This window comes from Mobula hypostoma, chromosome 26, assembly GCF_963921235.1.
Source record: "Mobula hypostoma chromosome 26, sMobHyp1.1, whole genome shotgun sequence".
Lineage (NCBI taxonomy): Eukaryota > Metazoa > Chordata > Chondrichthyes > Myliobatiformes > Myliobatidae > Mobula > Mobula hypostoma.
The window spans coordinates 20,426,038-20,498,126 of record NC_086122.1 but is presented as its reverse complement, the minus strand read 5'-3'; the positions used below and the strand labels follow the sequence as shown (position 1 = coordinate 20,498,126).

Sequence of the window (72,089 nt, the reverse complement as noted above, 5' to 3'; positions counted from 1 at the left end):
GGGCAACCGTATGGGTCCTAGCTATGCCTGCCTTTTTGTTGGGTTTGTGGAACAATCTATGTTCCGTGCCTATTCTGGTATCTGTCCCCCACTTTTCCTTTGCTACATCGACGACTGCATTGGCGCTGCTTCCTGCACGCATGCAGAACTCGTTGACTTTATTAACTTTGCCTCCAACTTTCACCCTGCCCTCAAGTTTACCTGGTCCATTTCTGACACCTCCCTCCCCTTTCTAGATCTTTCTGTCTCTGTCTCTGGAGACAGCTTATCCACTGATGTCTACTATAAGCCTACTGACTCTCACAGCTATCTGGACTATTCCTCTTCTCACCCTGTTTCTTGCAAAAACGCCATCCCCTTCTCGCAATTCCTCCGTCTCCGCCGCATCTGCTCTCAGGGTGAAGCTTTTCATTCTAGGACGAGAGAGATGTCTTCCTTTTTTAAAGAAAGGGGCTTCCCTTCCTCCACTATCAACTCTGCTCTTAAACGCATCTCCCCCATTTCACGTACATCTGCTCTCACTCCATCCTCCCGCCACCCCACTAGGAATAGGGTTCCCCTGGTCCTCACCTACCACCCCACCAGCCTCCGGGTCCAACATATTATTCTCCGTAACTTCCGCCACCTCCAACGGGATCCCACCACTAAGCACATCTTTCCCTCCCCCCCTCTCTCTGCATTCCACAGGGATCGCTCCCTACACAACTCCCTTGTCCATTCGTTCCCCCCATCCCTCCCCACTGATCTCCCTCCTGGCACTTATCCGTGTAAGCGGAACAAGTGCTACACATGCCCTTACACTTCCTCCCTTACCACCATTCAGGGCCCCAAACAGTCCTTCCAGGTGAGGCATCACTTCACCTGTGAGTCGACTGGAGTGATATACTGCGTCCGGTGCTCCCGATGTGGCCTTTTATATATTGGCAAGACCCGACGCAGACTGGGAGACCGCTTTGCTGAACATCTACGCTCTGTCCGCCAGAGAAAGCAGGATCTCCCAGTGGCCACACATTTTAATTCCACATCCCATTCCCATTCTGACATGTCTATCCACGGCCTCCTCTACTGTAACGGTGAAGCCACACTCAGGTTGGAGGAACAACACCTTATATTCCGTCTGGGTAGCCTCCAACCTGATGGCATGAACATCGACTTCTCTAACTTCCGCTAAGGCCCCACCTCCCCCTCGTACCCCATCTGTTACTCATTTTTATGCACACATTCTTTCTCTCACTCTCCTTTTTCTCCCCCTGTCCCTCTGAATATACCTCCTGCCCATCCTCTGGGTCACCCCCCCCCTTGTCTTTCTTCCCGGACCTCCTGTCCCATGATCCTCTCGTATCCCTTTTTGCCTATCACCTGTCCAGCTCTCGGCTCCATCCCTCCCCCTCCTGTCTTCTCCTATCATTTTGGATCTCCCCCTCCCCCTCCAACTTTCAAATCCCTTACTCACTCTTCCTTCAGTTAGTCCTGACGAAGGGTCTCGGCCTGAAACGTCGACTGCACCTCTTCCTTCAGATGCTGCCTGGCCTGCTGCGTTCACCAGCTACTTTGATGTATGTTGCTTGAATTTCCAGCATCTGCAGAATTCCTGTTGTTTCCTGTTTTTTTAGCACTGATGATGTTTTTTTGCTAGAACTGGGAGCACGGATGCCATCAGTTTTAGAAGGATTTATTAAAGCATTATACAAAAGAGAGACTATTCACAGCAGTGTTGTGCTGGGTACATAGAGCAGACTTCTGAACCCTGTTGATGGTCTTGCAACAATTAATTACACGCTACTTACAGTGGAGAGGGTGCCCGTGAAGTCTGGTTTTGAGTAAGTTACAGCAGGAAGTGCATTCTTTCATCAGTGAGGTGTGGGCATCACAGAGCTGCACTCAGGCTAATCTGAAGACAGTGGACCATTGCTGGGGATTACCAGCAGCTGCTCTTTGTGTTGACGAACCGCCCGGACCACATATTCACTCACCACTTCTTGATGGATGTGATTGAAGCTGAAATCCTCCCTTCACTTTGTTTGTCTGGAAGGAGGTATGCAGCCAAACAAGAAATGGGAAGATTACTACTGTCATCACCTCCAACAGGAAGTGATCGGAGAGACCCTGGGAATGAGGGTGAGGGGCAGAGGGGACACCAGCAGTGGCTCAGATACACTTGATAGCAGGGGGCAGCCCTGATCCATCACCTCAGTGCAAAATGAATGCATTGCTGTTCCTACACACCCAAAAACCAGGCCTCACAATCACATTAATGGAGCCATGAATGATTCAAAGCTGAGGAAGTCCATTGGAGGACAGGTAATCATGCAGCGTTTGCACTTTGACAAGAAAGAAGGCAACAATTTGCAGTAGGAACCTCCAGATTAAGTAGGTCTATTTCTTCAAGTACCGAGTGGGGTGGCTGTATCTATAAGCAAGCATTAATGCTAGACTACCAAAGCTACCACACTGAATTAAGCTGTGTAGGTAATAAATACAAGAGATTTTGCAGCGGCTAGAATTCCAGAGCAGCAAACAAAATGCTGGAGGAATTCAACAGGTCAGGCAGCATCTATGGAGGGGATTAGTTGATGTTTCGGGCTGAGACTGTTTACACCCCCTCCATAGATGCTGCCCGACCTGCTGAACTCCTCCTGCATTTTGTGAGTAACCATTATGTAGGGAGATTGCCATTGAATATACTGACAATTTAATGGAAACTCGTGGTTTTTCTAACCTATTCCTTTGCCTACGATTTAAGAAGAGACAGTTAGCTACTAACTGCCTCTTCTTAAATGATCAAACCTATCTCTTGAGGTAGCATGAAATGCTGAACATTAAAACTAGCAAATTCTCAGCAGGTCAAATGGAGCAAGTGAAAATAGTTTAGCATTTAGGGTTGCTTTCTTCATAGGGTTTCCCTCATAGCTGCTGAGTATTTCCTATTTTCTGTTTCGACTTCAGATTTCTAGCATCTGCTGTATTTCACTTGTGTCATAGAGCACTAGGAGTTCTTCAACTATATTCAGTGATAATTTCTTCGATAACCTTTTGTGTCCCTCGTGGATTATTAATTCTTCACAGTTAACATAGCAAACTGTTGTATTCTTTACAAGTGGTAAATGTTTTAATGATTAATTGAGGTGATTAATTTAACTTCCCTCTGTTTGATATAAAACGTCAAGCCAAAGCAAAAACAGTTCCTCAGTGAATTCAAACATCCTTCTTATATAAAAAAAGATAAATGTTTGGGAAATAAAGGTTTAAAGATTATGCGGGGCCAGATGGCAGTACCTTCGAAGATCCAACACAGGAATAAGGTGGTAATTACTATACACACCTAGAACTGGAGAGTCCCAGTTTATTAAGTGGAGCAGACTTCCATTGTTACATGGAAGACTTCTAACATTCTCTTGACAAGTATCGTTAAGTGAGGAGAATCAGAATTGGGAGTCAGGCTTACTATCACAGGCATATGTCATGAAACTTGTTACCTTGTGGCAAAATATACTGTAATAATTTTTTTAAAACTATAAATTACAGGAAGAAATATATATATCTATATATTTTTTGCTCAGTTTGTGTACTACTTAATTTAGTGTGTGTATGTATATATGTAGTTCCTAAGGTTGTCATAGCTGGGGTGGTAGTGGGGATAAGCTCCCACTACCTATAAAGTGCTCCAAATGGCGAGCATCTCTAACTGCCTCTGACAACTAAGTCCAGCTCTTGGCCTTCACGTGTGGCTTAGCTGCTAGGCCTGGTGGAACTGTTTCTACTGACAAGGGAAGGGGCAAAGGCAGACCACTGGCACCTCAAAACCAGTTATTTCGGGCGTGTGGGGCTCGTCAGCCTTGAGGGCAGCCTGCCTAGGAGAAGGAAAACTCTGATTTTAAACTTCTGCTGCCTTGCTGCCATACCCACCCAAGGGAAAGGCTTCAGGAGTAAACCCCGAGGAAGAAATCCAGAGCTGGGGTCCCTAAGGCAGTTTGATGTTGTTTATAAACTTCACTCTGCAACCTCTGCAATGACACTGGTGTCAAACTGTGTCGGCGCTTGCCCTTGCCTTGGACTACATCAGTGATGTGGAGGGGGGAAGCGCACTGCCGCCGGTTCTTCAGATCTTCCCGCCCAGGCTTGCACCCTGGAGAGGCCACAGTCCACCAGATGAGCAAACCCATGATTCCCTGGGAGAAGAAGATGTTCCTGAAACATTGAAATGTTGAAGGTAGGAGGTACAAGTGCCTCAGGACTTGTACCACCAAGTTCAAGACCAGTTACTACCCCTCAACCATCAGGCTTTTGAACAAAAAGAGATAATTACACTCTGATGGCCTCAATTTAAGGACTCTCTATCTTGTTATTTCATGCTCTAGTTATTTATTGCTATTTATTTATATTTGCATTTGCACAGTTTGTTGTTAATTGACCCTGTTTACAGTTATTGTTCCATAGATTTGTCAAGTATGCCCACAGGAAAAAGAATCTCAAGGTTATATGTGGTGACATGCATGTATTCTAATAATAAATTTTACTTTGAATTTTGAATTTTTTGAATTTTGAACGTGTGTCTTCAGGCTCCTGTATCAACTCCTCAATGGTAGCAATGAGAGGACGGCATGTCCTGGGTGATGGGGGTCCTTAATGATGGATGCCATCTTTTTGAGTGACTGCTCCTTGAAGATGTCCTGGATGATATGGAGTCTAGTGCCCACGATCGAGCTGACAGAATTCACAACTTTCTGTAACTTTTTAAAATCCTGCACAAAGGACCCTCCATACCAGGAAGCAATGCAGCCAATTAGTAAAGTCTACCTAGTATGCAATAGGAGTCTAATTTTAGTAGGAGCTGGGCTTGGTCTTGTGAAATACATCATGCAGATAATTCCTGTAAGTGTAATATTCTGGCTCAGAGTCATTGCTCTCAATTCTTCTTTTCACCAAAAAAAGGAGAAATTGAAATTCTGTAAAAGAATTCATAAACCCACAACGATTTCTTAAACAAGAAATGGACAACCCAGGAAATATACAGTGTTAGTTAGAGAGAAACAATTAATATTCCAGGATGATAACCAGGGTGGTAGAGGAGATAAAAACAATAGAGACAATGGACGAATGTAGACTTGTGTAGGCAGAAGGGACTAGTTTGATAAGCTTTTAGTTACCTGGCGGGCCTGTACGTGTTCTATGTTTTATGTTCTTGCTCATCATGCCAATTATCAAAGCAAATTCTTGATTTGCAATGATAATATTTTTGAAAATCCTTGATGGTGGCACGAACAAGTTCATGAGTCAGCTGTGATACATGCTCATGATAATATCAAAATAAATAGAGCATAAACAAGAAATAGATTGGAGGTGGAAGTTGTAGGTCAGCATTTCTTTCTGCTTGCATTCTTTTACATGGTTGTCTGGTTGATTGGCGACAGATCCAAGTAGGAAACAAGTTCTTGACATGAGCTGTTTCCATGTGTGAATGGCTTCCAGTAAATAATCCAAAACTTCTTTTGTGTGATCCGCCAGAGGGCTTCCGATCATTTTCGGAGAAAATGGTTAACTTAGATTTCTTGCTGAATTTTTTCGCATGTCACAGCAATGTCCATGATCTGTGGCAACATTTCGTGTAGATGTTCTCAATGGTTGGGAGGGCTTTACCCATGATGGACTGTTCCGTATCCATTGCTTTTTGTAGGATTTTCCTTTCAAGGGCATTGGTGTTTTCCATGCCAAGCTGTGATTCAGCAAGTCAATATACTCTCCACTACACATCGATAGAAGTTTGTCAAAGATTTAGATGTCATGATGAATCTCCAGAAATTCCTAAGGAAGTAGAGATGCCACTGTGCTTTCTTCATAATTGCACTTATGAGCTGGGCCTTATCAATTACAATGTGATTCCACTGTAGTTGCGTACTTCAAAGGAAGCATTTGGCAACCCAAGGTATTGAAGCAAACAATGTCATTGCAACTATTGAAATTGTATTGGATCATCTACTATTTGATCTTAAGGGTGTAAAAATGTGATGTACTTTTGGGTTTGTAAGCCTCTACCAAGAGTGTCTCCATGAGAATGGATGTGTGTCATGATGAACAAAGATTATTACATTTACAACTTCTCCAGTTTCTTCTGTGACTGAAGTCAGAGGACAATCTTTTTGGGGGCTCAACCTGTGAAGCAAAGGCAATAATGTTTGACACCCATGTACCAGTGCTTTATTTGTTGTGTATGAGGCATATATCAATCTGAAAAAAAAAATTGACCAGTAGTCATTTGTCAACTGCATTAAGTAGTGGACTAAGCCCAAAACATCACGGGCAAATCTCTTGGTCTAAGAATGAGATTCAGACATTACTGTAACATAGAAACATAGAAACATAGAAAATAGGTGCAGGAGTAGGCCATTCGGCCCTTCGAACCTGCACCGCCATTCAGTACGATCATGGCATACGCCACTCAGAACCCTATACCTGCCTTCTCTCCATACCCCCGATCCCTTTAGTCACAAGGGCCATATCTAATTCCCTCTTAAATATAGCCAATCAACTGGCCTCAACTGTTTCCTGTGGCAGAAAATTCCACAGATTCACCACTCTGTGTGTGAAGATGTTTTTCCTCATCTCAGTCCTTAAAGGCTTCCCCTTTATCCTCAAACTGTGACCCCTCATTCTGGACTTCCCCAACATTGGGAACAATCTTCCTACATCTAGCCTGTCCAAACTCTTTAGAATTTTATACGTTTCAGTCAGATCCCCCCTCAATCAGACCTTTCAGCTTCCCAAGCACCTTCTCCTGAGCAACAGCAACTACACTCACTTCTGCACCATGACGCTCTCAGGGGGCAGAAGTGGGACGAATTAAAACAGCAACGATTGTGCTGAACAGCCTGCCAGTTTTGCCACACTTCAGCACCTACATAGCATGCCCACACTCACTAACCCTAACCACTTTTCTTTAGAATGTGGGAAGAAACCAGAGCACCCAGAGGAAGCCATTGTGGTCACAGGGAGAAAGTACACTCAATTCTGCCCCCTGAAATTCTTGCATTCTGCTACTCTTCCACAGTCTTCCGCAGTGAAGAATGAAACAAAATACTTAAGTTCATCCACCATTTCCTCGTCCCCCATTACTACCTCTCCAGTGTCATTTCCCAGTGGAAATGTTTGTATCCCTCTTGTCTCTTTTTTACTCTTTATATATCTGAAAAAAACATTCTGTATCCCCTTTTATATTACCGGCTAGTTTATCTTCATATTTTATCTTTTCTCTCTTTATGGCTGTTTATTTGCCTTCTGTTGCTTTTTAAAAGCTTCTAAATCCTTTGTCTTCCCACTAATTTTTGGTATATTATGCAACTTCTTTTTCTTTTATGCTGTCTTTGATCTCCTTTGGTTGCCTCATCCGCCCTTAAAAATTCTTCTTCAACTTTGGGAAGTACCTATCCTGTGCCTGCTGAATTGTTCTCAGAAACTCCAGCCATTGCTGTACTGCCATCAGTTCTGTGCCTTCTAATCAACTTTGGCCAGCTCCTCCCTCATGATTCTGTAATTCTCATTATTCCACAGTGATACTGATACATCCAATTTTAGCTTCTCTTTCTCTAAATGCGGGTGAATTCTATCATATGATCACTGCCTCCTAGGTGTTCCTTTACTTTAAGATCCCTCATCAAATCTGGGTAACAACGTAACACCCCCCTCAAAAAAATGATATCTAAAAATTTTACAAACTTCTATACATGCGCAGTAGAGAGTATATTGACTGCATCACAGCCAGGTATGAAAACGGCAACGCCCTTGAATGGAAAATCCTACGAAAAGTAATGGATATGGCATAGTCAATCACAGGTAGAGCCCTCAGCACAAATGAGCACATCTACACAAAACGCTGTCATAGAAAAGCAACATCCATTATTAGGGAACCCCACCACCCAGGTCATGCTCTTTTCTCATGGCGGCCATCAGGAAGAAGGTACAGGAGCCTCAGAACTCACACTACCAGGTTCAGGAACAGTTATTACCCCTCAACCATGAGGCTCTTGATCCAAAGGGGATAACTTCACTCGCTCTATTTTTGAAATGTTCTCACAACCTTTGGACTCTCTTTCAAGGACTCTACATCTCATGTTCTTGATATCTATTGGTTATTTGTTTATTATTATTTATTTTTGTAATTGCAAAGTTTGTTGTCCTTTCACATGGATTGAACACCCAAGTTGGTGCAGTTCTTCATTGATTCCATTATGATTATTATTCTATTATTGGTTAATTGTGTATGTCCACAAGAAAATAAATCTCTGGGTTGTTTATGGTGACATATATATACTGTGAATATAAATTTTCTTTGAATTTTGAACACCCAATCCAGAATTGATTTTCCTCTAGTGGGCTCAACCACAAGATGCTTTAAAAAGCCATCTTGTAGGCATTCAACAAATTCCCTCTCTTGGGATCCAGAACAAACCTGATTTTCCCAACCTACAAGAATATTGAATTCCCCTATGACTATCACAACATTGGCCTTTTTATATGCCTTTTCTATCTCCCATTGTAATTTATATCCCATATCCTGGCTACTGTTCAGAGGCCTGTGTATAACTCCCATCAGGGTCTTTTTACCCCTGCAGTTTCTTAACCCTGCCCACAAGGATTCTACAACTTCTGATCTTATGTCACCTCTTTCTAAGGATTTGATTTCATTTTTTTAACCAACAGAGCCACCCCACCCCCTCTGCCTACTTGCCTGTCCTCTCAATACAATGCGTGTCTTTGGATATTAAGACGGCAACTATGATCTTCCTTCAGCCACGACTCAGCAATGCCCACAACATCACACCTAGCAATCTCTAACTGCGCTACAAGGTCACTTATCTTATTCTGAATACTGCGTACCTCCAGGATTGCATTCATCACCTTGTATAGCACTGTTACAGACAGTGCCCCTAATTGCATGCTTGAGAGATTAGTGGACATGACCAAAGCATTTGCCAACACTAGATGAGCTCTTTTGAATGAGTCCCGACTGGTGCATCCGTTTCCCAACGCACCTCCAACTATACTGTGGGTGCTGTGCATGGACAGTTGGTTTAGGTGTTTGGCAGCCTCTCGCATTCTTCAGCAATCAGCTCTGTTCCCCCTTAGAGGAAGCTCAGCATGTTTGACCATGAGCTTCTCCGTCTCTACCTGGCCATCCACCATTTTCTTTTTAGACTGGAGGTTGTCATTTCTCAGCGCTCTTTGACCACAAACACTTCATACATCCGAAAGCATCAGACCCTTGGTCTGCGTGGTAGCAATACCACCTGGCCTATATTTCAGAATTCATGTCTGACATACGGCGTATCTAAGGGAAAAATCATGCTGTGGCACACTGCCTCTCACGGCCTGCCGTCGATGCCATAAACATTGGGGTTGATGATGCCAGCACGGCAGCTGACCGAGCTACTGACCCAGAGGTCTTGGCTTGCAGGACAGTCACAGACCCGCAGTTGGCTGACATCAAGTTCGAGGCCACAGGAGTTCCTCTCCTGTGCAATGTCTTAACTGGTCGCCCTAGCATCATAGTGCCTGCAAACTGGATGCATACTGACTTTAACTCCATTCACGGTCTCCCACATCTAGGCAAAAACTAGTTGCTTTAAAGTCTGTGTAGCCTGGCCTTCAGCTGTTGTGTTCACTTTAAGAGACGTTGTAATGACATCAGTGTATGGAGACCGTTTTTGGTTTGTTCATAATGGAATTAAAGGGCTACAGATTTTGGTAAGCACATAAAATGACTCTCATATATTTTCTTCACAAAATCCTACAATCCCACTTACTGCAATGTTGCCCTTTCATCTGACTGTCCCTCCTCACAGTCTCACTATGCACTGCATCCAGTTGTATGCTGCCCCATCCTAAGCCCGACCACTTTGGTTCCCAAGTTCCTGCCAAAGTAGCTTGAACCCTCCCCAACAGCACTAGCAATCCTGCTCGCAAGGAAATTGGCCTCTGTCAGGTTCAGATGTAACCTGTCCTTTTGTACAGGTCATGCCTTCCCCAGAAGAGATGCTAAGGATCCAGAGATCTGAAAGTCTGCCTCCTGCACCAAATATTACCCTCACTGCTGCGTGGCACAAGCAGCAAACTAGAGAATTACTACCCTGGTCCTGCTTTTCAGCATTCTACCTAACTCCCTATATTCTCTCTTCAGGACCTCCTCCCTTTCCTACCTATGTCGATGGTACCAATAAGTACCACACCCTCCAGCTGTTCACCCTTCTCCTTTAGAATACTGTAGACCTGATCTAAGACATCCCTGACCCTGGCACCTGGGAGGCCACATACCATCTGGGTGTGTCTTTCATATCCACAGAATCCCCTGTCTGCTCCACCGGTTATAGAGTTCCCTGTCACTACTGAACTCCCCTTCTTCCCCTTCCCTTCTGAACCACGGAGACAGACTCAGTGCCAGAGATCAGGACATTGCAGCTTCCGCCTGCTAGGGTGTCTCCCCACCACCCCAACAGTATCCAAAGTGGTATTCTTATTATTCCCACCACCAGGTTCAACAACAGCTATTTCTCTTCAATCATTCTGTGGCTGAACTAACTTTCACAGTCCGAATTCCCTCCACCATCAGATTTCTGAACCGTCTATGAACACATGAATGGTACCCTTCTATTTCTCTTCTGCAGTATTTATTTACTGTAAATTACAGTAACTTTCATATCTTTCACTGTGCTCTGGCACAAAAAATTAATTTTCATGACATATCAGTGATTCAGACTCTTAATCAGGACAGCTACACTATGAGTGCTTTGACACTTTCCACTACAAAGGATTTTGTTTCATTCTAATGCACCCTTCCTTGTATTTTTCTGTGTAATTTACTTACTTACTGCCCGTTATACCATTGGCGTTAGGGCAGCAATGAAGGTCCTCCATCTCCGGTGGTGTTCAGGGCTTCCTTCATCGTGTCAGTAGTTTCTTCTTGGTTTTCACTACTGTCAGTCATGCAAATCCCAGGTGGAGACACAGGAATACCGTCACAGTCAAATGTAGAAGGATTCTTCATTGCTGCTTCCGTAACTACTTTGTTCTACCACTCAGGGTTGTTAGCTCTGAGCCAAACCCCTAAAACTGGAGGACCACTCTTAGACTGTCCTCGTCCTTTTGACTTGTTTGGCATTGGTGACCCTAACAAGAGCTAAAGCTTAAAGCCCTGACTCCAGCCAACACAGCTCTCCAGATCATTGAGGCACACAAACCTCCAAACCATGACATTGTTGTGGTCCTCCTGGAGAAAAATTCTGTATAATTTATACGTAGTTTATGTTTTTCTTCTGAAAGTTATGTCTCTAATGTTATATTCCTGTGAACAAAAGTTTAGGGGTAACATGAGGGGGAACTTCTTTACTCAGAGAGTGGTAGCTGTGTGGAATGAGCTTCCAGCAGAGGTAGCTGAGGCAGGTTCTATGTTGTCGTTTAAAGTTAAATTGCATAGATATATGGACAGGAAAGGAATGGAGGGTTATGGGCTGAGTGCAGGTTGGTGGGACTAGGATAGGGTAAGAGTTTGGCACGGACTGGAAGGGCTGAGATGGCCTGTTTCCATGCTGTAATTGTTATATGGTTACATAGAAGGTGAAGGGCTAACAATAGGACTGAGGAAAGTAAAATTAATATGAAAATTACCAATTCTGTAAAACAGCAATGAGAGCCAGTTAAAAAAAAACTTCACAGGGTTGAGAATATTATATTCTGCAAAAAGGAAGTAAATAGCTGAATAACAATAAGGTACAATGGATATCTAATTCCAAAGTTCAGAGTAAATTTATTATCAAATTTATATATGCTGCCATATATGTCGCCCTGAGTTTTGTTTTCTTGCGGGCATACTCAGTAAATCCAATACCCATAATAAGATCAATGGAAGACCACACTCAAAAGGGTGAACAACCAGTGTGCAAAAGACAACAAATTGTGCAAATACAAAAAGAAAGAGTAAAGAAATAATAATAATAATAACAACAACAACACAAAATTGGCCAAAAATACATGATAAAAGACCAGAAAATTCAAGATGATAAATGCAGAAAATACCAAGAGAAACTAGAAACAATCCAGCACATTGTAGGATCCTGCAGCAGTTCAACTCAATCAGATTACATACACAGCCACAATCAAGTGGAAAACATCATTCACCAAAATCTTACTTTTAAATACGAACTCATAAAAGAAACCATACCTTACTATAAATACAAGCCTTAGAGTCAGAGTCCCACAAAATATATTTCAACCAATTAGTTTTAACAGATCAGGCAATCCACAATAACCGTCCAGATATAATAAAACAGGATAAACAAGCAAGAACAATTTAATAGGTATCACCGTTCCAAGCACACATAACACAAGAAAATCACTAAATGAAAAACAGCAGAAGAATGCTGAAGTAAAGGAGGAAATTGAAAGACTATGGAACATGAACAGGATGTATATTGTCCCAATAGTAACATCAACAACTGGTATTATCCCAAAGTTTCTACCCAACAGCATTAAACAATTAGGCTGACACAGCAATATTTGTGTAAATCTCCAGAAAGCCACAATGCTAAACACTACTAGAAGAGTCTGAAAGTTCCTTGCAACTGACAAACGTGTGCACTTGACTATGCCCATATCTCAGGTTTTACCAATGTGAACAGATAGAAAATAAAAATACCTATAGAAATCCAGAAGTAAATAAATAAACGAACAAGCAAGGAAGCAATAAATATCGACAGCATGAGATGAGACCTTGAAAGTGAGTCCACAGGTTGTGGGAACAGTTTAGTGATGGGACAAGCTAACGGGGAAAAGTGATAGTAGCTATATGTAAGTGGGCAGCTGGAAGATGCACAACAGGAAGTTTGTTAAAAAATTAGGAGAGAAGTTAAAAAAAGCATTATGAAGTCTGAGGAACAATGGCATGTAATTAATCTCAAAAACAATGAACTTCTAAGGCAGAGGACAACACACAAATATAATTTAATAGGGATTTGCCAACAATTATTGTTTTGGAATATGAATGAGCTAGGTGAAAGAATGATGAGAAGAAAATAAATGGATGCAATTTAACAGATTTAGTGCAATGTTTTGTGGCCTTTCTATGATCTTATATTGGAGCAACAAATATTCTAATAGAAGAATTCAGAGGCATCTGTGTGAGGAAAAGAATTGTCAATTTTCTGGGCCGAATGCCTGCATCAGGATTAGATCTGTATATTGCACCTACTGCTCTTCAATAACTTGTTGAGTTTCCTTTGAAACAAGTTTATTTTGAGGAAGTTGCAAGTTTTGTTGCCATGCAAAAAAAATGTGATTTTTTTTTCTCATGTTTTCTTTTCTGCTTCTATCCTGTAACAGATTGCTGGCATTAACTGCAAATGGAGTCAGAGTCATGCAGTCATACAGCACAGAAATAAACCCTTCAGACCAACCAGTCCATGCTGACTGGGGTTTTCATCTAAGTAGGTCTCATTTGCTCACATTTGGCCCCCATTCTCCTAAAGTTTTCCAACACAAGTCCATGTACCTCATCTGCTGCTGGATTGCCGGTGGAACTGGCCAGTTCCCCCAGCACAAATCTTGGATGTGTAACGTTCATGTTTTTTTTAAATTAAGGTGACCCCTTAACATTGGCTCCTGGAGGGTGCTAGACAGTGGTGAAAACCAGAAGGCTTCCCCAGACAGAACAAATCAACTGGCCTCTTTATGCAATGAGATACTTCCCGAGCATTATGCTGTCAAATGTATTTTGCACATCCTCCTATACTTTCCATTGTGCTGATGTAACACAAATACTTGGATGCATAGTAAGCCTAATTTCAAAGCACTTTCATGCAGAAGGAATTTGTTTCACCAGTAATCTAGCATGTGTAAAAGGTCAAATCATATTTGGCAAACTGAGGATACTTAACTCAGCTAAAACTCAACATCCATAAACCTCTACAGTGCACTCACTGTTGTTTCTAGGTTTCTTTCATTAAATAAATAATCAGTTCTGTCTTTAGCTCACTACTAGAAATGTATTCCAGGAAAATCTTGGTTAACATTAATGTACTGTTACCATATATAATTTTGAACTTCTTGTTCAGTAATGTAAGAATTAACCTTTGCAGTACAATTTCTTTGCAGTCCTTTCAAGTGACTTATTTCCAGACTGAAAAGCCCAAGTACAAGACATTCTATTGTGCAACACTGTGTTTTTATGTCATATACAATAAAATTTTATTGAAAACTTAAGCATTAGGTGCAGTTGAGTGTTTGGTGTGACCACAATACACTCATTTAAGTTGGCCTGGAGTCCTACATGTGTCTAAGGAATACTTCTACAAAGTCTTGATCTGCTGGTTCTAAATTTGCACACAGAGTATTGAGCTCAATATTGAACTAAGTTTGTATAGATAGTTAGAATTTCTAGGTCCAAAACTCACCATTCTTACCTCAAGACTTTGACCCATGACATTAGGAAACATCTATGTTTGAATGTGTGACTGGTCACATCTTTGACATTCTGAAATGACTTGGATGAGTAAGTGGAAGGGAGGTTTGGTAAGCTGGCAGATAACATGAAGGTTGGTGTTGTGGATAGTGTAGAAGGTTCTCATAGGTTACAACAGGAGAATGACAAACTGGGCTGAGAACTGGAAGATGGAGCTCAATCTGGAAAAGTATGAAGTGGAACACTTTGGAAAGCCAAACTTGAACACAAAGTATAGGATTAATGGCAGGATTCTTAGCAGTGTGGAGGAACAGAGGTTTCTTGGGGTTCATGTCCATAGATTCCTCAAAATTGCTGAGCAAGGTGATAGAGTGGTTAAGGAGAAGGCTTTTATTCGTTAGGGGATTTATTTCAAGAGCCACGAGGTAACATTGCAGGTGTATAAAACTGTGGTTAGACTATACTTGGAGTGGACCTATTCAGTTCTGGTTTCTTCATGGTAGGAAGAGTGTGGAGGGTTCAGCGAGAGGCAATCATTAGATTAATCTTAGAATAGGTTAAGTAGTTGGCACAACATTGCGGGCCAAAAACCTGTGGCATGCTGTACTCTTCTATGTTCTATATGACAGGCGATGGATGTCTTCAAAAGATCTTTTTATTTCTCTCATTGATCATGCAGCAGTCTTATTCCCAGATGAAGTTCTTTTGTTTCAAGTGCTCTCTCATTGCAACAAGGAACTATTTACCATACATGATATACCTCTTTGCATCTTAGCATGTTTTACTGTTCACTCCTTTAGAATGATTGTCCTATATATCATGATTCTGAATGCTCCAGGAAATGCCACAGAGGTTGGGATGGAAGCGGAGGTGTTTCAAGAGGGCATAATAATTTCTTCAAATTAACCACATACAGCTGGAACATTTCAGAAGTCAGCAATGAGGTAATTGGACATAGTTGAATTCACAATGCCCAGATCAGCAGAACATTCAATAAAGACTCCCTTTGATCATAAGTTCTAATGAAGTTTCTTCTTATTCAACTCAAATTTTTTTGAAAAAGTATTTTATGAAAACGCATATATCGCAGATTTTAAAAACGTGAATGCCAATTTTTAAGTAAAAGCCCATTTTTGGTAGCACCTAATCTACAATGTGTAACAATATGTTAATCAGTCTTTCCCATTCTCATCATCATTGCAGCTGTATTTTTTCACGGGCCAATACCAGAACCACATACGGGTTGCTTCTTGTTAAAACTTTTCTGATTTGAACGGTATTAAAACCACTTCAATTACAGGAACATTCCATTCCTGCTCATTGAACACTTCTTCAGATCTCTTGCCAAGGTAATATATCAGTAATTACTCATTACAAGTTATCTTTCATTAACTTAGCTTTTTGCTTGAACACAAAATAAAGCTGTTTTACTTCTAGCTTTGCAGGTGGAGGTGAGTTAATTATGCAAAGATTCACAACAGCTTTATACAACAAAAGTAGGGCATTTGATCCACCTAGTTTCTGTCCATGTTTATATTCCTTCTATGTTATGGCAGATCCTGGAAAATTGAAATAAAAAAGAGAATGCTGGATACGAACAAAGAGGAAGTGTGGTGGAGAGAGGAACAGAACTAATACTTTAAGTTCATAATATTTCCTCAAACCTTCCCTCCACATCTACTCCAACTTTCATCAGCAGTAGGTTCTTCCATTTCTCTCCCTTTTGCGCTTATTTACAAACAAAAAGCTAATGTCCAGGAAATACAATTCACAGCACCAGGGTTTTATCTCAAACTTGCCTGTGAAGTGTAGGAGACTCTGTGCAAGCATAAGTGTATTTCAAAGTTCGAGGTTCAAAGTGAATTTTATTTTCATCGTTCAAAGTAAATGCTATTATCCAGGTACATATACTGTATGTCACCAAATATAACCCTGGGATTTAATTTTCCTGTGGGCATACTCAGCAAATCTATAGAGTAATGCCTATAACAGGATCAGCAGAAGATTGTCTAGAGTGTGGAGGACAACAATCTGTGCAAATACAAATATAAATAAATAACAGGAAACAACGAGATCAGAATTAGAACCAGAATCAGGTTTATTATCACTGGCATGTGTTGTGAAATTTGTTAACTTAGCAGCAGCAGTGCAATGCAATTATAATATAGAAAGAAAAAAGTAAATAAGTAAATCAATTACTACAGGTATATATATGTATATTAAATAGTTAGATTAAAACTAGTGCAAAACAGATAATATAAAAATAAGTAAGATAGTGTTTATAGGTTCAATGTCTATTCAGAAATCAGATGGCAGAGAGGAAGAAGCTGATCCTGAATCATTGAGTGTGTGCCTTCAGGCTCCTCTACCTGCTTCCTGATGGTAACAGTGAAAAAAGGGCATGTCCCGGGTGATGAGCGTCCTTAAGAATGGACACCACCTTTCTAAGACATCGTTCCCCTTGAAGATGTCTTGGATACTATGGAGGCCAGTACCCAAAGTGGAGCTGACTAATTTTGCAACTTTCTGTAGCTTCTGAAATGCCTGCTTCGCTGCTGCTGCTACTGTGTGGTCCAGAATCTCCGGAGGGGAAGGCCCCGAGTCCTCAGCTCTGCTTGTTGCTCGGCGGCCAGGGTGGGGTCGAAGCGCTCAGCAGAGATGGTGCTCAGTGCTCGGTGTCGGAGGGCAGGTCGGAGGCTCGAAGTTTTCGGACGGACTCAGAGTCGGCTGCGGTCGGGTGCTTCCAATGCATCGCCAAGTTTGCGGCGCTTGGAGTTCATGGCAGGGAGAGTTTCTCCCTTCTACCGTCTGCGTGAGATGATGGGGCTATCGGGACTTGAGACTTTTTTTTTACCGTGCCCATGGTCTGCTCTTTATCAAATTATGGTATTGCTTTGCACTGTTGTAACTATATGTTATAATTATGTGGTTTTGTCGGTTTTAGTCTTGGTTTGTCCTGTGTTTCTGTGATATCTTTCTGGAGGAACATTGTATCATTTTTTAATGCATGCATTTCTAAATGACAATAAACGAGGACTGAGTGTCCTCATAATCTAAAATCTAAAATATCTTTGTGTTGTGTGCAGTAGCCCCCACCTCCCCCCGGCCATATCAGACAATGATGTAGCCTGTCAGAATTTTCTCCACAGTTATTCAATAGAAGTTTCATGTGGTTTAGGTGACAAACTGAATCTCTTCAACCTCCTGATGAAATATAGCTGCTGTCTTGCCTTCTTTATGGCAGCATTGATATATTGGGACCAAGTTAGATCCTCTAAGATCTTGACAACCAGGAGCTTGAAATTGCTCGCTCTCTCCACTTCCGATCCCTCTCTGACGATTGGTTTGTGTTCCCTCGTCTTAACCCTCCCTGAAGTCCACAATCATCTCTTTGAGTTGAGATTTTGAGTGCAAGGTTGTAGCTGGTATATCTTACTCCTATAGGGACTCTCATCTCCATCTGAAGTTCTACCAACAACAGTTGGTAATTGCTGAGATCATAGGATAATGACATAAAGAGTCCTCAAAGTGAGTGAATTGGTTATGGGAACATTTCAAAGATGGGGCAAGTGAGTGTAGTTATCCATTTTCATTCAAGAGCCTGATGGTTGAGGGGTAGTACCTATTCTTCAATCTGGTGGTGGGAGTCCTAAGGCTCTTGTACCTTTTGCCTGATGGTAGCAGTGAGAAGAGAGCATATTCTGGGTGGTGGGAACCTCTGAAGACGGATACTGTTTTACTGCAGCAGCATTTCATGTATACGTGCTCAATAGCATTTTCTTAATACAAGTAAACTATGGCAGTCTTCCACATGAATGAGTGTTGCTTGTAGAGGACCATTCATTTTTTTTTTAACTCCTTTTGGTGGCAAGATCGAAAGTTTAAGGGTAAAGAAGCTTCTCTTGAATTCCTTACTGGATAGAACTTCTAATCAGTTTTGAGCAAGTAATTTTTTGATCTTAAGTTTAGGACTCTCGTCACAGGTTCAATGTTTCTGCATCTGATGGGGTTTGACTGTAAAGACATACGCAGCTATGAATTGAAGCAATAAAGATACAAAACTATTGGTGTGCAAGGTAGAAGAAATAAACTATGGCTCTGCTCACAGGGAACATGGAAAATAACAAGGCAGATGTTAAGCGGGAAGGAAAGTTGTTGAGATGTGAGTAAGGACTATATGAATGCTGTCCAGTCATGTTTGCTGCACAGCTGGATGGACACCCAGGGAAACAGAGACACTGGCAGGATGCTGGCACATATTGGTGTTCCACCTGCTGTTTTTATGTAGAGAGAGAGAGAGAAAGGATTTTCCTATTGTCTTTAAATTGAGCAGGTAGCTTATGGTAAGCTGAGTTCAAATATACAGTGAATACCTAGTTAGGGTACCCATACAGGAGTTGACCTAAATGCGTTACAAACACAAGAAAATCTGCAGATGCTGGAAATCCAAGCAACACACACAGAATGCTGAAGGAACTCAGCAGACCAGGCAGCATCTATGGGAAAAGGGTAAACAGTAGGCGTTTAGGGCCAAGACCCTTCATCAGGACTGATAAGGGTCTCGGCCCGAAATGTCCGCAGTTTACTCTTTTCCATAGGTGCTGCCTGGCCTGCTGAGTTCCTCCAGTATTTTGTCTGTGTTAAGTGCATTAGAGATGGATACTCACTTCATACTGGTTTCTTCTTTTACTATGCCCAAACAGTCCCCGTGTATTTGTCAAGTAAAGTGGATTTCAAAAGACACTTCTGTCTTGGTTTGCAATGGACACAATCAGTAATGAGAGTGTCATTACAACACAATTTCCCACCAGAGAAAGCAGGATCTCCCAGTGGCCACACATTTTAATTCCACATCCCACTCCCACTCTGACATGTCTATCCACGGCCTCCTCTACTGTAAAGATGAAGCCACACTCAGGTTGGAGGAACAACACCTTATATTCCGTCTGGGTAGCCTCCAACCTGATGGCATGAATATTGACTTCTCAAACTTCCACTAATGCCCCACCTCCCCCTCGTACCCCATCCGTTATTTATTTATATACACACATTCTTTCTCTCACTGTCCTTTTTCTCCCTCTGTCCCTCTGACTATACCCCTTGCCCATCCTCTGGGTCCCCCCCCCTTTTCCTTCTCCCTGGGCCTCCTGTCCCATGATCCTCTCATATCCCTTTTGCCAATCACCTGTCCAGCTCTTGGCTCCATCCCTCCCCCTCCTGTCTTCTCCTATCATTTTGGATCTCCCCTTCCCCCTCCCACTTTCAAATCTCTTACTAACTCTTCCTTCAGTTAGTCCTGACGAAGGATCTCGGCCTGAAACGTCGACAGTACCTCTTGCTAGAGATGCTGCCTGGCCTGCTGCGTTCACCAGCAACTTTGATGTGTGTTGAGGAACATTCAGACTCAATATGGAACCAGTATGACAGAGCTGAGGATGAGTCAGCAGGTTTACAAGTAGATTATGTAATATTAATGTAAGGAAAGACAAGCCAATGATTAGATACAACTGCAGACAGAGCAGAGAGTTAAGTTGTATCACAGAGGCAAAATTCATAAGGGTGAAGAAAGCAGGACTAAAGGCGCTGCATTTAAATGCACTTAGCATTCGGAATAAAGTGAACAAACTCAAATAGTAGCCAAGATGTAGAGTTGAGATTGCAAAGGGAGTTGGAAAGGGCATGTAATAAGGGTAATGTCACAACTGTTATGGGGGACTTCAGTATGCAAAGGGATTGGGAAAAATAGCTTGGTATCAGATCGCAAGAGAGGAAGTTTGTTCAATGCATACAAGATGGCATTTTAGAGCATCTTGTGCTTGAGCCTACTCGGGTAAATGCTGCCTTAGATTGGGTGTTGTGAGATAACCCAGATTTTATTAGTCACCTTAATGTAATGGAACCCTTAGGAGGAAGTGATCATTATATGATAGAATTCTTACTGTAATTTGAGAGGGAGAAGCACAAGTCACATGTATCAGTATTGCAATAGGATAAAGGGAATCATAGAGGCAAAAGAAAGGAGCTTGCCCGGGTGGATTGGAGGGGGATACTGGTGGAGATGATGGCAGAACAGAGGTGGCTGAAGTTTCGGAGAATAGCTCACTAGGTGCAAGATAAATATGTCGCACAGAAGAAGTTGTTTTCAAATGGCAGGTTAACAATGGAAAAGGACTGTATAAAAGCCAAGGAAAGGGCATATAAGGTAGCAAAAGTGAGTGGGAAGTTGGATGATTGGGAAGCTTTTAAAATCTAACAAAAGCAATTAAAAAAGCTATAAGAAGAGAAAAGATGAATTATGAGGGGAAACTTGCCGATAATATAAATCAGGATACTAAAAGTTTTTTCCAGTTATATTAAGAGTAAAAGGGAGGTGAGAGTTGATAATGGACCACTGGAAGAATCATGCTGGTGAGGTAGTAATGGGGGACAAAGAAAAAGCAGATGAACTTAACAGGAACTTTGCATCAGTCTTTATGTGGAAGGCACTAGCAGTGTGCCAGAGGACCATGAGTGTCAGGGAGTGGGGGTGAGTGCCATTGCTATTACAAAGGAAAAAAATGCTAGGCATACTCAAAGGTCTTTGAGTAAAGATCTGGATAAATCTGACATTCCAGAGTACTGAGAGAGGTTGTTGAAGAGATAACAGATGCATTGGTCATGATCTTTCAAAAATCACTTGATTCTGGCATGGTCCCAGAGGACTGAATGATTGAAAATGTCACTCCACTCATTAAGAAAGGAGGAAGGCAAAAGAAATGAAATTATAGGTCAGTTAGCTTAACCTCAGTAGTTGGGAAAGTGTTGGCATCTATTATTAAGGATGAGGTTTTGGGATACTTAGAGACTAATGATAAAATAAATCAAAGTCAGCATGGTTTCTGTAAAGGGGAATCTTGCCTAACGAATCTGTTAGAGTTCTTCGAGGAGGTAACAAGCAAGGTGGACAAAGGAGAGGCAGTGAATGTCATTTACATGGATTTTCAGAAGGCATTTAATAAGGTACCGTATATAAGGCTGCTTAACAACGTAAAATCCAATGGCATTACAGGAAAGATACTAGCATGGATAGAGGAATGGTTGATAGGCAGGAGGCAGCAAATGGGAATAAAGGAGGCCTTTTCTGGTTGGCTGCCAGCTACTATTGGTGTTCCTCAGTCGTCAGTATTGGGACCGCTACTTTTCACATTGTTTGTCAATAATTTGGATAATGGAATTGATGGCGGTGTGGTAAAGTTTGTGGATGATACGAAGATAGGTGGAGGGGTAGGTAGTGCTGGGGAAGCAATGCGATTGTGGCAGATCTTAGACAAATGGGAAGAATGGGTAAAAAAGTGGCAGATGGAATATAGTGTTGGGAAATGTATGATAATGCATTTTGGTAAAAGGAACAATAGTGCGGACTACTATTTAAATAGGAAGAAGTTTCAGACATCAGAGGTGCAGAAGGACTTAGGACTCATTATGCAAAACTCCCAGAAGGTTAATTTATAGGTTGAGTCTGTGGTAAAGAAGGCAAATGCAATGTTGGCATTTATTTCAAGGAGAATAGAATATAAAAGCAAGGAGATAATGCTGAGCCTTTACAAGATACTAATCAGGCTGAACTTGGAGTATTGTCGACAGTTTTGGGCCCCATATCTCAAAAAGGATGTGTTGTTATTGGAGAGAGTCCAGAGGAGGTTTACGAGGATGATTTGGGGAACGAAGGGGTTAACATATGAGGAGTGTTTGGCAGCTTTCGGTCTATACTCACTGGAATTTAGAAGAATGTATGGGGATCTCATTGAAACCTACCAAATGTTGAAAGGACTAGATATGGCAGATGTGGAAGGATGTTTACCTTGGTGGGGGTATCCAGAACTAGAGGATACAGCCCTCAAAATTGAGGGGCGACCTTTTAGAACAGAAGTAAGGAGGATTTTTTTGTTAGCTGAAGAGTGGTGAACATATGGAATGCTCTGCCACAGACTATGGTGGAGGCCAAGTCCGTGGGTATATTTAAAGCGGAAGTTGATAGATTCCTGATTGGTCAGGGCATCAAGGCATATGGTGAGAGGGCAGGTGTATGGGGTTGAATGGGATCCGGGATCAGCCATGATGAAATGGCAGAGTGGACTCGATGGGCTAAATAGCCTAATTCTATTCCTTTGTCTTATGCTCTTATGGTCTCAATAAACGCTCTAAGATGTGCGCGTGTGCGCATGCACACACCTTTTGCTACTAGTGCGCAAAGGAATTTAAACCCTGCACAAAATGTTGTTACCCTCTACCTCGTTGGTATGTTAAGTATATTTTATGATCATACACAATCCTTTTCCAGCTTCTGATGCGGACGGTGTTGACAATGTGGAGTTTGTGATGATTTGTTTGCAAATTTTAGAACTGGCTTATTTAGACTGTTCTTATTGACCAAATTATTCAGTGCGCACATGTTGTTGTCACCGAGCAAAAAAATTGCACAGCACAAGATATTTATGCACACTGGTCATTACAAATTGGAGGGAACATTGTTCAGACTATTGAACCATTTGTATCTTTTGCAAATTTATAGATCCATTGCAATGTTCCTGGGATGATTTTAAATTAGAATCCCATTTCCTGAAAGGCTACTTTTCCCACAGATCTAAAGAATAAGTAACTTCATAAAATATAGCATTCATGCCCTATCATCCAAATATTTATTATTCTGTGACCTTGATCGAAAAAGACAAATAGAGACTTAATCACGAAATATAAGGCAGACTTAAGATCAAGATGCCAGTGTTGTCTAAATTTTAACTAGATGTACAGATACTTTGGAAGCTCTATTATCTACAATCAGGTCTGCAAAGTTGTATGTAATGTCTTCTTATCAGTCCAAGGTTATTTGTGCACAATATATTACTAATTCTTATTCAAATATTCACATCACCCAGTGTCATTAAAAAATAAAAATCCAGTAGAGGTACTTGTGGTATTTAACCTTACACTTTGGTCTTTTGGTCATAAGATTAGAGATTTACAACTCATACCACAGATATGCTACTTACAGAATTGCAATACAGTTAAAGCGTGCCATCTTTCTAGAGGAGATTTTAAACTAAACCACCGTTCATATTTCTAGGTAAACATGAAAGATCCCATGGCATTACCTGAAAAAGTAGGGAGTTCTCTTGCAACACATCCTTCAACCAACCATATTGAAATAAGCTGACTTTCTATTAATTTAGTTGCTGTTTATAAGAACCAGCAATGTGAAAAATACTTGCTATATTGGTGTCATTATATTGTAACAGCATAACATTTTCTTTTTTTGTGTAATTTATTTTTTATTGAAATTCATCATCAAACAAACATTTCCATAAGATGTACTTCAGAGACTGTACATATAATCATATTTGTCACATATCTCCACATAATATTTATCTGCAGTATACACTTATAGAAAGGAGAGGAAAGAAAGAACAATCGAAAGAAGAAAACTATGTACAAAGTAGGGAGTGATCTTTTTTTTTACAACATATTCATTGACTTGTGAGAATAAAATCAGGCCTATGAAATGTTATGTAGTTAAACCATTTTTCCCATTTTCAAATAAAAGACATCCATTGTTCATCTAGCCTACCTGCCCACAATATTCATTTGGTAAACTTTCAAAAAATTGAATTTCACATGTTGTCAAAAGCATGAGCAAATATTCCGTTAAACGTCTTTAAGTTGTTTGAGAAACAGGATTAGTTATATTTAAATGTTGAATCTTTGCAGGAGAACAGACATCATATTATTCCTAAATTTGTAGAAAAGCTGGTAGTTGCTTTATTTGTAAAGAAACAAAGTTGGCAGATCTTTGCTAGCTGTGATTAATGAGCACAAATAGATTTTTTTTATTTTGGTGATAGTGAAGAAATTATGCAGGAATATGGAGCAAAGGAAAAATTAAGAAACCAGCAATGCAATTTAGTAATACAGTCAATTCACACCCATCTTTCCAACTTATTGTCTGATGAAACATTCATTGTTATTAGGGCGAAAATAAATTAGAGAGAATCACAACATTGCAAATCCATGTCAGCCTTACTCACGTGGCTGTTCTGCACATACAGTATGGAGGGAACTGGATAACACTTCTGTTGAAATTGATAGGTCTAAATATCTAACAGAGGGGGCACTGAGTCATTCCATCTGACAGATGAGGTTCAAGATAATTGAATAGGGCTTCGAATGATAATGCTAATGTGAAAAATAGGAGCTTCAGATGTCCTGTATTCATAGAATTTGCTATGAGAAATAATGTTGAGGCTATTACTGTCTTACTAGAGGAAATGTGACTGCAACTTTTGGAATAGACTCATCTGCAATTAAATGTGGAAATCCAGGGCTGATGTTTTGCAACCAAATGCAATGTGGTTTGCAGAAATCAATGAAGTGACAAAAACAATCAACTATACCCCTGAAAAATGATATACTGGGTGCATGGTTTTAGACATGGTTTTATTTCTGAATATTTTTTGGAGTGTAAAAATTTAAGGAAGGTTAGTATTAATTCACTATTCAACGTTGTACCAGTGGACATTTTCTTGAACCACTCTGAGTAATAAGGTGTAATTAAGTACCGTGGTTGGGTCATGAAATGCTAACCGTGCTAATGTGATCCTGTGGTCAGTTTTAGACTACAAGAGGTCATTTTCATGACAAGTGTGGCTTTGAGCTGTTTCTCAATTAGCAAAATGTGGCAAGAGGTTACTTCTATCAAACTCTCCTTTGCAAAACCTTATTATCACTTCCACGAGTAAAGATTGAAAGTTGTGTAACAGGCTTAAGTCCGCTGGGCTGAGAGTAGGATGGAAACTGTTGACAAAAAATCACTAAGTAGTTACCTTGCAGTAAAACAAGAATCGTGGCACGTAAATTCACTTCTCTTGAACTGAAAAGATTCTTTAGTTACTATTCTCAGCAGAGCATGCACAGATTGCAAAATGTAGCTTATCTACTACAATGACTAAAGGGATTTTGTAAAAGTTCATTTAAAGTGTCTGCTTTGTCATGTGAATGCAAGAGAGGTCAAAATGCCACTTTGAATCTTACCTAATGTTATTACGATAAGATAAATGACCATTATCACTTTATTGTCTGAGTGACCTTACAGGTGCCAAATGAGTTGCTAAATTATAACAGAACCAAATTTCAAAGGTAATTTTGTATTGTTGACTCAATGAAAAATGGAAGAATATATTAAAACAATTAACTTTACTTCTGTAGATGAGCTTTTGATGCATGGGGTTAATTGTCAGCCATGACTTGGTAAATGTGACCGGGGAGTATGATTGGGAATGCCCATGTACATTCCTCTTGATGACTTCAGCAGGCTCAGAAGTCAGATTATGGCAACAAATCAAGAATCAAAGTCAATCGAAGTAAATTTATTAATTATGTACATGTATGTCACCATATATGGCCCTGAGATTCATTTTCCTGTAGACATACTCAGCAAATCTATAGAATAGTAACTATAACGGGATCAATAAAAGATCAATGAGAGTGCAGAAGACAATAAAATGTGCAAAAGCAAATATAAATTAAATAGCAATAAATAACAAGACATGAAATAACAAAATATAGAGTTCTTAAACTGAGATTATTGTTGTGGGAACATCTCAATGGATGGGCAAGAGAGTGTAGTTATCCCATGATGGTGCAAGTCCTGAGGCCCTTGTACCTTGTACCTGATGGGAGCAGTGGGAAAAGACTATGACCTGGGTGGTGAAGATCTCTGATGATGGATGCTGCTTTTCTATGACAGTGTTTCATGCAGCTGTGCTCCATGATTGGGAAGGCTTTACCCATGATTTTCTGGACCAAACCCATTATCTTTTTTTAGGATTTTCCAGTCAAGGATATTGGTGTTTCCATACCAGGCCCTGATGCAGCCAGTCAATACACACAAGACATACGATGGACTGAAATTCTAGCATGTCAGCTTGATTGCGTCTTCTCAATGGTGTCATTATTTGAGTCTGCTGCACTTTGGGCTAATTGTTCAGTACTTGTCAGTTATAAGTCCTTCTGGAGACTTTCTTCCCCTCCGCCCATCATCATATCGTCCGCAAACCTGGCCACAAAGCCATCAATTCCTTCATCCAAATCATTGACATATAATGTGAAAAGTAGCAGTCCAAATACCAATCCCTGCAGAACACCACTAGGCACCGGCAGACAACCAGAAAGGGCCCCCTTTATTCCCACTCTTTGTCTCCTCCCAGTCAGCAAATCTTCTATCCATACTAGTAGCTTTCCTGTAATGCCATGTGTTCTTATCATGTTTAGCAGCCCCGTGTACAGCACCTTGTCAAAGGCCTTTGAAAGTCCAAGAGAACAACATCCACTGGTTCATCTTTTGTACTCTGCCTGTTCTTTCGTCAAACAATTCCACCAGATTTGTCAGGCACGATTTCCCCTTAGGGAAACTATGCTGACTTAGGCTGCTTATTTGCATTTTATGATACACACACACTGTGACTGTGTCTCAACTTTGCAAAGTTCTTTCTAAAAGAACTAAAAGTCAGTCAGTGTTTGGATAATACCCAATATACACAGTTGTGTGCAAAAATCTTAGGCACATATTTTTATATAGTTAAGGCGCCTAAAACTTCTGCACAGTACTGTATTTTTTAATGTGGAGCAGAGAGCAAATTTTTAAATCTGTAGGAGCAAAAAATGTTGGGAATGGTGAGGGTGTGTGACAGGTAGCTGAGAAGGAGTGCCAGGGATGGGGGTGTGTGGAGTGGATGCAGATACGCCATCCCTGAGACACCAGGCAGGGCCATTTGATTCTAAACAACTGATTTATTGATCATTACAGAATGTCTCTCTGGTGTGTTCCATTCGTTCCTTTCTCCTTTTCCCTTTTCACAACCATGATTCCCCTCTCCCTGCCCCCTTCCCACACTCAGTCCACAATAACGACCTATGTCATAATCAGATTTATCATCACTCACATATGCCATGAAATTTGTTTTTTTAAAGGCAGCAGTACAGTGTAAAATTACTGCAGTACTGTGCGAAAGTCTTAAGCGCACGAGTTATATATATATATGTGCCAAAGTTTTTGCACAGTACTGTGTATTTTAATCTTATGGAATATTTTTGTTAAGAAAAGCAATGTTTCTGTTCACTCCTCAAGCATTAAAATTTCTCTCCAAAATTCCCAGTTTGAGGAGACACCAATAAACAATTTCCCGAAATGCCAATTTCTTTCTAGAATATGGGAATCTGATATTTGGAATGGAGACACTCACTTTTCCATCACCTTAACCTGGATTCCATGTGGCCAGTGTGGAATCAGAGTATCTCTCTCTCTCCAATCCAAATTAAATTCCAAAGTAAAAAAGTAATTAAAAAAAAATAAACACAAGCTTAAAACATAGATATGACAAAACAAAAATATCTGGGTTGCACCTTTCCTCCTTCTGAAGCTTCACAGATTGAACTAAAAAAAAACTGAGAACAAATATTTAATACATGGTAAACTCATATTTCAAAAAGCAAGGAAGAGAAAAGGCGGATGGTTGGCCCCCAACACACATACATTCACATAACTTCTTAAAGAGGCTGTTTGTTAAGATAAGACATTCTGCAAATTCATTTCTTATCAAGTAGCAAACACAATCTTCCTTTTGGATTAACTCAAACACCCTTCTGATACAGATTCAACAAATATACGTCAGACTTCCCACTCACTTACTCATGCATACTCTCCCTCTCGCTCTCTCAAGTGCAATAATGTGTGACCACACATCACACAACATTTTTTGAACTTAAACCATACACACCTTAATACAGGGGTGCAGGGTGAATGACTATCCCCTCCCTATAGGGGAGGGGCAGGAAGGCGCCACCAATCGCCTGACCCCCACTGCCGTTGACGGTCTGTCAGAGCCTTCTGCGGAGCCTCCTTCCAGGGGTGTAGGGAGCGCTGAGCGGAATGCAAAGAATCCTGCAGAGGACAGAAGGAGCGGAAGGGGGAGAGCTTGGGGAATGATCCTCCTCCCTCAATGGCCTCCTTGCCTCTTTGCCCCTGGCAGTGCTACTTCCACAGAGCACAGGGGGTGGGAGTGGGAATCCTCTTTACCTGATCCCTTTGGATCCTGGCTCTAAGCAATGTCAAAAACATTTCCTTACGGGTTATGCAGGGCCCACTGACCCCAGGCTGCTTGACTAATTTGCACACTCAGCTCCCCGCAGACTCTAATCCCTCTAATAGTCTGATGGTGGTGTCTACTGTAGCCCCTATCACTGGTCCCAATGAGGACAGCACGCTCCCTTTAAATGGGAGTTGCTGCTTTAACTAAATACCTTATAATGGTTGAGGTTCACCTATGACCTTCCAGAAGGTTGTTCCTGGTGTGATAGATCCTTGTGATCGGAGCTTTCAAACCTCACTCGAAGAGTGAGGAATACTTGACCTGAAATGGCTATCACTCTGTGCCATAGTGCTTCGTAGCCCCTGTGGGAAGCAGGAGGCACTCTCAGACCATTATTAATTGTGCGGTGGGACAACAGCGCCTGCAGGACACCAGTCTCCCTGTTTGATAAACCCATGTCAGCACTCTCTGTATCCCAGATCCTCAGCAACCATGTGGCAGAAGCTCCCCCTGGCTCCCACCTATAGATGTCTCCCAGCTCCACCAATTCCTTAGCGGAGGACTCTCTGATGGCGGTCATCTCAGTGAGGCCCACTGTGTTAGCCTCCTCAGGTCCCTCTCACTCATGCTGCTCCTCTTCTCTAGCCTGCTGCACTTCTTTACCCTATTCCATGGAGGCTGACAGATCTCTTGCCGGGTCTGGGACCATATAGCCACCAGTCTGATGTGGATGCGTAGGGGAGAAGGATGCTCGCTTAGAGGGGGAGGCCCGAGGCTTTTTTCTAATCTCTATTCCCCATCCTCACTACCTAACCAAATGTCCCCATCTTCCATCCTCGTGTCGGTGTCACCTCCTTGGAACTTCAGGACTGGAAATTTAACCGGGCCCCATTGTTAGTAGGTTCTGTGTGGAGTCTCTAACTCCTGCCCCTTTATCAGCAGACAGGCCATTTATGTACTCCTATCCTCTAACTCTGAAGCTCAAACTGTGCACACGAGGCAGTTTCCCCCAGGGTAACAAATTATTGGTTTAGCACTTCCACTTTGTTTCTCTTTCTCCTTCTGTGAGATTGTCTTGTATTGCTGCTTTGCTACGGCTGCCAGCAGCCAGCAAGCACATCTCTGTCTCCCCTTGCTCTTGGGGATCCCTACCTCATTAAATACGGACAGAATGTGGTGTCTCATTTTCACCCCGCGGGTGTCCAACATGTCTGACCAACTCCTGCCTGGGAGTTTGGTGAGACTCCCAAATCCTACACTGTTGTTGGGTCACCCCGGAGCTCTGCAATCCTGACACAGGGGTAGGGGTGGGGTTTATTCTCTTATTTTTCTTTTCAAGGTATTTATCTTCTGTTCAATCGCCAAGTCCCGCTTGCAGTTCCAATTGCGTGAAATCAGGATGAGACAAACACTAAACACCAGTAAACCCTTCAAGTTACATTCAGTTACAAATACTCATCCATACTGAGTGCCTGAAGTGACAGGACATGACAGATACCAAACATACACACAGTGGTAGTCCAAATTAGCTCACAATTTATACCAAATCCTTCTTTTTAGCTGTGTTTGTGTTTTGGTGTTACTTTAAAATGTACCTGTAACCTGATCAATTGCACTATTTGATCAGGATAGAGTTATTTTTGGCTTTTGTTTGCAAATCTATTATTTTACCGCATGCTTTGCCTCTCTCCATATCAGCAGCTATATGATCTTTTTGCAACACTTCCTTATTCCCTTAGCTGGTGGGATGGAAATACATCTGTACCAAAGGAGGTGTAAGGCGCTCCTTCTCTCCACGAGCCTGCAGGTCACCTTGGGCAAGGTGTAGCACCTGCTTAGTCCACCTGATCAGGGTCACACGAAGCCATGGGGGCAGCTGGTGGATGGTTGTATGAGCAGCTGGTCCATATACAAGTCCTGGTTGTGCAACCACTGAGTGATGCCCAGGCAGACAATCTCTGAAGAGAATTGATAACGTCTGGGGTCACCCATCTGGTAAAGACACTGCCCAGAAGAAGGCAATAGCAAACCACTTCAAGAACATGATTATCCATGATTGCCTATACCATTCGGCTTGGCACAAAATGATAATGATGATGATGACAACCATATTCCCAATGAGAATAGGGATAGACTACAAATGCTGATATTCCAAGGTCTCTCATAACTGATAACTGAATAAAAATGCAGTTGTACAAGATTTGCATGTGAGTTTGTATTTAATTATAACAAGGGAAAAGCAAATTAAGGAAGAACATATTATCCCACTGCAAACAAATTGGACTAACTCAACCAATTGTAGCATACAGTGGGATAATGTATTTGCAATATTGCTTTCCTCATTACCATGCCCTGAGCAAGGTAAATGGCAGAGTACCAATCCACTTAATCATTAATTGCAAATTAATCTCAGTAAAGTTTGAAGCCAGCGTTAATATTCATGGAACAGTAAGTGCAAACATTTTGATAGAAGAATCAATATGCCTAGGAAAGGGTGGAATGAGAGAAGGGCGTGGAATGAATATTTTCAAACAGTTTGGCTGTACTTCAGCAACCTTTGCTCAGAACTGCCCTGAAGGCTCCTGGAATTGATTGCTAATTGCCAAAGGACTAACATACAGGCTAGGGGGAAAAAAAAACAAGCAATATCAGAGCAAATTTCTATTTTTAGTCTCTAGAACATCGGAGGCTGAGGGAGACCTGACGGAAGTTTATAAAATCATGAGAGGCGTAAAATATTTTTCCCAGGGTAGAAATGTCCTGTAGTTTTAAGCTTAAGGTAAATTCATTATCAAAGTATGTATATATCACAATAAACAACACTAAGATTCATTTTCTTGCGTGCATACTCAATAAATCCAAAGAACAATAACCATAACAGAATCGATTAAAGACCACGGCAGCCTGGGCATTCAACCAGTGTGCAAAAGACAACAAGCTGTGCAAAATACAAAAAAAAAAGCAATAAATATCGAGAACATGAGATGAAGAGTCCTTGAAAGTGAGTCCATTGGTCGTGGGAACATTTCAATGATTGGGCAAGTGAAGCTGAGTGAAGTTGACCCTTTGGTTCAAGAGTCTGATGGTTGATGGGTAATAACTGTTCCTGAACCTATAGGCATGAGTCCTGAATATGCATTTCAGATGAGAGGGGGAATGTTTAGAACATAGAACATAGAAAACCTATAGCACAATACAGGTCTTTCGGTCCACAATGCTGTGCTGAACATATACTTACTTTAGAATTTAAAGGAGATGTGTGGGCATATGCTTTACACAGAAAGCAGGAGATGCCTGGAATGTATTGCCTTGAGCAGTGGTGGAAGCAGATATGGTAGTGGTTTGTTAAGAAGCTTTTAGCTTGACACATAAATATGCAGGGAATGGATGGTTATAGATTATGTTTGGCATCATAATTGGCACAGACATTCTGGGCTGATGCTGTGCTGTATTGTCCTATGTCTGTGTAAATTAATTCTTTCTTTATTTTCTTTAAATGTGTAAATGTTGGAGATGGAATTGACCTAATATCTAAAGGTCGATGTAGATAGCCTGAGTGAGACTGGAACCTTAAGTCCCGCACCATTAGATTCAGAAAAGGTTTTCACCCCGCAATTATCAGGCTCCAGAACCAGAGGAGATAACTTCATTTACTACTAATCTGAACTGATTCTATGACTGACAAACTCACTTTCAAAGACTGCTTACAACTCATGGCCCCAGTATTTTTTTTTATCAACAGTTTGCCTTTTGCATTTTGGTTGTTTGTTAGTCTTTGTCTGTTTATGTATAGTCTTTTATAAATTCCAGTGTATTTCTTTTTTTCTTGTAAATGCCTGCAAGAAAATGAATTTTGAAGTAATATATGGTAACATATGCATACTTTAATAAAATAGATTATTTTGAACTTTGAAATTGAAATAACCCATGCCTTGCTAGATTTAGCAGAGAGCAGAAATATTGTAGTGGATGAGGCAGGGGTGAGATTCGGAGTGTGTAAAGAGAAGAGTGAGGAATATTTCCCAGCATAAATAGTCAGAGTGCTGGTGTAGATTTAAGTGTTTAAACATTACACCCCCAACTTCCAGACAAATTAGACCAATATTTGTACCCTGCAACCTGAAATTCTTTTACCCTATAAACTGGACATATGAGGCATTAACCATGATAAGGGGTTATCTACTTTGCTCTTTAGCCGGTGATATACTTTACTTTATACCTTATTGTCATCAAACAATTGATACTAGAACGTGCAATCATCACAGGGGATATTTAAAGATTGTGAGATTACGAGAGCCTTGGCAGAGTAAAAGGGCTCGTTAGACTGGATCAATAAATGATGAATCAGGAGAAATAAAGTGAAAGGAGATCAGAGGTGGAGGAACCAGTGAAAATCTGAGAGACAACCATGGACCAGGATTCAGAAAAGAGATCCTCTCTCCTTTGAAATGTCAAGTAATCTTTTACATGCAGATAAGTAGGTGAATTGGTTTTTAAGAATGTTTAAAAATTCCTTTTGTTGAAATTGAATTTACTTAAATTGTTTGCAAGATGTTACTCAAACTTCATTTTATAATTGAAACTAAAGAGGATTGGCAGACAGAAGCGGAGTACTGATAATAATGGAATAAGAACAGAAAGTGCTGGAAAAACTCTCTAGGTCAGATAGCATCTGTGAAAACAAAAAATAAATAACCATATCCCCTGCCAAACAACGGTTCAACTGCTGTAATAGAATTAATAAAATAAAAGATAAAGTTGACAGGTGTAAGGAACCTTGGTTTTCAAGAGATATTGAGGCCCTGGTTAAGAAAAAAAAAGGAGATGCATAGCAGGTAGGAACAAATGAGTTACTTATAGAGTACAATATAAGAAAAGCAAGTGAACACTTAAGAAAGAAATCAGAAGAGTTAAAAGAATTCATGAGTTCTCCCCAGCAGACAAGGTAAAAGAGAATCCTAAAGGATTCTTCAAGAATGTTAAGAGCAATAGGATTACAAGGGACAAAGCTGGTCCTCTGGAAGATCAGAATGGTAATCCTTGTGTGAGCCAAAGAGATGGGAGAGATCTTAAATAATTTTTTTGCATCTGTATTTACTCTGGAGATGGACACAGAGCTTTTAGAAGTGAGGCAAAGCAGCATCAACTTCATGGACTCTATATAAATTACAAAGGAAGTGTTTGCTGTCCTGAGGCAAATCAGAGTGGATGAATCCCTAGGATCTGACAAGGTTTTCCCTCAAACTCTGCAGGAGGCAATTGCAGAAATTTCCAAGGCTCTAGCAGAGATATTTAAGTCATCATTAGCGACAAATGAGGCACCAGAGGACTGGAGGATAGCCAATGTTGTTCTGCTGTTTAAAAAGGCTCTAAAAATATTCCAAGAAAATATAGGTTGGTGGGCCTAACATCAGTAATGGAAAAGTTATTGGAAGGTATTTTAAGGGACCAGATATATAAGTATTTGGATATACATGGCTGATTAAGGATAGTCAGCATTGCCTTATGTGTGGTAGATCATGTTTAAACAATCTTATGGAGTGTTTTGTGAGGCTGTTACCAGGAAACTTGATGAAAGGAAAGCAGTGGATGTTGTTTACATGGAATTTAGCAAGTCACTTGACAAGGTCCCACATGGGAGATTTGTCAAGAAGGTTCAGTCGCCCGGCATTCAAGATGGGGTAGTAAATTGGATTAGACATTAGCTTTGTGGGAGAAGCCAGAGAGTGGTGGTAGATGATTGCCTCTCTGACTGGAGGCCTGTGACTAGTGGTGTGCCACAAGGATTGGTGTTGGGTCCATTGTTGTTTGTCATCTATATCAATAATCTGGATGATAATGTGGTTGACTGGATCAGCAAAGTAACAGATGACATCAAGATTGAGGATGTAGTGGACAGCAAGGAAGGCTTTCTTGGTTTGCAGCGGGATCTGGACCAGCTGGAAAAATGGGCTGAAAATGGCAGATGGAATTTAATGCAGATAAGTGCAAGCTGTTGAACCAGGGCAGCTCTTACACAGTGAAAAGTAGGGCACTGAGGAGTATGGTAGAACAAAGGAATCTGGGAATATAGGTCCATAATTCATTGAAGGTGGCGTCACAGGTAGATAGCATCGTAAAGAAAGTTTTTGGCACATCGGCCTTCATAAATCAAAACACTGAGTACAGGAGATGGGATGTTATGTTGAAGTTGTATAAGATATTGGTGAGGCATAATTTGGAATACTGTGTGCAGTTTTGCTCACCGACCTACAGGAAAGTTGTAAATAAAGTTAAAAGAATGCAGAGGAAATTTACAAGGCTGTTGCCGAATCTGGAGGCCTTGAGTTATAAAAAAAGATTGAATAGTTCAGGAATTTTGGACTTGGAATGTAAAAGATTGATAGGGGATTAAATGGACCTATAAAAATTATGATGTGTATAGATAGAGTAAATGCAAGCAGACTTTTTTCCACGGAGGCTGGGTGGGACTACAACCAGGGGTCATGAGTTAAGGATGAAAGTGAAAAGCTTAAGGGAACGTGAGGGAAAACTTTTCAGAGGGCCATGAGAGTGTGGAACAAGTTGCCAGCACAATGGTGCATGCAAGCTCGATTTCAACTTTTAAGAGAATTTTGGATTGGTACATGGATAGTTGGGGTATAGAGGGCTATGGTCCTGGCGCAGGTCGATGGCAGTAGGCAGCCTAAATGGTTTGGCACAGACTAGATGGGCCAAAGGGCCTGTTTCTGTGCTGTACTTTCCTATGACTCTAAATCATTTGATATAATATCTTGCAGCTTTCAAATCCCTTGCTGTAGCTTCATTGGAGAGTTCAATGCCAACTCTAGTCTCAATCTATCTGAGATATTTCCTTTGACTTGTTATCTTTTCCCGACCCTCTCTGTAACTTCAAACTAATATTATTGCTCACTCCTTTTTCCATTTCTGACAAATATTAATTTTGTTTAACCTTCCATAGATACATACTGCCTGACCTGATTTTCTGTTTTTACTTCAGATATCCATTATCAGCAATTTTTGATTGATTTTCAAAATTCCTAGCCAACTTGCATGGACAAACAACAATTATAAACAGCTAATTATAAATGCTTCATAGACAGAGCTTAAGGAATAAACACAAGGAGGCTTTCCTGCTCTTCAAAGTTTTTCTACTTTAGAGGTCAGTAGATCTGTTACTGCTATGATGGTGCTTAATTGTCTAGCAACTTGAAGTCTGATATTTTAACGTTGGTGCTTCATGTGTCTGCAGGAATAGATCATTTATCATTGGTCTGTTTCATAAGAACGCAAGAAAACGGAGTAGCCCTTTGGGTCTGTTTTGCATTGATCAACATCATGGCTGATTCCCTACATCAATGCCAGTTTCCTCTACTGTCCCTTTACCCTTAATATTAATCAGTCTCTATTTTGAGTGAACTCAAATTTCCACAGAAATGTCATGAAGAGTATTCTAACAGGCTGAATTACTGTATGGTATGGCGGGGTGGGGTGGGGTGGGGGTACTGGTCAGGGTCAGAAAAGTTGCAGAAAGTTGTGAACTCAGTCAGCTCCACCATGGGCAACAGCCTCCCCAGTGTCAAGGAATCTTCAAGGAGCGATGCCTCAAAAAAGGGGCATCCATCATTAAGGACCCCCATCAACCAGAACATGCCCTCTTCTCATTGATACTGTCAGGAAGGAGGTATAGAAACCTGAAGGCAAACACTCAATAATTCAGGACAGCTTCTTCCCCTCTGCTATCAGATTTCTGAATGGACATTAAACCCATGGACACTACCTTTATTGCACTATTTATTCAATTTAACTCATTTATATGCTGGTGACATTAAATCTGATTGTGATTCTGATTCTTAATGGCTGAGCAGAATTCGGTCCATTGAGTGTGCTCCATCAGTCCGCCGTGGCTGGTTTATTATCCCTCTCAACTCCATTCTCCTGTCTTCTCCCTGTAGTTGTTGACACCCTCACTAATGAAGAACCTATCTTTAAATTCTACTTTAAATATATCCAATGACTTGTCCTCCACAGCCATCTGTGTCAATGAATTCCACAGATTCATTACCCTCTGGCTGAAGAAATTCCTTCTATTCTGAGGCTGTGCCCTCTGGTCCTTGACTCCTTCACTACAGGAAACAACCTCTCCACATCCAGTCTATCTAGGCCTTTCTACATTCAAAGCTTTCAATGAGATCCCCCCTCATTGTTCTAAACTCCAGCAAGGAGAGGATCAGAGCTATCAATAGTCCTAAAAAGCCTTTCCTCTTATTCTGACCCCTGTTTCTCAACTTCTAGCCAAGATGCAACCAGCTAAACTCAGTGAGAGTTCCATCAGGTTCAATGAGAACCTCCCCTCTTTCTACTATAGAGAATACAGCCTGGTCTACTCAATCTCTCATTACATAGGAAGCTCACCATCCTTGGAATTAGACTAGTGAACCTTCACTGCACTACATCCATGGCAAGTACTTCCTTTCTTTGATAGTAGAACAAAACTGCACCTTACTCCAAGTACAGTCTTATTAAAGTTCTACACAATAGCTGTAAGAGTTCAATAGGTAACAGTGGCTCCTGAGATGGATTACTACATTTAGACAATGACAAATACTCTGCTTTTCCTACAACTGATACTGATATATAGGCCCAGTTCGGTCAATTTAAAAACACTAAATGTGTTTTGTTTCCAACACGTCATAAGGAAGACAGATGTTCCTTTCGCCCCAGCATTACTATTTTTTTACATGAGCCTCTCTGGAAAAACCTTTGGGGCAAAAGGTAATGGGCCAAGAAATGGAAGGTGGGATGAGTACAGATGAGCGCTCACAGGTTGGAGTGGATGTACTAGGCCTGTTTCTGAAATTTATGAACCTATGACTGACTCATAAACCCGTCCTTCAGTTCATAAACCTTCACTTTAAAAATATCAGCCTTCCAATCCTCCATTCTCAATTTGCTGCTATATTTCAGTAGCTACTGATCTGCTCAACGAAAGCATGGTGACCATTACTCCATCCTGGCCGCTCCCCTGATAAATCCCTTATCTAAACATCCTTTATATTTGAACGGATACGTTTGGCAACTGCTGTAGCCATCGGCATCAGGTTTCATTGGATCATGTTAAGCACCAAAACTACCCACTATTCAAAGCTCGCAAAGGTGCCCTGCAACTCACTTTCTCTTCTATCTCCTTTAACCTCATCTCCAATGACACGTGCATGTAGCTGATGGATTTCTTTTTGGCTTTGATTAATACCACCTGTAAAGTTGCCTCTACTATCTTCCTCTTTCCTTTAGGCTGCAGGTCCAAACTTCTAATGGATTCCCCACCCACTCACCCTAGTCCAGTATCAAACTCCTATCTTTCCTGTGCTTTTCTCTTATTGCCCTCCCCCATGCCCTTTGAAAAATCTCCTAGCTCATGAGATCACCTGCTGCCTCCATTATCCTATTATCATTGAAGAACTTACCAGCCGACTTTTCTTCCTTTCCACTTCCATGTTGGTTGATTTCATTAATGTCTCTTGATTTTGGTCACTGTTTTTCTTTTCTAACATTTGTTATTGTTGCTAAGTGAATGAACTCTCTGGTAAAAAGTACTGGTAGATATGAAGCAGCTTCTTTATTCAACAACACAAGAAGCATCATATGGAGATGCCTTCAGTTGAAAGATCTTACTGGCCCAACATGGGGCTTGATATTTTATTTGCTGACATCAAAGGACAATATCATATTTACAGTGCTCTGTGTGAAACTACACACAAGCTTCACTTCTCCTGAATTGCACCCACACCACAGACATCCAAATGAATTTTAATCAGTGTTGTCTGGTCTGTGAATCACTGCTTTTAGGAACCTAACGTTCATTTAAATTAAATCTAGAAAGTACATTTAGACTTGAAGATGGGTGGCTGGAAAGTCACTTGCTAAGTGTAAATGTGCTAAACCTCAAAATCGCTCAAAGTTAGTACCCTGTTCCTAAAGAAGTCCAGCCTTTCATTAAGTCAGAGAGTCAAAAAGAGATACAGTATGATCTCCCAGTCATCAGGTCTGTGTTGACCATTAATCACATACAGTACATACTGTATACTAATACTACATTAAATCTATTTTTATTTTTCCCTGACGTTCCCATCAACTCCCACCCCATATTCCACCAGTCACTTAGACACAAAAGAAAACTTATAATAGCTGGTTAATCTGCCGACCAGAATTTCTTAGCAATGTGGGAGGAAGCTAGAGCTCTCAAGGTAAACTTACAACACTTATTATAAGCATTGAACCTGCATTGTGTAGCTGTGGGTCTCTTTGCTGCACCACTGGGCCACTGCATTCGACTCTGTCATCATTTCAAACTAGCACCCCATCTCCAGCCCCTTTTTCCTCTCAATGGCCTTGAATCAGTTGAGCCCTCCCTTATTTATTGTCTGTCAATTGATACTGCTTTAATCCCTCTAAACCTGTGCCACGGTATCATGAAAAACTCCGATCAAAGTCTCTAATGATGTCCCACGTAACTGTGACAAAGTTAAGTGATCATTGCTTGTTCTTCTCAATCTGTCTACAGCCTTTCACATAACTGATGACACCATCATCTTCCAACATTTCTCCCAAAGTGTCAATGAAATGGGAACGCAATCACAGAATTCCACTTTGATTACTGCGGTGGTGGGGTTGAGAGGGTTTGAGAGCTTTAAGTTACTTGGAGTGAATATTAGTCTGTTCTGGTCCAACCATGTAGCTGACAGGTCCGAGAAAGGTCACCAATGCCTCCACTTCCTGAGGAGGTCAGAGAAATTGGGGCATATCCTTGTCGATCTTTACCAACTTTTATTGATGCACCATAGAGGCATCCTATACAAGCTTTGTATGGTAATGGCTCTGCTCCAGTCTGCAAGAAACTGCAGAGTGTTGTGGACACTGCTCAGCACGTCATGGAAACCGAAGTCCTCTGCCTATCCTTCACGCTGCCTTAGTAAAGTGGCCAAAATAATCAAAGGCCCCACTCACCTTGGATAATTTCTCTTCTCCGCTCTCCTATTGGGCAGAAGAAAAAAAAGTCTGAAAGCAAATACCACCAGGCTCAAGGTCAGCTTTTATCCCACTTTTATAGGACTACTGAAAGGTTGCCTAGTATGAAGCACTCTAGTTCTCACAAACTATCTCATTATGATCCTTCACCTTATTGTCTACCTGCATGGCATTTTCTCTATAGCTGTTATACTTCTTTCTGCATTTGGTTATTGGTTTACCTTGCACTATCTCAATGCCCTGTTTAATGAATTGATCTGTATGAATAGTGTGCAGGACAAGCCTTTCCCAGTTGAAAATTTCGTTTTTATATTGTATCACCACTCCCTCTTCTCAAGTCCATCACTTTCAGACTGTTTGCCCAACACTCAGTACTGGAAGGCAGTTTCTATACTAAGAAGACTGAATCATCATTCTTGGTTCTCATTTCAAGCTCTGATCTTTAGAGAAGGACTCTATCCCTGACCGCTATATGAAACTGAATGTTCACTTTGTGTCCTATTGAAATGAGAGGTTTAGATTTCAATTTCTGATCTGTTGCTGAAACTTTAATTTCTGCCTTTGTTCTCCTTAGACTTGATCATTCCAATACACTCCCAGCCATCCTCAATTGTTTCATCCCCTATAAACTTGAGGTTAACACACCCTACTATTGTTACTTACCCTATGTCTTACTGACTTATCAATCGAGTGCTTTCTGGTCTACACTAGTTCAAATTTCCATCTGTTACGTTCCCTTCATAATCGCACTCTTGGCCTTAGGCCTCAGACTATCTGCTGCAATTCAGGCCTCCTGTGTAACCACAAAAAGAATTGATTCACATGTGATCAACAGTCCTCATCTTTTCCCTATTGTGTAAATCCTGGAGCTTTTTTATAAATCTGTCCTAACATCTCTGGATCACAGACAATATTTATATTAAATTGCATTCTGTGGAGTGACTTGGGACATTTTTGCCCTATTAAATGCTCAATGTAAATAGAAATTGTTTTGATCATGCAATAGTGTTGTTAACGGTTCTTAAATCCCTGACAGCTACTGTATATATAAACCCAGAAATCCTAATAAGATTCTGTTTAAAAGCCCTCTAATCTTGCCCTCGAATTTATCTGCTCTATACAATTATCTGCAGTGTGAAAGAAAAGCCTTACTTTCAGAATTTGTGTTTCAAGTTGGCAATCGGGTATAATACCATTTAGCAATATAATAACTGATTTATCAGAAATTCAGGATATGTTTCTTTCCTCTTCCATCTGAATTCTGAATGCACGTTGAACACATGAATGCTACCTCACTACTTTTTAATAAATTTTGTACTGCTTATGTAATTTAACTATTTTTTAACTATTTTTATTCAAATCTCATGACATATACCGGTGATATTATACCTGATTTTGATATATATATATGTGTGTGTGTGTGTGTGTGTATATTTGTATATTTATTATAATTAATGTTTTTTCTCTATTACTATTAATTAGCATTTTACTGCTACCCCAAGGACGACAAATTTCACAACATATACCAGTGATATTAAACCTGATTCTGATTCTGATTAGAGAACTTTTCATTATTATAGTTCTAAGTGCTTTACAAGGAATAAAGTACAAACTTGAAAATAAATAAAAACATGAAAATAAAAGACAAGAATATCTAGTTAAAAGCCAGGTTCAATAGATAGGTTTTGTGCTGGCCTTTAGAAGTGTCAACTGAGACTGCATCCCTTATAGTAATCCAGGAAAGTGTTGCAAAAAGTAACATGCCTGTACAAAAGACCGAGTGTATTGTATTCTAGCTGTGAACTTGATAGAAAACCACTGGCTGGCCACCATGTGGAATCAGTCTGATCTGGACATTGTAACATGGAAGTGAGGAAAACGGGGGGGGGGGGGGGAAGGTGGTGGTCATATAGCAACACATCTGAGATCCCACTAAGCTCAGTAATAAAGTCAGGGGTAGAACTCAGATTCGCTAAGTTAATGGGCTGGATGTCCCTTAGATCTGCTTCCTCAGCTTTAAACCAACCATGGCAGGTTGATGTTACATGGCCCCTTAATTTAAGGGGAAACTGACTTCCTTGGAAAGGCAAGCACTGGTAAATGTATGTGTGCTTTTCATTATGTTACTCAATCTTAATGTTCTAAATTAATTTCTATAAGTCAAACATATCTTTAAGAACATAAGAAACAGGAGCAAGTCTAGTCATCACTTGAAGACTGTTTGTCTTCAAAGCATGGCTGTCATATTGAGCTAGAGGAACCTGCAGGAGAGAGGAAAAAACATAAGACCGTCCCTTGGAAAAACACTAATCATTTCAATTCATAGCTTTCTCCCTAGGCCTCTCGTCCCATGATCCTCTCCCTTCTCAAGCTTTGTATCCCTTTTTCCAATCTTAGCTCTTAGCTTCATCCCTCCCCCTCCTGTCTTCTCCTATCATTTCGGATCTCCCCCTCCCCTTCCCACTTTCAAATCTCTTACTATCTCTTCTTTCAGTTAGTCCTGACGAAGGGTCTCGGCCCGAAAAACACTGACTGTACTGCTTCCTATAGATGCTGCCTGGCCTGCTGTGTTCCACCAGCATTTTGTGTGTGTTCCTTTAAAACCAAGCTGGTCTAATATACATAATTTGCTGCATTGATGTCTGAGAATTAAAATCCAATTAAACCACACACTTGCAAAAATCTTAAATCTTTAATGTAGCATATTGCAATACAAATCAGTTAAAATTCACTGATTTACTTTTACAGTAAACAAAGAACAAATGCATTCCTTAAAGAAGTATTATTGACATGAATGAAGTTCCTGGTACAAGCAGGAACATGAAATAAACTCTCTCAGCATTCCATTGCAAAATTCTTCTATTTCATTGCAACATGCAATCCATCATAAAGACAGCTGTTCATTTGTTGATGTTTATCTTGCTAGTTTTCTCCAAGTGACTGAGCTCTATTAATGGTTGGTTAGTACCGTATATCAGATTATCCAAAGAATTTAACCATATCTATTTTTTGCCCATGTTGCAATGAATTTAAGTCAAGCATGTGGTCCAGGGTGAGGTCTCAGTAACATTTCAATAGCTCAGAGCTTCGATGTTATTATGCAATTCATGCAGATATTTAGTATAAGCCAGCAACCTTTCAGCATCTTCTCTAGACATGAAATTGAAAGCCAGTTTTTAAGACCCTAAAATGAAGCTAATATATAATCTCCTCAGTAAAATGAGTGGCAGTGTAAAATGAAGAATGTATCTTTCACTGTGTATGTGCACATAATGCATTAAAAAATGCATATCCCAGATTACATATTATGTTGAATTATTTCTGCTGTAAATAATGCATTATCAGGCACCACAAATCACTGATAATATTCAAGTGATAAAATTAAGTTCAGACATTTCCAAATTATAATCTATTATAATATTTGAAATTAAGAATCACAAAATAAATATACAAATATGTATGTACATAACCAACACAAGAAATAAATCATGAAGGTGTGTACCCTCTATGTGAATAAATATTTCCTTGGGCTTTCTCCACCTTTTTCGAATCTTGCATCCTCTTTTGTTCCCACACCCAATCTAATCTTAAATTTAAATGTAAGTAGTTGATTTAATTGATTGCCCATCCACTTGTATGAGTGGAAATGTCTGAGAAAGAATGGGCATAGAAGTCACACTGTGAACTGTTGGCCAAATTACTATGCAGAGGAGTTAGTGTCAGGATGTTGTGAGGTCAGTCAATCTGATCACTCTCTAATTCAGAATCAATACATTCACCCCAGTTGTAATTTTATCATTGCATCTCTTATATCGAAAATATAAACATGAAAGCAGCAAATAATGTATTGAAGGAACTCAGTGGATGTGTGGGACAAATTGTTTTTACTCTCACAGAAGCTGCATGACCTGCTGAGCTCTTTCAGCACAGTGTTGCTCCATATTCCAGCCTTTGTAATCTCTTTTGTCTCCGTAGAAACACAAAAAGTGTGATTTACCACATTTATTTTCTGTGATTGATATTAGTGATGGCCATGGTGAGCTCAAGCAGAAATGGTAGATATTTAGTAAGACGAATGAGCGGCCAATTAAACAGGTTGTTTTGGCTTGGTTGACATAAGACCATGAGATTTAGGAGCAGAATTAGGTCTTTTGGCCCATCGAGTCTGCTCCACCATTTCGTCATGGCTGATCCATTTTCCCTCTCAGCCCCAGTCTCCTGCCTTCTCCCCATATCCCTTCATTCCCTGACAAATCAAGAATCTATCAACCACTGCCTTAAATATAACCAATGACCTGGCCTCCACAGTGGCTTGTAGCAATGGATTCCACAGATTCACTACTCTCTGGGTAAAGAAATTCCTCCTCATTTCCATTCTAGAAGGATACCCCTCTATTCTGAGGCTGTGTCCTCTGGTCTTAGACTCTCCCACCATAGGAAACATCCTATCCACATCCACTCTATCAAGGCCTTTCAACATTCGAAGGTTTCAATTTGGTTACCCCTCTTTCTTCTGAATTCCAGTGACTAGCCACCCTGAGCTATCAAACACTCCTCATATGACAAGCTTTTCAATCCCAGAATCTTGCTGAGGCTGCACTCGTTTAGTCTGCTGGAGAGTATTCCATAAGACACCTGACATGTGCCTTGAAGTGGATGAAATGGTTCTGTGCTATCGGAATAACTAGCCTGTACCTTGCTCCAGTCATCATAGCATTGATGTGTTTGGTAAAGCTGAGTTCTTTGTCACAGTAACTCCCATCATACTGATGATGAGGGACTTGGAAATGCAACACCAGTTAGCAATGATGGGAAATTACCATTGTTTGACAAGATGATTGTTTAGCATTTACTTTCCGGTTTGTTCATGGTGTTTATCAAAATGTTCTTTGGTAGTAAGTTATTCCTGAAACATATTATCTTCTAGTATGACTTAATTTTCCTAATTACTTTGCCCACTTTCTACATTGTTGTTAATAATGTACCTGCCATTTTGGGAGTCTGGAAGTTCTTAATATGGGCCTACGGTCTCAAATATGGCCAATCAAATTTAAACAGACATTGAACCGCCATTTGCTCATTTAAAATGCTCAGAGATAAAGTGCATTAATTTGTCTGAGGGGAGCGACTAGGGGTAGGATTTGCAGATCCACTGAATGTGATGAAACTTCATAGCAAAATGATATGACCTTCATTATTGGAGGTTAAGAGCCAATGCTAGAGCATAGTTTGTTAAGCTCTGTTAAATATAAGACAAAGAAAAATACAATGCATATCTCTATTGCCATTGCCAATGTTCTGCATATTCAAAAGAAGGTAATTTTGGACCTGATTTCTGATAGTTGGCTTATGAATTCAAGTGAAGGGTCACGTTTGAATTTTGGTTTGCATGGTAAGTCTTACTGTCTGGATTGAAACCTTCTTCAGATGATTTGTCATGCAAGGCCATTGAAGTTTTTCTGGAGTGGTTTATGTGTCGTCGTCCTCCTGTCTTACAGCACTCAGTTATGATTCTCTTAGCTACAAGGTACAGAAATTCAGAAATATTTAAGAGAACACAGATGCCTGAAGTGACAACCATAAATAGAGTAAATATTCTTTTCTCAGTGGGTCTGGCAATGAAGCAATCAACGGTATTGGGGCAAGGATCCAACTGACATTTAACCAGACGGGGCAAGTCAAAGTTTTCATATATGTTATGAAGTATGTACAGGAACCCTATATCAATTGCTGCTTTACACACAAGGCTGATTACGTAAGTCCACCACAGTCCTCCTTTCTTCTTCCCTGTGTCTTGGTAAAGAGAATGACAGTTCTCACCGTATTTCTTCTTGTTCTTCCTCTCCCTTTCTTCTCTGTAAGCTACGTGCATGACCACCAGCAGGGATGGAGTGGAGACAAATATGAGCTGGAGTGCCCAAAGTCGAATGTGCGAGACCGGGAAATAGTGGTCAAAGCAGACATTTTCACAGCCGGGCTGCTTGGTGTTGCATTCAAAGTCTTTTTGGTCGTCACCCCAGACTTTTTCTGCTGCCACCACATACACCAGCACTCGGAAGAGGAAGACAACAGACAGCCATATCCGACCGAACCCTGTCGAGTATCTATTCACCCCGCTGAGGAGGCCTTGAAGAAAAGCCCAATTCATTGTACCTGAAAGTCTTCACTAATACATAAAAGGGAACAAAATACAACAGAATATTAATAAATAGAAACGAAAGCAAAAAAAATTCTAGAAAATAATAGGTTTAAACTATTTTTAAAAAAGCAATGTATCAAAATATTCCTATGTTTCCCGAGGATCACATTACTAAATGAGTGATTGAGAGTTCAGTTGCATTTTGAAACGGCTTTCATTTCGAAGACATTTTCTCTATTTGTAAGGAACCATGTGAAAAGTTTCTTCTATCTAGGTTTCAGCAGTGACTCCAGAAGTTAAATGATATCCAGAAACAACAATATCCAATCAATCGGTTAATCACCATTGACAGAGCTTCCCAATTTTAACATTGAGTGGAGCTCTGACCCTGTTACCATCTCCAACCTCATCAGCTGAGGTTTACCGTGAAGTTTCACCCCCTCTTCGGATGAGGAATTGGCAAAAGAGACAACTGTGACACATGTTGAAAATTCAGCAATATAATGTTGGTTCCTGGAAAAGTTAATAGAAAGATATATAGAAAGTGTATAGAAAAACATAGACAGCACGCAGAAAAATATAGGGAAGCAAAGTGGTGAAAAAGCCAAGTTTGTACTACATGCACACACACTCTCACATGCACACACACACACACACACATAGACGTGCACACACTCACACACACACTGTTACGTACCCCGTAACTGGGTTGCCAAACCAGCAGAAATGGATCACTCAGTTGGAGTCTGGAGTACTAGAACTAAGAAAGTTTTATTAAAGAAACAAGCAACACAGTAATCGAAAGGATAATAAATGCAACAATTCAACAATGATAACCACACATGTGCACAGAATTAAGATAACAGCATCAATCAAGCTCTATCGTTGTCTAGGGGTAAATGACCAATTTCAAAATGACTCAAAGTTCAGTCCAGTTTGTAGTTCAGTTCGCAGTAATCGTTGCCATGGCGGTGGACAACGTGGGGGAAGAGAGACATAGAATAGGAACAACTCATCATTCAGCACAGCTTCACTCACAGACCAGCGAGATGGCTCACAAACAGCATTTGGGCGGGTCCTTGGTGATGTCACCTGAGGTCACCGACTGTGACCCCTCCTCCAGATGCGGTCGATCCTCTGCAGTGAACCCGGCACCCAGGCAAGGGCGGACACACACCGGGTTCCCGCTGATCGTACCTTTCCACCCTGTGCGTTTTCCGGTACTTCTCACCACTCGTGAGAGGCGCACCGCTTCCAGGGTCTCGTTACCTCGGGTGGCGTGTGTGTCTGTCTTAGCGAACCTGTCCCTTTTTATCCCCCTGCTGGGGTATCGCCTGTCCATCACTTCAAACAGTTCAGGGCTCAAAGGGGGGAGCCGCTCCAGACAGCTCTTCCTCCCACATCCCTTCATTACACATCTCCAGACGCTGCTCCATTGTTCCTTATCTCTCCTTCCCCTGAGGGCAGGTGGCAGACCAACTGCTGATGCCACTGATGCTAGCCCAGGCCAGCAAACATCTTAATTTTATGTGTATTCTCGTAACACTTCCCCCCTTTAAGGATTTTTACCGGGAGGTAAAAATTACAAACATGACTACATTATCTGATACATACACAATATACATCTTTAACAGTTATTTAGCTAATACAGAGAATTTGAAATTGTCAACACCTTGACAGACAGTCATCACATTTTCTGTTCCTTTTACACGTGTTATTAATAATCCCTTAGACCAGGCTCCAACTCAGCAAACTTCATAGTGGCCAAAAACACTGATGAATTGCGACCAATGTAACCTCTCATTTGGTTTTGTCCCGGACCACAACAACAAGGGTCGTCCCATTCCGACTCAATTTTCCCTCGCAAGGGCTTAGTAGGAGGGGGACGGGTATTGACCGCAGAGTTATTGCAAAACTTCCTGCAGTACCCCACCATCTCCAAAAGCCTTCTGAGGGCCCTCTTGTCTGTCGGGGTTGGGAGGTCAGCGATAGCCTGCACTGTAGCTTGCATCACTGCCAGCTGCCCCTGTGTCACCACAATTCCCAGGTAAGTGACATTCGCGTGGCCGAATTCATTTTTTCCAAGGTTCACTATCAAGCTGGCTTCAGACAGCCGTGTTAAATTGCCAATACACACCTCTGTGTTCATCAGCCCTTTAGTCACTGAATTACTCAAAAAATATGGGTGTTGTTTACTTGGCCGCCCTATTGTAACCGACATAACCCAACGTCCCAGTTCTTTGCATTTCCTCGGGACAATCAAACACATGGGTGCGAGTCGTTTAATTACTCCTTCGGGGATTAAGGGAGAGACCTTATCAGTAGACCTGGCCAAAACAATAGCCTTCTCCCATCTGACCGATCCCATCCTAATCTTTTCAAAATGGTTTTTTCCTCTTATCAAGGGGCCCCTAGCTTCATTGATTTCCACGCTAACACCGACTAGGTTTGTTAGCATATCAAAAGCCGGTGACCGTCTCAGTTCGCGTCGGTCATGATCAATAACATTTTTCCCCCTGGGCAGCCGGTAACTCTCTTTCATGATTCCACCAACTGTTTCCTCCAGCACCGCAAAATGTCCACCGGGGGGTACCTCGTGGGCCATGTTAAAAACCTCATCCCCATAACTCTTTTGCACCACCCCCCACTCCTCATCTGCGGATGCTGTACTTGATTTCCCTTTCTTCCTTAGCACTTCCTCATCCGCACAATAGCCTACTAGTTCCCTTGTCAAGGCTGTGTCAGAGAGAGCTGTCTCGGCCAAAACCATCAGCCCCTCGTCTCGCTCCTGCGTCTGCACAAATTCTTTCCTGGCTACTGCTACGTCCGTCCCAGCTCCCTCACTACCTCTTATCTCACTACACCCTGTCTCATACAAGGTTGGCAGAAATGTTTCAGCCAAATTCACCATCGCGGGCGGGGCCTCCATGCTGGCAGGCTGACCCGTCAATCTCACGACTGGGAACACGATTCCTCCGGCGATGTCATTACCGAGCAAGACTTCCACGTCTTTCATCGGTAATTCGGACCTCACCCCGATCGTGACTAGTCCAGAGACCAGGTTGCTCTGTAAATGTATCTGGTGCAAAGGGACTGACTCTGTCCCTTCCCCAACACCTTTGACCTCTACCTCCCCAGTCTGGGTCTCTGAGCTAAACTCTAATACACTCTTCAGTATTAGTCACTGACACGCTCCCGTGTCTCTCCAGATCCGCACTGGAACTGGTTCCAACCCCTCCTTCACTGACACCAGTCCGGCCGAGATAAACCTCTCGCGCCCTTCCTGGACTTTTTCAGACCTGTCCTTCCCTAGCGGTTCGCTTAACAGCTCAATACAGCCATTCAAAATTTCCGCTTTTCCTTTCCCCGTCTCCTTCCTTGGGGCAAAGCACCTGGACGCAAAGTGTCCGACTTTCCCACAATTATAACAGACGACCCCAGGAGACTTCCTACCAGGCTGCTCCCGGTCTACCTTATCCTTTTCACTAGTCCCCGGCTTACGTTCTGACTTTTCCGGCGGACTCTCCCCGCCGTCCTGACTACCCTTCTGGTAGCCTTTACTCGGGGCAACCTTCATTTTATGCGTCAACGCATACTCATCCGCTAACTTAGCAGTTGCGGCTAACGTGGCTGCCTCTTTCTCATCGAGGTAGGGTCTCATACCCTCAGGGACACAACCTTTAAACTGCTCAATCAGAACCAGTTGCAGCAGTCTGTCATAATCCCCCTCTACCCCTTTCGAGGCGCACCAACGCTCACAATATGTTTGCATCTCGCGAGCAAACTCCAAATACGTGCGGTCCCACCGCTTCCTCACATTCCGGAACCTCTGCCGGTATGCCTCCGGGACCAACTCATAAATCCTGAGGATGGCCTCCTTCACCACCTCATACTTCTGGGCATCTTCCGCGGATAAAGCGGAGTAAGCTTGTTGGGCCTTCCCTTTCAGTACACTCTGAAGTAAGACAACCCACTTATCCCTCGGCCATTCCTGACTTATGGCCACTTTTTCGAAATGGAGAAAGTACCGATCCACATCGGTATCGTCAAATGGGGGAACCAGCCTAACCTCCTGGGTCGCCCGGAACCCTCCACCTTGGTTCGGCACGAGCCCCTGCTCGGCCCTTATCTTTAACTTCTCCAGCTCAAATTCCCTTTCCCTCTGTTTCTCCTCTCTCTCCAACTGTCTGTCCCTCTCTCTCTCTTCTCTCTCCAACTGTCTTTCTCTCTCTTGCCTTTCTACCTCTTTCTCTCTCTCCCGCCTTTCTAACTCTCTCTCTTTCTCCTGCCTTTCTAACTGCCGTACCCGGAACTCGTGCTCGAGTCTCAGTTTTTCAAGCTGTACCTGTACCGCGTCTCCAGCAGGTTTTTCAATAGACACCTCCCCCAGCTCACCTTGGGGAAACACACCTTTAGATACATAGTGCTCTACAATAGCTCTGTGTATCTCCTCTCTCCTCATTGTCGACTTCACCTTAGCAAGATTCACCCGTTTTGCCACAGCTATCAATTCCGATTTCCTGGCATCCTCTAATGCCTCCAAGGTCGGCGCCTTTATAAATTCCTCAACCTCCATTTCTGCTGTTTGTCTTTTCTTTCTTTCGGGAATTTTAACCCAATCAATTTACTCCGTCCCAAATTTAGCGTTCAAAATCGCGGACGAGAACCCCACTTATGTTACGTACCCCGTAACTGGGTTGCCAAACCAGCAGAAATGGATCACTCAGTTGGAGTCTGGAGTACTAGAACTAAGAAAGTTTTATTAAAGAAACAAGCAACACAGTAATCGAAAGGATAATAAATGCAACAATTCAACAATGATAACCACACATGTGCACAGAATTAAGATAACAGCATCAATCAAGCTCTATCGTTGTCTAGGGGTAAATGACCAATTTCAAAATGACTCAAAGTTCAGTCCAGTTTGTAGTTCAGTTCGCAGTAATCGTTGCCATGGCGGTGGACAACGTGGGGGAAGAGAGACATAGAATAGGAACAACTCATCATTCAGCACAGCTTCACTCACAGACCAGCGAGATGGCTCACAAACAGCATTTGGGCGGGTCCTTGGTGATGTCACCTGAGGTCACCGACTGTGACCCCTCCTCCAGATGCGGTCGATCCTCTGCAGTGAACCCGGCACCCAGGCAAGGGCGGACACACACCGGGTTCCCGCTGATCGTACCTTTCCACCCTGTGCGTTTTCCGGTACTTCTCACCACTCGTGAGAGGCGCACCGCTTCCAGGGTCTCGTTACCTCGGGTGGCGTGTGTGTCTGTCTTAGCGAACCTGTCCCTTTTTATCCCCCTGCTGGGGTATCGCCTGTCCATCACTTCAAACAGTTCAGGGCTCAAAGGGGGGAGCCGCTCCAGACAGCTCTTCCTCCCACATCCCTTCATTACACATCTCCAGACGCTGCTCCATTGTTCCTTATCTCTCCTTCCCCTGAGGGCAGGTGGCAGACCAACTGCTGATGCCACTGATGCTAGCCCAGGCCAGCAAACATCTTAATTTTATGTGTATTCTCGTAACAACACACACACACACACAGATGCGCACACACTCTCACATGCACACACACACACACACTCACACTCACACACACACACACACACATTCATACAAAGATATCAATTAGCATGCAGAGGTGGCATAAAAGACATGTATTTAGCTCCAAGTGAATTCTTTATATTTGTCTTCTATTCCAAGAAACTGGGCATGAAAGGACATTAAGAAGGAAGATAGTTAAATATCACAAAAAAGAGAAAACCTGCTGATGCTGGAAATCCAAGCAACACACAGAAATGATGTATATATAGAGAGTGATTAAAAAGAGAGTAAATCATCAGGATTGATTAAAATGTATCTGAAATTCTTTTAAAAAAGCAAGGAAATCATTTTCACAGGTCTGGATGATCACTTTCTCTTCTTCATTCACTACCATTATTATACCAGAGGGTAGGATGACAGACAATTGTTCAGAAAGGGAGAAAGAAACAATTCAGTCTCCTCTGTGTAACAGTGGTCATTAGCAAATAGTTTGAAAAATTCTGGGAATAGCATAAATTAGCACTTAGATAGGATCAAATTTAATCACGGACAATCAGCATGGGTTTGGTGAGGGAAGGTTGAAAGAACCTCAATTCTATTGGACAACTTCAGGGTCAGAGGCTCTTGCAGCACTACCTCATGGGTCACTGTACTTGGTAACTTACAGTCACACCTCCTGTCCCATAAAATGTGTCAATTCTAAAGTCCATGGCTGCCTCATGAAGCAAACAATGCAATTAATGTACTCCCTACCCGATGACTTACAATGCATGCAGTTTGAATGCCAATGTCTTAACATGGAACAAAATCACTGATAGTTACCATGGACATTGTCACTTTGCTTGTAAACTCCCAATGAAACTTTATTCCTCCCATAATCTTATCTATAGGTACCAATGACATAGGTAGGAAAAGGGATGAGGTCCTGAAAGGAGAATATAGGGAGCTAGGAAGGGAGTTGAGAAAAAGGACCGCAAAGGTAGTAATCTCGGGATTACTGCCTGTGCCACGCGACAGTGAGAGTAGGAATGCGATGAGGTGGAGGATAAATGCGTGGCTGAGGGATTGGAGCAGGGGGCAGGGATTCAAGTTTTTGGATCATTGGGACCTCTTTTGGCGCAGGCGTGACCTGTACAAAAAGGACGGGTTACACTTGAATTCTAGGGGGACCAATATCCTGGCAGGGAGATTAGCGGGGGCTACTGAGGTGACTTTAAACTAGAATGGTTGGGGGGTGGGAATCAAATTAAAGAAGCTAGGCGTGAGGAGGTTAGTTCACAACAGAGGGATGGGAACCAGTGCAGAGAGACAGAGGGGTGTAAAGTGAGGGTAGAAGCAAAAAGTACTAAGGAGAAAAGTAAAAGTGGCAGGCCGACAAATCCAGGGCAAGCATTAAAAAGGGCCACTTTTCAACATAATTGTATAAGGGCTAAGAGAGTTGTAAAAGAGCGCCTGAAGGCTTTATGTGTCAATGCAAGGAGCATTCGTAATAAGGTGGATGAATTGAAAGTGCAGATTGTTATTAATGATTATGATATAGTTGGGATCACAGAGACATGGCTCCAAGGTGACCAGGGATGGGAGCTCAACGTTCAGGGATATTCAATATTCAGGAGGGATAGACATGAAGGAAGGGGAGGTGGGGTGGCGTTGCTGGTTAAAGAAGAGATTAACGCAATAGAAAGGAAGGACATAAACCGGGAAGATGTGGAATCGATATGGGTAGAGCTGCGTAACACTAAGGGGCAGAAGACGCTGGTGGGAGTTGTGTACAGGCCACCTAACAGTAGTAGTGAGGTCAAAGATGGTATTAAACAGGAAATTAGAAATGTGTGCAATAAAGGAACAGCAGTTATAATGGGTCACTTCAATCTACATGTAGACTGGGTGAACCAAATTGGTAAAGGTGCTGAGGAAGAGGATTTCTTGGAATGTATGCGGGATGGTTTTTTGAACCAACATGTCGAGGAACCAACTAGAGAGCAGGCTATTCTGGACTGGGTTTTGAGCAATGAGGAAGGGTTAATTAGCGATCTTGTCGTGAGAGGCCTCTTGGGTAAGAGTGACCATAATATGGTGGAATTCTTCATTAATATGGAGAGTGACATAGTTAATTCAGAAACAAAGGTTCTGAACTTAAAGAGGGGTAACTTTGAAGGTATGAGACGTGAATTAGCTAAGATAGACTGGCAAATGACACTTAAAGGATTGACAGTGGATATGCAATGGCAAGCATTTAAAGGTTGCATGGATGAACTACAACAATTGTTTATCCCAGTTTGGCAAAAGAATAAATCAAGGAAGGTAGTGCACTCGTGGCTGACAAGAGAAATTAGGGATAGTATCAATTCCAAAGAAGTAGCATACAAATTAGCCAGAGAAAGTGGCTCACCTGAGGACTGGGAGAAATTCAGAGTTCAGCAGAGGAGGACAAAGGGCTTAATTAGGAAGGGGAAAAAAGATTATGAGAGAAAACTGGCGGGGAACATAAAAACGGACTGTAAAAGCTTTTATAGATATGTAAAAAGGAAAAGACTGGGAAAGACAAATGTAGGTCCCCTGCAGACAGAAACAGGTGAATTGATTATGGGGAGCAAGGACATCGCAGACCAATTGAATAATTACTTTGGTTCTGTCTTCACTAAGGAGGACATAAATAATCTTCCAGAAATAGTAAGGGACAGAGGGTCCAGTGAGATGGAGGAACTGAGCGAAATACATGTTAGTAGGGAAGTGGTGTTAGGTAAATTGAAGGGATTGAAGGCAGATAAATCCCCAGGGCCAGATGGTCTGCATCCTAGAGTGCTTAAGGAAGTAGCCCAAGAAATAGTGGATGCATTAGTGATAATTTTTCAAAACTCGTTAGATTCTGGACTAGTTCCTGAGGATTGGAGGGTGGCTAATGTAACCCCACTTTTTAAAAAAGGAGAGAGAAACCGGGGAATTATAGACCGGTTAGCCTAACGTCAGTGGTGGGGAAACTGCTGGAGTCAGTTATCAAGGATGTGATAACAGCACATTTGGAAAGCGGTGAAATGATCGGACAAAGTCAGCATGGATTTGTGAAAGGAAAATCATGTCTGACGAATCTCATAGAATTTTTTGAGGATGTAACTAGTAGAGTGGATAGGGGAGAACCAGTGGATGTGGTATATTTGGATTTTCAAAAGGTTTTTGACAAGGTCCCACACAGGAGATTAGTGTGGAAACTTAAAGCACATGGTATTGGGGGTAAGGTATTGGTGTGGGTGGAGAATTGGTTAGCAGACAGGAAGCAAAGAGTGGGAATAAACGGGACCTTTTCAGAATGGCAGGCGGTGACTAGTGGGGTACCGCAAGGCTCAGTGCTGGGACCCCAGTTGTTTACAATATATATTAATGACTTGGATGAGGGAATTAAATGCAGCATCTCCAAGTTTGCGGATGACATGAAGCTGGGTGGCAGTGTTAGCAGTGAGGAGGATGCTAAGAGGATGCAGGGTGACTTGGATAGGTTGGGTGAGTGGGCAAACTCATGGCAGATGCAATTTAATGTGAATAAATGTGAAGTTATCCACTTTGGTGGCAAAAATAGGAAAACAGATTATTATCTGAATGGTGGCCGATTAGGAAAAGGGGAGGTGCAACGAGACCTGGGTGTCATTATACACCAGTCATTGAAAGTGGGCATGCAGGTACAGCAGGTGGTGAAAAAGGCGAATGGTATGCTGGCACTCATAGCGAGAGGATTCAAGTACAGGAGCAGGGAGGTACTACTGCAGTTGTACAAGGCCTTGGTGAGACCACACCTGGAGTATTGTGTGCAGTTTTGGTCCCCTAATCTGAGGAAAGACATCTTTGCCATAGAGGGAGTACAAAGAAGGTTCACCAGATTGATTCCTGGGATGGCAGGACTTTCATATGAAGAAAGACTGGATGAACTGGGCTTGTACTCGTTGGAATTTAGAAGATTGAGGGGGGATCTGATTGAAACGTATAAGATCCTAAAGGGGTTGGACAGGCTAGATGCAGGAAGATTGTTCCCGATGTTGGGGAAGTCCAGAACGAGGGGTCACAGTTTGAGGATAGAGGGGAAGCCTTTTAGGACCGAGATTAGGAAAAACTTCTTCACACAGAGAGTGGTGAATCTGTGGAATTCTCTGCCACAGGAAACTGTTGAGGCCAGTTCATTGGCTATGTTTAAGAGGGAGTTAGATATGGCCCTTGTGGCTACAGGGGTCAGGGGGTATGGAGGGAAGGCTGGGGCGGGGTTCTGAGTTGGATGATCAGCCATGATCGTAATAAATGGCGGTGCAGGCTCGAAGGGCCGAATGGCCTACTCCTGCACCTATTTTCTATGTTTCTATGTTTCTATTTAATTAGCTCAGTATTAATCAAATTATTAACTTCAGTTGATTAGTTAAATTAAGTTCATCTGCTGAAGTTTAGTTAAATGCTGTAGGTTAACTTCAAACTTCATCCACTGCCTTGACCAACACTGTCTGCTCTATGATGCTATACTGCACATTCCTCTTGTTTTCAGTTTTTGGTCCACAATGTGCTCTAGCTCTGTTTTAAGCTTATGGATCCTGTTCTCGCTTATGTTGAAAACTATCCATGGCCTGGTGAGATGGATACAAAAGTGACAAAAATTGCAGGAAGAATTCAATCCAGGGAAGTATGAACATCTGGGGAGAGCGAGGTAAGGGAGTGCACTATAAATGACAAGATACTGAAAAATTGTGAAGAATCAATGGGACTTCAAAGTGCATGCTCATAACACTGAAGGTAATTGAAAAAATCCATAAAAATCCCATAAGATATAGGAGCAGAATTAGGCCATTTGGCCCATCGAGTCCACCCCACCATTTCATCATGGCTAATCCACTCTCCCTCTCAATCCCAATCTCCTGCCCTCTCCCTGTACCCCTTCATGCCCTGACTAATGAAGCACTTATCAGCCTCTGTCTGAAGAGGTAAATAAGGTGGATATCAGTGAAATTTTTAACACTTGAGGCATAGAAGATAAGAATAGTGTTGTCTTGGGCGGGGGTCACAATACCAATAGTGTACAGTTATGGTTAGCCTACTGCAGAAAAAATCTCACTGAATAGAATAGGTGAAGAGGAGGCATACAGGAATGATGCCAGAACTGGAGAATTATAGTTACGAGGAGAGTCTGATGTGGCTGGATGGGGTTCCTCTGAACAGAGGAGTCTAGCAGGATATGTGCAAAGTCATGAGAGAAGTGAACAAGATGTTCCTGTGGCAGAGAACTTTATAAATCAGGCTTATAAATGTATTAATTAGAGGAATTTGCACAGTACTGCATTTGACATTGTAAAGTGAATTTGTAAATCTGACGTTGGGAAGGCGAAGGTGGAGCACCACAGGAGGTGTGTGGTACAGGTGGCAGAGAAAGGAGTGCCATAGATGTGGTTTGGCATGGATGCAGACACACCCAGCTCTGAGACACTAGGCAAGGTCATTTCATTCCAAACAATTGGTTTACTGATCATTACAGAATGTCTCTCTAGTGTTCCCCTCTCCCTTCCTCTTTTCCCAACCATTATTCCCCTCTACCTGCCCTCTTCCAACTCTCTGTCCGCAATAGAGACCCATATCAGAATCAGGTTTATCATCACTCACATAAGCAATGAAATTTGTTTTTTTTGTGACAGCAGTACAGTGCAGTTCATAAAATTACTACAGTACTGTGGAAAAACTCTTAGGCACCCTAACTACATATATGTGCCTAAGACTTCTGCAGAGTACAGCATTTGCTATATAGAATGATGTCAACATTGGTGTGAAGGTGTTATTAGAATACTTAATATAGCAGACTATTTTACTCATATATTGTAATTCTTTCACAAATACCCAATCGGAAAGGAAGTTCAGAAGGCATTTACTGAACTCCTGAAATTGAAAAGATTAAACCTTTTGGAATTAATATTTTGATTAAAAAGCTAAGTTAATCGTTGGAAACAGAATTAACTGAGGTTTGGCTGGGAGCAAAGATTTCTGGAGTTCTACTGAGTAGAATAATGAACAAAGAATTTAGAAAAAATAAATTAATGATTGTATGAAAAGTAAATTTAATCCTTGAAATGATTGGCAGTTTAATTCTAGTGCATCCTTGTTTTATGATGTAATATTGACTGTTTAAATCAGATGAATGTAATAATTAATAACAGTGTAAAGTTTAAAAAGCGACCAGATTAGTTGTGTAAGCTTTGTCCTTACATTTGTATAGTAAAAATTGATATTATACTGATATACTAAAGGCAATAATTCAGAAATATACTGAAAGTGCAAATTTTACAAATAAGGAATGTTTCTAGGTATATAACCAAATTTATTCACAAAATTCTCCCCAGAATAACCACCTGGCTGGTGGCGGGAGTGGGCAGGACAAGGGTGGGTGTAAAGAGGGATTCTTCCAGCTGCCGAATCTGTTTCAGCTCTGAGATGGTCAGGAAGCAGCTTGTTAGTGCTGAGCCCCAAAATATCTGCATGGCCTATCAGTCAATGTCCCATAGTGTGACTAATGTCCAGTCAGTTCTGACTTGGGTAACAAATGCTTGGCCTCTACTATCCATAACGTATGCGCTGGCTTATACACATTTTCTTGCTATAACTGTACTACAATTGAATTCTAGGTGATGATAATGAATGAGGTTGAGCATACACTAACAAATCCAGAGCAGTGGGACAGAGGAACTCGGGTGCATAGACGGAAGCACCAGAGTTAGTGGTGGAGACATCTCAATGTCAATCTTAGCCTCTCAGAATCTGAATTGTAATTTTTCCAATATAAAAGTAGGTTAGATACTCCTGTTGTCCCAACATGTTGTAGATTCTTGGCTGCAATAAACAGCCTCTATCAGTGCATGACTATCTCCTTGGTTCTGCAGAGCATATCACACCTTGTTGGGCATTGGCAAGTCTTGTTCCTGAGATTTTTGGCAATCTAGTTGATCTATCACAACAATCACTGCCTTTCATCTTTCCAAAGTTTCTATTTGTCAAATTGGTTTACAGCTCAACACCCTGTGGTTTAAAACTATGGCTGCACAAGTTTCAGCAAGTCACCTTGCTTAACCAAAATGGAAGCAAATACCCCTGGGATGTCTACTTGGCACAGAACAGATCTGCAGAGAAATTTGTTCACGTGACGATCAATTTAAAAGTAATGCATTTATTCTGTGGGAATTCTTGCTTGCAAATGGCACTTTGTATTTATATTCACTCAGGGGCCACATCAATAGGTACCTCATGTGGTCACTGAGTGTATGTTTGTGGTCTTCTGCTGCTGTTGCCCAATCACTTCGAGGTTTAACGTGTTGTGTATTCACAGATGCTTTTCTGCACATCACTGTTGAAAGGTCCAGCTTGAACCAGTCTGGCCACTCTCCTTTAACCTCTCATTAACTTGAAGAAGGGTCTTGGCCTGAAACATAGACTGTTTACTCTTTCCCATAGATGCTGCCTGATCTGCTGAGTTCCTCCAGCATTTTGTGTGCATTGCTTGCGATTAACAAAGCGTTTTCACCTACAGAACTGCCACTCACTGGATGTTTTCGTTTATCGCACCATTCTCTGTAACCCTAGAGTCTGTTGTGCATGAAAATCCCAGGAGATCAGCAGTTTCTGTGATATTCAAACCACATCATCTTGCACCAACAATTATTCCATGGTCAAAGTCACTTAGAACACATTTCTTCCCTATTCTGATGTTTGGTCTGAACAATTGAATCTCTTGACTGTGCCTACATGCTCAAGAACACAAGAAAATAGGGACGTTTTAGGCCACTAGCCCCTTGAATCCTGCCTTGCATTCAATGTGATCATGGCTGATTTGTGCTGACATCAACTCCTTTTCTGTGCCAGTTCCTCATAGCCTTTAATTTCTTGATCTTTATGACCTGGCCTCCACCATCCTTTAGGGCAAAGAATTCCAGAGATTCATTCTCTGACAGAAGAAGTTTCTGAGAAGGATCAGTTTTAAATGCCAAGCACCTTATTTATTAAGTTTCTCTCCCACTAGTGAAAACATCTCAAGCTAAGCTATCAAACAGTTCTTGAAAGGACAATCAGAAAGTGGTGGAAAATCAATAATAAATTGTTAAGGTGATCTTCCACCCGAGTCATGTGCAAAAACTTTATTTGTGTATTTCTAACAGCAGCTGACAGCTAAGCTCGCATCTACCATGTCTTTGCTGTACAGACTGCTGGGAAGTTGGTCAAATAGCTACAACTTCCAGGGCAGGTACAGAATAGCAGCCATGAAGGTGAGGGAAAGTATGGGAATAGAGAAGGGAAGATCTCTGGACACCCCTCACATGATGGATCAATCCAATTGACACCTCTACCACTGGAACATGGGAGCTAATTAAGGATCCAATAATCATTGTGGACTTAGATACCACCATCTTTGACAGTGATGTGAGCAGATAAACATGCAACACTAAAGAACAGGTCTGGCAGTGTTGTGAGCCAAGCAAAGTGGGGCGGGAAACCAACTACAAAAGGGACAGCATCCAGATGAAGGGTCTCAACCCAAAACGATGACTGTCCATTTCCTGACTCGCTGAATTCCTCCAGCAGGTTGTTTTCTGTTCCATTTTCCAGCATTTGCAGTCGCTTGTCTCCAGCCCTAGTGGGGGTCTGTTAATTTTTATCTCTTTGCTGATGTGCTGTGAGGTTTGTTCTTTATTGCAATGTAAAATTGCAGTTTGTGGTTTGGAGCTACGACTGACAATTTCAATAGACTAACTTCAGTGTGGTCTCTTTCTGCACCAGAAGGTGTGCTGCAAATGTGAAACTGGCAAGTATGTTCAGGTGAATTACAGCCAGGAGTGTCCAGGCCAATTTTCTTGCAGTCAGGAATTGACTTGGAAATCAATGGTATCTCCAATTATTGGACGGAGACTGGTTTTGTGCAAATATAACACATAAAAAGGTGTATAAAATAGGTCCAAATTTTAGCATAGTAAGTTTTCTTCAAGTGTTATCAAAAATAAACAGCATATGTGAGATTAAGGAAAAGCTTTATCAAAAAGAATGGCTTTAAATATAACTTTAGAGGAGTAAATAGAGGATGAAAGGCTTAAGACTGAACTGCAGAGTGTTAGGCCTTGGCAGGTCTGCACATCACGGAAAAGGGGAGGGGGATGATTCGACTATGGGATACTCAGGAAGCAACTGAGAAGTGACAGTATCTCAGAGGGTCAAATAGCTTGAAGAAATTATAGTCATAAAGTGATACATTCATACAGCTTAGAAACAGGCCATTACATCTACTTGTCCAGATCAACCCTTCTAAGACTTGACATGTGCCCTTCTATGCCTGGGCAATTTGCAGGCTTGTCTAGACATTTCTTAAATGCTGTCAGTGGCTCTGCTTCGCTCTCTCTGTCTGGCAGTGTGTTCCAGGTACTCACTACCCTCTGCATGAAGAAAATCTCCTTCACATTCCTCCAAAATTTTACTAGTAATCAATGTCTTCCAGTTTTATCCACTTCTGTGTGGGGAAATTTTCCTGCAGTCTACCCCGTCTATTGTGATAAAGAGACAATAAGCTTAAGGAAGGACGTTTTAGAATGAAGATGTCAATGTTCTGACAATACAGAGCAGCGAGTACATTGGTAATGTTGAATGGGACCTAGTTACCAAAGAACTGAGTCTGCCAGATCCATGTTGGCCACTTAGAAATTAACTCAATATCTCTTGTGTGGTCCAATTGTTATCAGTTTTCAACTCATCACTGCCTTAGAACATATGTTAATAAAATATGGTTTGCAATATGCATTTGATTCATTCTACGTCAGATCCATTCAGTCAGACTTCATTTCTGCTCTTCACCCAATGGTTTAACAGCCTGAGGATGACATTACTGGACACCGAGGTCCATTAGTCTGCCTGAGTAGTGCAATGAGCTGCTTAAGCACCTGGTGCAAAGCGGAGTCCACCTGCATTTCTTTTTCTCGCTCTTCTAGAGCACAAAGGGCACAAATATTTGATGAGGCATTCTTGGAAAGTACCATGTTTCTGAACCAACTCAAATCAAGCAACAGCCCAGTTACAGCTTATGGGGGTGTATAAAAATAGTTATATGGAATGCAAATCTGACAAGTCTAGCTGATCAGCATTAGATAAGGAGCTGAAACCCCTATTTGAAGAGGAAGAGATCTGTGAATCTCTGTCAAGGACAGATGCAGAGTTCATACATCAAAGATAGATAAAGCTTTCTATTTCATAACAATATGATGAAATTACATTAATCTTTTTTATTAAATCAATGTGGGACAATCTATAGATCAAATATTTCTAAAGCTAATCATCTGTTGCCATGCAGTTGTCATTGTTGATATTAAACATAAGCAATGGATTTGTTCTGACTTGTGTAGCAAATAAAGAGTTACAGAGTCATGGAGATATTCAGCAGAGAGACATCTTGTCTGTGCTGATTACATTGCCAAACTAGGCTAGTCCCACAGAATGCTGGAGAAACTCAGCAGGTCAGGCAGCATCTATGGAGAAGAATGAAGAGTCAACCCTTCGGGCCAAGACGTTTCATCAGGTCAGGCAGCATCTATGGAGGGGAATAAAGAGTTGATGCTTTGGGTTGAGACCCTTCATAAGCTAGTCCATTTATGTGCATTTGACCTATACGTTTGTAAACCAGGGGTTAACAACCTAGGGTCCACAGACCCCTTACTTAATGGTATTAGTCCATGGCATAAAAAAGGATGGGAACCCCAGCTTCAAACCTTTCCTATCCATGGAACTATCCAAATACCCTTTAAATGTTGTAATTGTACTTCCCATACCACTTTCTCTGGTAGCTCATTCCATAATTTCACCACCACTGTGTGAAAAAGAACCCCTCAGGCCCCATTTAAATCTTTCCCTTCTCTCTTTAAACCTATGCCTTCCAGTTTCAAAAACCCTTACACTGGGGAAGATACATTGGCTATTCACCTGATCTCTGCCACTCACGATTTTACACACCTCTTATTAGGTTCCCCTCACTTTCTGATACTGCAGGGGAAGAAAGTGTCATAGCCTATCCAGACTGTCCTTATAACTAAGCTCTTGTAAATCTTTTTTTTGCACCATCTCCAGTTTAATGACATTGTTTCCATAACAAGGGATCCAGAACTGTATGAAGTAGTCCAAATGCTGCTTTCCTAGTACTTTGTACCTGTATATCAGAGACAGTAAGAATGAAACTTGAGCCAACTACTTACCGAAATAACTTTTTACAATTTATATCAGTATGTATTGTGAGCAATTGTAAGATATATCATAGCCATTGCTAAAATACATTCACATACTCATTATATATATATAACCCTTTTAATTCATGGAAACCCATGAATTAGCTACCAGAGGACTGGAGGATAGCTAATATTTTTCCACTGTTTAAGAAAGGTTCTAAAGGTAAACAAGGAAATTATAGGCTGGTGAGCCTGACATCAGTAGTAGGAAAGTTATTGAAAGGTATTCCAAGGGACTGGATATATGAGTATTTGGATAAACATGGACTGATTTGGGATAGTCAGCATGACTTTGTGCATGGTACATCATGTCTAACTAATCTTTAAGGATATTTTTTGAGGATATTGCCAGGAATGTTGATGAAGGCAAAGCAATGGATGTTGTCCAGATGGACTTTAACAAGATATTTGACAAGGTCTCACATGGAAGCTTGGTAAATAAGGTTCAGTCATTCAGCATTCAAGACGAGGTAGTAAATTGGATTAGGCATTGCCTTTGTGGGAGAAGCCAGGGAGTGGTAGTAGATGGTTGCCTCTCTGACTGGAGGCTTGTGACTAGTGGAGTGCCGCAGAGATAGTTTCTGGGTCCATTGTTGTCTGTCATCTATATCAATTATCTGGATGATAATATGGTTAACTGGATCAGCAACTTTGTCAATGACACTAAGATTGGGGGTGTAGTCGATAGCGAGAAAGACTACCATGGCTTGCAGTGGGATCTGGACCAGCTGGAAAAATGGGCAGAAAAATGGCAGATGTAACTTAAGGCAGATAAGTGCAAAGTGTTGCACTTTGGTAGAACAAACCAAGGTAGGTTGTACACAGTGAACGGGAGGGCACTGAGGAGTGTAGTAGAACAAAGGGATCTGTGAATATAGGTCCATAATTCATTGAAAGTGGCAGCACAAGTAGATAGGGTCATAAAGAAAGCTTTTGGCACATTGTATTGAGTACAGGAGATGGGATGTTATGTTGAAGTTGCATAACACTTTGATGAGGCCTAATTTGGAATATTATGTGGAGTTTTGGTCACCTACCTACAGGAAAGAAGTAAATAAGTTTGAAAGAGTACAGAGAAAATTTACAAGGATGTTGCCAGGTCTGGAGGACCTGAGTTATAAGGAAATATTGAATAGGTTAGGATTTTATTCCTTGGAAAGTTGAAGATTGAGGGGAGATTTGACAGAAGTATACAAAATTATGACATGTATAGATAGGATAAATGCAAGCAGGTTTTTTCCACTAAGGTTGGCTGGGTCTGCAATCCGAGGTCATGAGTTAAGGGTGAAAGGTGAAATATGTAAGGGGAAATATTTTCACTCAGAGCGTAATGAGAGTGTGGAATGTACTGCCAGTGTAACTGGTGAATGTGAGCTTGATTTCAACGTTTACGAGATGGTTGGATAAGTAAGGGTATGGATGACTATGGTCTGGGTACAGGTCATTGTGAGTAGGCAGTTTAAATGTTTTGGCATGGACTAGATTGTCCAAAGGGCCTGTTTCAGTGCCATCCTTTTCTATGACTCTATATTTCAAACAAAATAGATTTGAAATAAATTTAATGTTGTATTTTGAGTGATTCTGGAGTTTTTAAGAACCTTGGAGTCCCTTCTACCAACAGAATATGTGCATGTGGCGACAAACTCCTAACTAGAGAATTGGTCAGCATAAGGAAGCAGATCTGGGACAGAAAACTGGACAAAAGTGGAAAGAACATCCAATCTTAGTTAGCAACATCCACCTTAAATATATTGTTCTATCTCTGATGATGCCTATGTGATCTGATGTGTAGAGAAAGAATGAGCATTTTTTACACCAGGCCATAGGGTAAATAATTTTTAAAAAAATGTACACCGAGAGGAAAAGTAGTGCAGTCCAAGGTCCACAACGAGACCTTGGGCTTTCTTGTCCTGTAACTTTCCAAAGATATGAATAACCCTTTGTCCTTAACAGTCACTAGAAATATCTGCTTCCATCCCAAGCAGTGATTTCTCTGTTAGCTTTGGGTGGGAATTGGAGACTGAACATGAGAAAGTAGCAGGAGTTAAATTCCTTTCAGAGCTCGACAAATGTACATTCTGTATTCTCGAGTCCCACGCATGTCAAACACGGGAGATTCTGCTGATGCTGGGAACCTTGAGCAACGTGCACAAAATGCTGGAGGAACTCAGCAAGTCAGGAAGTAAATATGAAGGGGAATTAACAGTCGATGTTTTCGGCCAAGACCTGAAATGTCAATTATTTATTGTCAATTATTTGTCAATTATGTCAATTCTTTATTCCTCTCCATAGATCCTGCCTTACTGAGTTCTTCCAGAATTTTGTGCATGTTGTCACTCAATTTAGGTCACAAGATTCCAAATCCTTACATTTTCTCTTAACAAATTCTCCCATTTTGGGAAGAAATTTGCATGATACCATCTCTTACAGAACTCACACCATGAAGAATGGAAAACTAAAGCTCAGGTGAGTGTCCTGGATTGCAAGGTGGCTGGTTTTTTTTTCCCAATGTAAAACTACTTTTGTTTGCAATGTTTCTGACCCAAACTACAGGCACATCGCAAAAGTGGATTCAGAAAAGAATCACTTCCAGACAGAGTTTATATCTTTACAAGTAGGTGGCTTCAGCCCTCTCAGAATCATGCAAAACCATCAGTGATATTTTTTCAGCATCAAGCCTTATTTTACTGACTGTGGTATTATCCTTTTATTAAGGAATTAATGTACTCTGTTCAGTGAGTTTACATATTGTAGCAGTATTCCTGAACTTGCCTCAGAGACCAACAAAATGGAGGAATACTATGGACACACACACACACACACACACACACACACATTTATATTATATATTATCTGACCTGATCTGGAAAGGAAAGGAAATGCATTCAAGGCAGACATTCCCCAATGACAAGGTTTAATTTAAATGCAGTCAGCAACGTGTCTTGTTCATTTTCAAACTGACATGGTCACAAAAGGAAGCAATCATCACTCAAATTGCCAAGAGCAGCTGGCAAAATAGATAAACTATCTAAAAATGTGATAAAATTAGGAAGGAATTCAGGTGCTCGTTTTTTTGTTCAATCTCCTGATATACAAAAGTCCTGAAGCACAATTGCTCCTTTTTATGAATGTTTCACCTTTGAAAAGCCTGCTTTATTCTACCCTTGAGAAATTTTGGGGTCAGACAGGAAGATGGATGAGGTGGAGCATTAAGCATGATACTGAATAGCAGAGCAGGCTTCAGATGTTTATTTCTGCCTTGTTTCTTATGTTTTCTGTCCCTCCATTGTTTTTCTGATATAGCTTAATTTCATGTTCTTTTTGTCAAAATGGACTGCATTACCTACTGAACTGAAATGCTATGTATCTGTCTAGTTTACTGGCTTGTTCATAACTTCTTAATCATCCATCCCAGTTTGGAATAGCCTTCAGCAAAGGACAAGGCAAAATTTGATTTGAAACCATATTCTTTAAAACTCTTGACTGCCTTTTCAGTAAGCTGGTTTAGTTCCCAACCTTATTGAACATTATAGGGAGAAAGCATTTATTAGCTAGAACAGGGGATGGAAAAGAGACGGATCATAAGTTATGTGCTGACTTGTTACCCTGCGGAGAAATCTCTTAAAAACAAAATAGGTTACCACAAAAATATATGACAGAAAAAAACCTTTGAGCAATTTAATCAGTTATTCTATTGACATGATTCCAGATTCAATCTAAAAGAACTTTGACCGAAGGCAATTCATTCTTAAAGCTTTATAATTAGAAAGGCTCTGCATCAAAAATGCTTAACATTTACATTCTAATGCAGGAATTCCCAACCTTTTTTTAAGCCATGGATCCTTATCATTAACTGAGGAGTCTGTGGACCCCAGGTTGGGAACCCCTGTTCTAATAGGATTAACAATTTAAAATATCTGGCTTTTATCATTCTATTCTTTCAGAGACTTCATTTAGACATCAATTATATATCAGCGATTGTCATATTCTTACGTAATCTATGAGATGTGGAAAGGAATAGCATGAAAGAATTTGTAGCACCTGCTTCCATGAAATCCAGTTTTCCACAGTGTCCAGCAAAACAAATGGTATTGTCATAAATTTTTATGCTGAGTACCCAGTTCAGAATTAATTCCTATACTGCTCTCAGAGTGAATAATTGATGTTTAATCAGTTCATACAAAAAATGCTGGTGAACGCAGCGGGCCAGGCAGCATCTATAGGAAGAAGTACAGTCGATGTTTCGGGCCGAGACCCCTTGTCAGACCTGACAAAGGGTCTCGGCCCGAAATGTTGACTGTACCTTTTCCTATAGATGCTGCCTGGCCTGCTGCGCTCACCAGCATTTTTTGTGTGTGTTGCTTGAATTTCCAGCATCTGCAGATTTCCTCGTGTTTTAATCAGTTCATGCCTATTTGGACAAAGACCAATTCTCAACAAAGTTTCCTTTGCTGTTCACCAATACCTCTAAGTTCTACCTTGACCGGAAAGTTCTGATTTCAACATTTACCTGACATTCTTTGCATTCTGTTTTTGTTAAGTTTAACACATTTAAGTACAGATTTTCACATACCTGCAATGGTAAAATCAGCAGATGTTTCCCCAGCAATTCAGAGTACCTCCCTGGAAATCTATCACAACCTTAAACTCATCTGCCTGTGTAATTTTATCTGAGGAATCTGTCATGCGTTGTGCCCTGGCTTGAAGCTCAGGGGTGGGGCAAACTTTCAAATCGACAGAATTTCTTTGCGAACAGGATGTAGGAAGACATTCAAGCTACTTTGTCCTTATTGAGAAACTGAGGTCAATCCAATATTATTCATTCTACTGTGAGGCACAGATTAGAATTCAGTGTATTTTTAGAAGCTGAGTTTTGAGTCACTTACCAACTCATTCAGCAAAGCTTGCAATTGAGTGGAGCTTATATTAAACATCTGCAAAAAAAGAGGCCATTTTCCAACCTATCCCAGGTGTGCAACACTGCTCTTGAACATGAAATGTTCGCAGTGGAACTGTGGAAAATGAGACCTACTTCCCATGTCTTGCAACTAGGCAGGCATTAGCAAAATTTACCATTGCAGTGCGACAACACAACTGAAGGAAGTGGTTGGGGACTTGATTTATGGAGAAAGATAAGACAGGCTGTACATTTTTGCAGGAGGCCAAGAACCAACCTCATAGAAATATCTCAGATTATAAGAAATTATAAGGCACCTAGTCAAAACAGTCACAATGCCAAATTAAACACTAGTTTTCTTTCCCTCGCCTCCTTCTATTTCCCACTTTACCTCTTCTCACCTGCCTATCACTTCCCCCCTGGGTCCCCTCCTACTTCCCTTTCTCCTATGATCCACTCTAGACTCCCACCAGATTCCTTCTTCTCCAGCCCTTTACCTTTCCTGCCCACTTGAAGTCACCTATCACCTTGTAGCTAGCCTTCTTCCCCTCCTCCACATTTCTATTCTGGCGTCTTCTCCCTTCCATTTTGGTCCTGAAGAAAGGTCTTGGCCAGAAACATTGACTGTTTATTCATTTGGATAGATGCTGCCTGACCTGCTGAGCTCCTCTAGCATTTTGTGTGTGTTGCTTTGCATTTCCAGCATCTTGAGACATTTTCATTTTTAAACTAAATCTCTTCTGCCTGTGCATGATCCATAACCCTCCATAACCTGTACATTCAAAGTCTCTTAAATACCACCGTTATATCTACTTCTACCACTATTCCTGCCAGCCCATTCCCGGCACCTACCACTCTCCAAGTAAACTTGCCTTGTACATATTGCTTGGACATTTCCCCTCTCACCTGAAAAACATGCCCCGTTGTACATGACATTTGTATCCTTGGAAAAAAAATTCAGAATATCTATGCCCATTATAGTTTTTATAAACTTTGGTTGGGTCTCCTATCAGCCTTTACTGCTCCAGAGAACACAACTCAAGTTTCCCAATCAGTTCTTGTAGCAGACGCCCTCTAATCCAGGCAGCATCCTGATAAACATACTCTACACCCTTTCCAAAGCCCTCACATCCTTCCTGTAACACGCATAAAAATTGCTGGTGAACGTAGCAAGGCAGGCAGCATCTATAGGAAGAGGTACAGTCAACATTTCGGGCCAAGAGCCTGCGTCAGGACTCCTGACGAAGGGTCTCGGCCCAAAACGTCGACTGTACCTCTTCCTATAGATGCTGCCTGGCCTGCTGCATTCACCAGCAATTTTTACGTGTGTTGCTTGAAATTCCAGCATCTGCAGATTTCCTCGTGTTTACATCCTTCCTGTAATGGGGCAACCATAATTGAACAAAGGCCTAACCGAAATTTTATAACCAAAGCTGCAATATGGCCTCCTTTCTCTTACAGTCAGTGTCCTAACCAACAAAAATAAGCATGCCATATGCAATGCCACCTGCTTACTTGCATGGCTTCTTTCAGAGAGGTATTGACTTTGGCCCAAAAGCCCTCTGAACATTAATGCTGTTAAGATACTCCCTTTAATGATATACTTTCCCTTTACATTTGATCATTGAGTTAGAGAAAAGTACAGCATAGAAACAGGTCCTTTAGCCCATCTAATTCATGCTGAAAACTATTTAAACTGCCCGCTCCCATTGACCTGCACTGGGACCATGGCTCTCCATAGTCCTAACATCCATCTACCTATCCAAACTTCTCATAAACGTTGAATTTGAGCTCACGTTCACCACTTGTGCTGGCTGTTCGTTCCACACTTTCACCAGCTTCTGACTGAAGAAGTTTCCCCTCATGTTCCATTGAAGCTTTCACCTTTCTCCCATAACCCATGATCTCTGGCTGTAGTCCCACCCAACCTAGGTGGAAGAGGCCTGCTTGTATTTATACCCCTCATAATTTTTTATACCTTTATGAAATCTCCTCTTAATATTCCACATTTCAAGGAGTAAATTCCCAACCTATTTGATCTTTCATTTTAACTCAGGTCCTCCGGAGATGGCTACATCCTTGTAAATTTTCTCAACAACTTGGAAGAACTTCAAAGAAGATCTGAGGAATTTTTTTTTACTGAGTGGCTTATATATGGAATGTGCTGTTGGAAAAGGTGGTGGAAGGAGAAACATTTGTTACTTCTAAGGGGTATTTAGACTGATATTAAATAGGAAAGGCATAGAAGGCTGTTGCCCTTATGTGGGCAAATGGAGTTGGTGTAGATGGGCAAAAAGATTGACATGGATGTTGGTGTCTGAAGGGCCTATTTCTATGATGTATGACCCAATTCCGCAGCGCCGCCTGATAGTTCTTATGGACAAGTGGATGCAGTGTGGCTGAGACTGCTAGGTCATTATTTCAGGATATTCAAAAGGGAAAGGGGAGGACTGGCTTTGTTAATCAAAGAAGATATCAATGTGGTGATGAGAAGAGATATTGATGCACTAGATGGTGATGTAGAATCTGTTTGATAAAGAGCAGCGGAAAGAAAAGACCGATGGGATTTGCTTTACATTCCAAAGTGTTGTTTCTCAGTAGAACATCAGATAATGAGGAAATGTCAAGGTTATGTAAGAGGGAAACTATAATTATCATGATCGTATTTGATTTGCCGCTTTGTTTGTCTGCCAGTTCAGTGGGAGTGATGAGATATGCAGAAGGGAGATCGTGAACCCTGTGTCATGGTGTCAGAGTGGCAAGCAAGACCTTAACATTAGCATGACTTTCAGAAAGGTTTTGTATGGTGAAGAGTATTGTATGCAGTTTTGGTCTCTAAGTTTGCGGAAGGACATTCTTGCTATTGAGGGAGTGCAATGTAGGTTCACGAGGTTAATTCCTGGGTTGACGGGACTGTCATATGTTGAAAGATTGGAGCGATTGTATACACTGGAATTTAGAAGGATGAGAGGGGATCTGATTGTAACATATAAGATTATTAAGGGATTGGAGACGCTAGAGGCAGGAAACATGTTCCCAATGTTGGGGGAGTCCAGAACCAGAGGCCACAGTTTAAGAATAAGGGGTAGGCCATTTAGAACAGAGTTGAGGAAAAACTTTTTCACACAGAGAGTTGTGGATCTGTGGAATGCTCAGCCTCAGAAGGCAGTGGAGGCCAATTCTCTGGATGCTTTCAAGAAAGTGGTAGATAGAGCTCTTAAAGATAGTGGAGTGAAGGGATATGGGGAGAAGGCAGGAACGGGGTACTGATTGTGGATGATTAGCCATGATCACAGTGAATGGCGGTGCTGGCTTGAAGGGCCGAATGGCCTACTCCTGCACCTATTGTCTATTGTCTATCAACTATGACTGAAGGCTTGGTTGTCGATCTGAGGACGTTAGGGGTGGGGGTAGGATGGTAGATGGAGGTGGGGTGGAGGGTGCAAATACAGCCCTGTCCTCATCAATGAAGCTGCTGTAGAGATGGCTGGCAGCTTCAAGTTCCCTTGGCATCCATGTCACCAGCATTCTCTCCTGGTCCCGCCACCCTAATGCAGTGATCAGGAAAGTCCGGCAGTGAATTTGCTCACTTGCACATATGAAAAGATTTGTCATGTCTTCGAGGATTATGTATTGGTTCTCAGAAGAAGTTGTAGCTACAAATTCATTAGAAAGAACTAATACAACGTGGTAGGATTCTAGAATATTTTTGTTGCAATATCACAATCATGTTTGTCTAATATTTTGTTTGATTTTCACATTATTCCACAAGGTAGTCTCCGATTCCGTTTCCCAGCTATCCTCTGCTATATGACAAAAAAATGAACATAAGTCATCAAGAACAGATTGTATCCCAGCTGTAAGTTTAAAACTCAGCAAAGAGCAACTTCTGATACAAGTTCATCTAACTTTTCTTGGAAGAGAAAGACAAATCAGTGGGTCTCAGTCATACCATAATTGTGACCATTTTAAAGAAAAGGAACAAATCCAATTCCATGATTACAAAGGTATCTCCTTGATGTCTTTCACATGGAGATCCATTGTAATGGTGACTTGTAAAATTGAGCACTTAGTGCTCACCTCTCACTGACCAGATTTCATACGACTTCAAAGGGTGATTATAAATAAGCAGAATCACAAGAGATTCAGCAGATGCTGGAAATCCAGAGCAACACACACAAAATGCTGGAGAAATTCAGCAGATCAGACAGCATCTCGTGAGATCACCCTCAGGTTGGAGGGGCAATACCTTGTATTCTGTTTGGGTCCCCCTCAACCTGATGGCATGAATATCGATCTCTCCTTCGGTGAACAAAACTCCCCCTCCCCATTCCTCACTCTTGACCTTTCACTTCTTCTCACCTGCCTATTACTTTCCCCTGGGTCCCCTCCTCCTTCCCTTTCTTCTATTGTCCACTCTCGTCTCCTATGAGAAACTCTCTCCTCCAGCCCTTGACCTTTCCCATTCATGCAGCTTCACCTATCACCTTCCAGCTAACCTCCTTCACCACCCCTGACCTTTTAGTTCATATATCTCTTCCCCCTTCCCTCTCAGTCCTGAAGAAGGGTCTCAGCCTGGAAGGTGAACTGTCTGTTCATGTCCATAGATGCTGCCTGGTCTGCTGAGTTCCTCCAGCATTTAGTGTGT

The 72,089-nt window shown here is 41.4% G+C and overlaps 1 protein-coding gene across 1 annotated transcript; it reads right to left on the bottom strand.

The window, feature by feature from the left end:
- Window positions 1-42,095: 42,095 nt before the first annotated feature.
- On the bottom strand, window positions 42,096-67,243 carry LOC134338138 (gap junction beta-4 protein-like). Its single transcript, XM_063033702.1, has 2 exons — window positions 67,118-67,243; window positions 42,096-45,757 (listed from the first exon to the last, which is right to left on the bottom strand). The coding sequence occupies exon 2, from the start codon at window positions 45,737-45,739 to the stop codon at window positions 44,939-44,941; it is 801 nt and encodes a 266-aa protein (XP_062889772.1). The 5' UTR covers window positions 45,740-45,757; window positions 67,118-67,243; the 3' UTR covers window positions 42,096-44,938.
- Between the last annotated feature and the right edge of the window lie 4,846 nt (window positions 67,244-72,089).

Coding starts and splice junctions, on each gene's coding strand:
- LOC134338138 (XM_063033702.1), bottom strand. CDS start 45,739: ATGAATTGGGCTTTTCTTCAAGGCCTCCTCAGCGGGGTGAATAGATAC.